General features: G+C 49.2%; 1 protein-coding gene and 1 pseudogene across 1 annotated transcript; one reads left to right on the forward strand and one right to left on the reverse strand.

Moving 5' to 3' along the window:
- Nucleotides 1-1,199: 1,199 nt before the first annotated feature.
- On the forward strand, nt 1,200-2,715 carry LOC121454078 (annotated as a pseudogene).
- Nucleotides 2,716-24,524: 21,809 nt separating this feature from the next.
- Nucleotides 24,525-37,748, reverse strand: Dusp5 (dual specificity phosphatase 5). The gene is made up of 4 exons (XM_041660709.1): nt 37,161-37,748; nt 32,953-33,101; nt 28,837-29,056; nt 24,525-26,015 (listed from the first exon to the last, which is right to left on the reverse strand). The coding sequence occupies exons 1-4, from the start codon at nt 37,537-37,539 to the stop codon at nt 25,609-25,611; spliced, it is 1,155 nt and encodes a 384-aa protein (XP_041516643.1). The 5' UTR covers nt 37,540-37,748; the 3' UTR covers nt 24,525-25,608.
- Nucleotides 37,749-71,485: the final 33,737 nt, after the last annotated feature.

Here is a 71,485-nt window from a genome sequence, read left to right on the forward strand (position 1 = left end):
ACCTTTGGGCAAGGCTGATGAGATCTAGGGAAAGCAGCCGACGGTAGAGGGATCCAGCTGGGGTCCTTCAGAAGATAAGCCCTGGTGAGTGAGATGGGAAACTGTAGCATGTCAGTCCTCCGGGGAGCTGTGTGTGCAGATTAGCCTGGCCAAGGAGGCATATTGAGGCTGGGTTTTGAATGGACTCAGCCCTCTCTTTTGAACACCTCAAATCTATGAAGGCTTGAATCTCTTATAGAAAGTGGAATAGCGTTTGCTTTAGAACTATGTTCATCCTCTTATGGACTTTAAATCATCTCTAGATGCCTATGACAACATAGATATTATATACTTCTTCGGTATTGTTTAGCAAATGTTCGGGACAGACACAGGTGGCTTTTTGTTTGTTTGTTTGTTTATGTTTTGGTTGTTGAGTCAGGGTCTTGCTGTGTAGCTTTGCTTGGTCTGGAACTTGCTATGACCAAGTTAGACTACACTGGCCTCTGACTAAAGGTGACCCTCTTGCTTTGCCCTCGTAAGTGCTGGACTTTCAGGAGTCTGTCACAACACCTATCTCAGACACAAGTTGTTGTTGTTTGGGACAGGGTCTCTATGTAGTCCTGCTATCCTGAACTTGCTGTGTAGACCAGGCTGGCCAGTTCCAGGACAGGCTCCAAAGCCACAGAGAAACCCTGTCTTGTAAAACCAAAAAAAAGAAAAAAAAAAAAGAAAGAAAAACAATACATTAAAAAGTCTGAAAAGACATATCATAAAATACCCTGATGATTGTCTCTAGCCCATGGGGTTGGAGGAAGCCTCAGTGTTTTTCATTTGGTTTACCAAATATTTTCCAGTTTAATAACTAACATGATAAAAGCAAATCGTCTGGGGCTGGAGAGATGGCTCAGCGGTTAAGAGCATTGCCTGTTCTTCCAAAGGTCCTGAGTTCAATTCCCAGCAACCACATGGTGGCTCACAACCATCTGTAATGAGGTCTGGTGCCCTCTTCTGGCCTTCAGGCATACACACAGACAGAATATTGTATACAAAATAAATAAATAAAATAAATAAATCTTTAAAAAAAAAAAAAAGCAAATCGTCTGTAAAAATAATTAAAGGAAAGTGAACACTAGTGACACCGCTTTGTGACTAGGTCTTTCCATCTGTCCTCTTTCCAGAGCTCTGTAGGGAGGTTCCCAGCCACACTTCACTATGTGGAAATGGACACCGACACCAGGTAGCTCACCTATGACCTCACGGTTCCCAAAGGCCGGAGCCAAGCATCCCCAGCTAAGTCCAGCCACTCCGTCCTTCTACAGAATTCCCCAGTGTCCTGGGATTTGATCTAGGCAACTTCGGAGGAGGGATGTGGAAATGGGAGGGTGGAGGCCATTTGAGGCAGTCTCGCTTTAGAGCCCTGGATGTCCTTGAATTGAATACAGCATCCAGGCTGGCCTAGAACTCACAGCAAGCCTCCTGCCTCGGCCTCCCCAGTGTAGGAGTACAGGTGTGAATCGGCCACCTTCTGTGTGTTCAGTATCCGTGACTTGCCTTCCTACCAGAGAAGAGACAAAGCTATAACAGTCATCGTGGGGCCCCTGAACTTGAGGACTGATCTTGGAAATCATCACATCTATTTCCTGTTCACTGCTCCCATTCTTGTTGATAAGCCAGAGTAAACTGATCTCGTGATACATGACTAGGACTGGGGGCACTGAGGGAAGCTGGTACCCTAGCATGGCTCCAGGCCCGGGGGCAAAACTCGCAGGCTCTGGCTGGCTGTCCTGACTGCTTTCCTGTGAGCCTCCTTCACCCTGCCTCCTAGAAGGTAGGTCACTGGAAATAAAGCTTTCCCTTCTGTGAATACCAGTACTTGGGTGACACCCCCCCCCTTTTCCAGCATAGGCCAACCTAGGACCCTGGGATAAACATTGGTTTCCATTGTGAAGTAATCAATGAGAGACATGCCAGTCTAGAGTTGGTACCCATACCACTTTGTACAGTGTTTGGCCTAGAACCATCCAACGTGGAATGAATTCATCCCTGACCACAGAAACACCCAGGTAACAAGCCTTTGCCCCTAAACGTGAGGAACCCGGGAGAGACTGTTTCTACTGTTACTCACCTTTGCCTACTTATGCAAATTTGTCAGAATCCATGGGCATCTTTGTATTATATAGGTACACATGCATATACAATACATACACATGAATGTATTTTGTGGATAGTTAGGAATAATATATAAATACACAGTGTATAAATAGATATTACATATATATGTGTATGTGTGTACCTGTATCCTCTGCACTTTAGGCTGGATTCTTGGCTCCAGCAACAAGGAGAGCAAATGTGCGCCCAGAGGTAAGGTGTCGAGTTCCAAGTATAACCCTGTGCCCCTGGCCACTTTCCCCTGTACCCTCGACCCAGCTGGGTCTCCAGAGACCCCAAAGGTATAGGCTGAGCACTTGAGCATAAGGGACCGGCTTAAGCAGGAGCATCTGCTTCAGCACAAGGGCCCCAAACACCGAGCACACAAACTACCTTGATTCGTTGGACCTATGCAAGATCAGCAAATATTTATCCTAATTTTAGACTCACTCCCCAAACTCACTTTCAGGAGCTGAAGCAGCATTTGGGCCCCTCATCTTCTGGTATGTTTTCAAAACAGACAGGGACAGAAAGGCAAGACTTATCCAGAAAGGAAAACTGGGCTGAACATTTAACGTCTCCTATTAAGTTTGGCAACAATGACTCTATTCTTGCATAAATAAAATTTCTATTGATCACTGAAAAGAAAGGGGCTTAACCAGCACCCACCTCAGTTCCCTAATCCACAAAGCAGAAAGAGCGACAGTGCCTAGCTTGCCGTGTTGTTGTGAGGATCAGATTAAAGTACGGCGGGGTTCTACGGGTGATGCACTCCTTTAATTCCAGTGCTCAGGAAGAAGAGGCAGGTGGATCTCTGTGAGTTAGAGTTTGAGCTTAATCTACACAGTTCCAAGACAGTCAGGGCTACATAATGAGAAAGAAAGGATAGCAGGGAGAGAGAAAGAAAACAAAAGAGAGAGAGGAAGGGAGGGAGGGAGGGAGGGAGGGAGGAAGTTGTACGTGTAGTTGTGTGTGTGATGCATGTGTGTTTGTGTGGGTGCACTTGTAGTTGTGTGTGTGTGATGCATGTGTGTTTGTGTGGGTGCACTTGTAGTTGTGTGTGTGTGTGTGTGTGATGCATGTGGGGGTATGTGTGTAGTCGTGTGGGGTGCATGTGTGGTAGGGGGGAGGGCATGTCTAGGGGGTGCATGTGTGTTAGGATTTGGATTGTTCCGTTTTGTCTGTGAGGGTGGCTCTAGGACAGAAATACCTTAACCTTTAAGAGCTCTCAGCTGGGTGCAGTGCCGCAGACCTGCAATCCCAGCACTTGGGAGGTGCAGGCAGGAGGATCAGAAGGAATTTAGTGTCACCCACAGCTACAGAGTGAGCTGAAGGCCAGCCTGGGCTACAGAAAACCCTGTCTCAAAGCAACAAAAGACTTGGAGGTTTCCGTGCAGCTCAATGGTCTTAGATTCTCCCTGACCCATCTACTTAGGCAGGTGAAGTCTCCTTCTCAGCTGACCCTCAGCTACTCATGGCTCCCTTGCCTCTCGGGCTCCATCATCAGGGTGGTTCTCAGCCTCTAGGAAGCCCTTTCTGAGCAACTGGAAGGGAATCGGGGTTTCCCCCAAATCCTTTGGGAAGCCACGCATGTTCTGACACAGATGCTAGAAGCAAAAGGACTCAGTGAGCAGGCACCCGTGGGGAACCCACAGTCAATGATGACCTCCCTTACTTCATGGCTGAGGTCATCTCCACCACCAGCCTCCTGGGACAGCCAGAGTCTCATCGGGGCCCCCTGTTGACATGATTGAGTAGTGGCACTCAGCGTATGTAGGAGATTGTAGAAGGACTGACCAGACCTCCAGAGCCATCCGGAGGCCATAATCACTGTGGTACTTATTACTAAGTGGCAAAATAAGAGCGTTTGAGAACAGGGGACCCCAAATGGGACAGGAAGTGGCCACCACCATGATTCACCACAAGCTTTTCTTGCAGTGTCACTATCAAGAGTGACACAGTCTTTGGAGAAAGTCACTGTGCAGGAACTGGAGAGTGGGTGGATGGGGGAAACTCAGCAGTGGAACCGGGAAGCAGTACAGCCTCCTGCTGTGTGGGCAGCTCCAGGACCTTGGGGCCAGCCTCAGCCTCAGTCACGCTGAAAATACCTCTCTAAAGAGAAGGATGATCCCTAAAAGGTAGCTTCTCATTGCTTTCCTGAACTGCAGATCTTATTGACAGAGTTACTGTTTAGCAGGTCACTTTACTTCTCTCTTTCTCTCTCTCTCTCTCTCTCTCTCTCTCTCTCTCTCTATATATATATATATATATACATATACATATATACATATACACATACATATATATGTATATATAGTGTGTGCCTTATACACATCTAATATGATAAATATATGTTATATATATATATATTATGTGTATATATTTTAGGGACACCAAATCTGTAGCTACTAATAGGTTGTTGTGAAAATCGGATAACACACAGGCATGTGCATGCACATACACCCACCCCGAAATAAGGATTTATGGTGGGTGGAAGTAGTATACAGTGGCAGTCATTATAATCAGAGACTCTCAGATGTGGACACCTTGGTCGAAATCACTTGTTTTCAGGGGGAAAACAATCTGAAATATGAAAGGTTTGTGATGTTCCAGGGAGTGAAACAGAAGCACAGCTGGACCTAAGAACAGCTCTTGCCCTTTCTGTCTGTCTTTCCCTACTCTGCCCTTGTCTGTCTTACTATAGAGTGGTCATCACCTATGTATGTGGTGTCAGCTAATTCCCAGACAAGATTTGCAAAGTGGCTCCGTCTCTAGACTCCCATGCCATTCAAAATGCTTCCATCGCTCATTGTCCTGTTGAGAGCTGTTTCCAGCAGGGCACAGCAGCTCATGCCTGTGGTCCAGCTGTTCAGGGGGCTGAGGTCAGTCAGGACAACAAGGGAAGACCTCATCCTAATGGCAACAAGACTCCGCAGTTCCTCATCTCCAGCCCACCTCCGGGGCAGTCCTCTGAGATGTAGTCAGTCTCCTCCCAAGACACCGATCCACCACACAAACACCAGCCCTTTGCACACAGTCTTCTCTAGCAAGTTCAACAACCAGCAACCAATAAACACTTGCGGAAAAAGACAGAAAGACAGTATCCTTCTAGCCCATAGGAGGATCCTTCAAATCATAACCATGTCAAAAATTATAAAGTAATTTAATTCTAAGCAGCCATGGCTTCCTTGATTTATGTCAGGCTTGCCTCTAAGAGTTGTCCATGAAACATCTTTGTCTTTTTCCTGGGAGGCATGGAGAATTCCTCCTCAGCTGCCATGCTCCCTGGACTTCCCCTGACTTCAAATAGCTCAGGCAAGGTATGTGCAGCTTGGGACAGGATCCCAGGCACAGGATGAACTTCTCAAATACAGTCATTGTGGGGCTGCCTGGCCAGCCAGTATAGCAGAAACAGTGCGTTTCAGGAACAGTAAGAGACTCACTCTATCTCAAAAAAATAATGTGGAGGGTCCTGGAGAGATGGCTCACAGATTAAGAGCACTGGTTGTTCTTCCAGAGGTCCCTGGTTGTTTTTCCAGAGGTCCCGAGTTCAATTTCCAGCAACCACAAGGTGACTTACAACCATGCATAATGCAATCTGATACCCTCTTCTGGCAAGTAGGCATACATGCAAGAAGAATATTATATATATATATATATATTTATATATATATATATATGTATGTATCTTTAAAAAATAGTAATAATATGGAAACCCATTGAAAAAGACACCCAATTATGTTGCTCTGGCCTCCACATGAACACACATAAACACACACTCACATGTGCCTACATACAAGTGCATACACACATGAATACACACACAAAACTGTATTTTGAAGTTAGGCATTGTAATGCCTGCCCGCAACTCTAGTACTTGGGAAGTGGAGGATGATTTAGGCCAGCTGGTCACGTGAGACCCTATCTTAGTTTGCTTACTATTGCTATGATAAACACGAAAAGCAACTCGGAGAGGAAAGGGTTTCTTTCATCTTACAGTCCAGTATGGGGCAGGAGCTCGGGCAGGGCACCCGGAGGCGGGAACTGTGAAGAGACCATGGAGGGGCGTGCCGCCTACTCACTTGCTCTCCCAGGCTCACTCAGCCTGCTGTTGTCTATCCAGGTGTGGCAGCAGCCACAGTGAGCCGGTTCCTTCCACATCAATCACTGATCAAGAAAACACAACAGACTTGCCTATGGTCCAATCTGAGGGGCATAGCTTCTCTGTCTTCTCTGATGTCTCTAGTTTGTGTCAAGTTGACAAAAAAACTCATCAGCATGCTGGGTGGTGGAGGTGCACACCTTGAACCCCAGCACTTGGGAGGCAGAGACAGGTGGATCTCTGTGAATTTGAGGCCAACCTGATCTATAGAATGAGTTCCAGGACATGATTCAAAGCTACGGAGAAACCCTGTCTCAAAAAAGCAAACAAAACTTGTCAGCAAAGCCCCCCATTGTTTGAGCCATCTCTTCAGCAAAAACAAAAACAGGGCTCAAGAGATGGCTCAAACTTTCAGAGAACGGTTCCTCTTCCAGGACCAGGGTTTGAGTCCCAACACTCACGGCGTGGCTCACAATCATCTGTAACTCTAGTTCCAGGGATTCTGATGCTGTGTTCCGGTCTCCACAGGATGTGCACAGACATACAGACAGACAAAGCTCCTGTATAAACAAAAAGAAATAACTGAGTTTTACCTATCTTGATTACTGGGGGTGGGGGTACCCTACAAGGAGATTGTGTGCCCTAAGCAAGTGCTCCACTTGCTCCACCTTGGCCCTTGGTTTACTTCTTTGCATCACCAGAGTCCAACGCTGCGTGCTAGGTCTGTTTTCCCAGTTGGATGAATAGATGGAAGTGGAAAAGACTCCAGCCGGGGAATGTGGGGCTCTCTAGTATTCGGTTGGAACCTCCAGCTCGTCCCTGCGTGATCCAGAAAGCCCCATTCCTGTCTCTCCAAACCCCACCCACTCAGAGAATCTCAGAACAAAAAGAAGGCACCAAAAAGCCCAGTTCTGCATTCTTGTTAGCTACAGCAGCTCCTCCCCTTGCCAGCAGCCCAAGAACCTACCTAAAGCACTCAGCTTTTGACCATGCTTGGGCACAAACCCCACTTGTGATGAGCCCACCATCACCCCTTGCCTGCAAGCTATATAATCTCCCTGCTTTAGTTCAGGTGTGTGGCTTCTTCGGCCTGGATCTCTGGGCCTGGAGAACCTACCTGGGAGTTGCTTTGCTCAAATAAACCTGTTCTACTTTTTCAGTTAGGTTTGGTCTGGTTTACTGCATGTCCAGGTACAGAAAACCTATTATCTAGTCTAGGTTCTACCATTATTTATGCTGTCAGCCTCAGTTTTCTTGTATGCAAAATGCTTTGGATTATTCTTGCAGCATACACTGTAACAGCCATAGATACAGTAGTGGATCAAACACGGAGAGATGGACACCAGTTGGCTCCTCGCCCTGGCAGCCGCTCACTGTTGTATAAGTCTCCTCTGAGATTAAAACTTTCCATCCTGCAGGGGAGCTCCTTAAACAGGGAGGTAAACGATTAAAAAAATAGCTTCAAGAACTCCCTGAAACTGACCAGATTCACCAGGCCACTGCCTACCAGAGTGAACAAAGCCTGGAGTCTGCCTCAGAGGAAGAAGAGCTGAGGCAACAAAGCAGACTCAGGAGAAAACCTGCAGAGAAGACTGGCACTAGATCAGCTGTCGGGGAGATTTAGACACCAGCTGTGTGCCTCGAAGAGATTTAGACAAACTACAGCATTGGGCAAGGGCACTCTGCAACTTGTTGAGCTGCCGATAGGCTGTGCAGTGCGCTCCAGGTTTGCTGAGCCTTGGTGATGCAATTGTCTTTGAGTCATTTCTGCTCCCATAAGTAACCCCAGTAAGTCTCATTGATGCTATCTGTACTCTGGTCTCTCATGGGTTCTCTACGTGGAGCCAGTAGACACAGCACACTTGCTTCATCTCCCCAGGAAAATGTTGGCACACAATGCTCACCTTTGAGGGAACTTAGGCATTTCTCCCCGACACATTGGGGGTTTGGGCACTGTTGTGACATTTGACGAGAAAAGGTAAGTGTTCTGCACTGTCTACCCTAAGACCCCTCCCACATTCAAAGATGGAATTGTTTTCCTATTTCTTTTAAACCAGCCACTAAACATATGAATACTAACTACAGCGGGGTGCTGGGCTGTGGGTGCAGCTCCCTGCTAGGATTCCCGGCCTCTGGGGCACTTCCTAGCTAGCTGTACGTCCTCTGAAGGTTACTAAACCTTTAAACCTTCCGCTGCCCAGGACCGACGCCAATAGCTCCCTGTCATTGCAAGATGGCAGATTTCTATGTAATCTTAATCAGCCTTCATGGATGGAGAACTACCACAGGATTCCTGCCAGCCCTGGCTGGGTTACATGTTCACACCTTCCCTTCCGGAAACCCCACTTCTAACTGATGTGGAAAGTGGCCCCTGCCAGGAGAAGCTTCCTTCTAATTGGCAGCAAAGCCTTGAAGTTTAGCTGGGGATGGTAGTTTAGCCTGGGGATGGTAGGGTACACCATGCCTGTAATTCCAGCACTAAAAAGACTGAAGCAGGAGGAGTGTGAGTTCAGGGCTAGGTTCCAGGCACTGGGGATAATAGACCTTAGGGATGGAGGGCTTTCTACTTCATTGAAAACAACGACTCTTTCAAAACCTCAGCCAGGGGCTGGAGAGATGGCCCAGCAGCTGAACACTTTGTTGCTCTTCCAGAGGACCTGGGTTCTATTCCAGGCACCCACATGGTGGCTCACAGTCATCCATAACTCCAGCTCCAGAGGATCTGAAGGCCTCTTCTGCCTTCTGTGGCCACCAGGAACACAGGTGGTGCACAAACATACATACTGGCAAAGCATTCAAACACATTTTATTTTTTAAAAAAAGATATTAAAAAAGCAACTTCAAGTCACTCATTTGGTCATTTCTCATAGAATCCTAAGTAGAACAATCCACTTTTAGGGAGCTTGGTGTCCTCCTCTATAAAAAGAGGATGATGGGGAGTGTGGCCCCTGAGCCCTCCACATGTCTCTAGCTCAGATGTAACTTTGGAAGGTGTGTGTGGGAACGAATGAGACCCCAACCCTGTCCCCATCTCCCATGAGAGCTCTACCATGGTCACCCCCGACGCCTACCCTGGGGGCTATAGGGACAGGTTCCAGTGAATTAGGAGGGAACTCCTTCAGAGCACACTCTTGGAGACTGGCGGCTCCAGGAGGTGGATGCTCCACTCTGTTGGGCATCCGAGCCCTGGGGGCAAGGCTAAGGACACCTGCCTGCCTGCAGTCGGGAACCTCAGCACGTGGCACAATCACTGGGCGGGGAATGCAGCCCCGGCAGTTCCCACGGGCTCCCTGCTCAGGGTGGGAGCCCTTGCTTGGCGGGGGCCATTGGAATGACACCTGGCAAAATATTAATTACTGTTGCTTCCAAGGTCCCACCAGTCACAGCGGTGGCGGGCCCTGCCCAGGAAGTTCAAATAATCGGCACGGCTGGTATTTTAGTCACCCCCCCCTCCCCCGTGGGGAGCCGGGTCACCTGACTCCACAGATGTTCCGAGGCAGACTCAGGCAGAGCCACTTCCTGGAACCCAGCCTGCAACCCACCCTGCAACCGCGAAAACAGGGGGCCTAGGCAGGTCGGGGTGGGTGGGGGTTGAGGGGCGTGTTGGGGAGGAGGAGACGAGAGTGGAAGACAGTATAGAAATACTTAGCATTGGGGTGTGGCGTGCTTCTCTTTAATCCCAGCAGACGTACACGACTCTTTATTTTACCAAAACAGGTTGAGAAATCTAAGAAAATTGCCCGAAGTCCTAACCTGGCAAGAGACAAGGCTGGGACACTTTCCACTGATGGCAGGTAATTTCACAGGCCGGAAAAACCACTCTGGCCTAATCAGTGGCTGAGCATATTGAGAACGTGAGAAAGCAGTGGGCAGACTAATCAAGATGACACTGGGCCCCGTGGACACGCCTTCTGTTGGTGGCGTCACAAGGACCCCTGGAAGAGGAAGAGAGAGATGGGGAGGGGGAGCCCACTTGCATTCCCCTCCTACCTACTCTGAATTCTGGGAACTAAAGGAAACAACTTCCCCCAAAGCCCCTAGGGATAAAATTCATTAGTCAGGGTCAAATGTCAATTAAGTATCAGTATTTCAAACAATAATTCCTGCATCTGAAATGGGTTTTTTTGTTAAAGGATACTCGTAATTTACACACATCCCACTCCTTGCCCCCCACCCCCAAATCCAGCTGTTAAGGAATGGTGACCCCGAGTGTTAATATAGGGAAGTTCAAACACTACCAGGTAGGGTGCCCAGCTTGTACACAGACCATCCCACCTGCTCAAACGCTTGGGAATGGAGTGCCCCATCCTCTCCTGCCAAGGAGAAGGGAGTAGAGATGGAGGGAAGGAGGTGCCCGAGGAAGACTAAATCTAATGCCCCAAAACCAGACTTTAGACATCCAGTGTTGACGGGTTTACTGCGGGCACAAGTGATGTGTGTTCTTTTTGTTATCTAGAGTGAAAATGATCTGTATTTTACTTTACTTACGTTTCCCTTTAAATCTCTGTGCACCGCTGAGATGCTCACATCTCTGAGGGGGAACAAGATTCAAAGCCCTCTGTCTAGCAGGCTGGCCTTCCCCTTGTGCCCCATCTCCTCCTGTCCAAGGCCAAGGGTGGCAGGCCTGGTGCAGACCGCAGTCAGTCAGGTCAGCCTTTGCAGCCCAAGGCCTGGCTCCTGGCCCCCAAGGGCCTTTGGCTGCCACCAGCTTCACTGTGCTCTCCACTGTGGTGACCTCTTCCTGAGCACACTCACTTTTATGGCTTTCTGCTCTGGGCCTACGGATGTTTTAACTTAAGGCTTATTTCCAGGATGGCCAGTTCTAGGCAGCAGACCCTCTTGCTGTTTACGGTTGCCAGGCCATTCTGGTGGAAGGAGAGAACCTCCTGAGAGATGACTCTGACCACCACACGCATTCCATGACACAACACCCCTCCCATGATAAATAAGTATAACGTGAAAATTTAAGATAGATACAGGAAAACATCAGCCTCCCTTCCCTCTGTTTATCAATCCTCGATGTTTTATTAATGCACCTAATCTACTTAAGACAAATGTAATATGATTTCTGGATTTTGTGATATTTGTGACAACTGTTAGTTTGTTTTAAGATCTGTGATATGCTGTTGACATTCTAAAAGATTTATATTTAAAAAAAGATTGCCAGGCTGTGTTTCTATGCCTTGCCAACCTCCTGATCCCTATCCGCCACTTTCCAGTATCCAAGCAGACATACTTATCACACCCTATGCACATAAGCCCCCTGTGCCTGCCACTCCTGTCCTAAGTGTGATGGAAATTTCCTGAATTTCTAGAAAATAAAGCGGAATCGTTTTCTTGAAAACATTTCCAGAAGCTGAAAGCCTACCTTGCACTCTCCTGCTGTGGGAACGGGGAAAACCCTGTTGTGAAGGGCCGGAGGCTGGGGTAAACCCAGAATGGGGTGGGTTGGGGGAGGGAGCTGATGCAGAGGATGGAGAGGGTGCAGGGCTGGGTCAGCCTCCCTGGCATCTCCTGCCTGGCACCAGAGGCCTGACTCAGTATAGGCCTCCTCCCTGCCTTTCTTGACCTTTGGAGTCTGAGAGAGGAAGCCCCGGTGGATTGGGCCCCCACGGCCCCTTGCATGTCCCTCTCCTATGCTGGATAGAGGCAGCTTGTGTCCATGTCCACCCCCATGTGACTGTTAATGTCCACAGGACAAAGACTGGGCCTTTTCCACCCTGAATCCCTGTCACAAACGTTGTCAGAGTGAATGGGAGGTGAGTGACCGAAGGGCTCTCCCCATCTCCAGCCGAGCAGCGTGCCACCGTTAAACTAGGGTTTCTCAACAAGTCGCCCTGGCCTTTAGCACTGATAGACTTTGCTTGGAGCCCCGGCCTCTAACCCACAAGCCGACTCTCCTGTGCCAAGTTTCCTCACCTGGAGAGTGGGACAGAAAAGCTGCTGAAGGGCCTGTGTCGCGGGCCCTCAGGCCAGCCTGGTCTACTTCCTCCTCCCACGCTTCCTTCTGACTCAGTTACTCCTTCCTGTTCCTCACCTGAGTAAAAGTCCAGAAATGAGGAAAAGGTTAGCCGCCCGAGAGCCACCAGCAAGACAAGAACATATTAGTAGTTGATAAAAAGTTTGATCAGTATGTTTTTCCAATGGCATAGAAAATACGTATTTCCATGAGATGGAAAAGGAGCTAAATTTACACATGTTATATGTAATTGACAACTTCTGGAGGAGTCTACAAGAAACTCTAAGAGATTTCCTTCTGTGGAAATTGGCGGGGAGAACTTGACTTTTCACTTTCTAGCCTCAGATTATATAAGACACCACCATGCCTGGTGAGAGCTGAGGATCCCAGCCAGGCTCCTCATGACTGAGCAGCAAAAGCTTTGCTAGTGGAGTCTGCTTTCCAGCTCCACTGTGAGTGTATGTTAATATCTCCATGAACACCAAGAAACAGACAGCTCGGTATGGTAGTGTACACTGTAACCCAGCACTCCAGCGGCAAAGGCAGGTGGATCTGTGAGTCTGAGGCCAGCCTGGTCTACACAGTAAGTTCCTTCCAGGATAGCCAGAGTTACATAGAGACCTGCCTCAAACAAAACAAAAAGACAAAAATAGCAACAACAACAAATAGACAAAAATAAGGTAACGATATCTCAGTAGTGGTTCTGCTGGCAATAGTGGAATTATTGAAATACTGTTTATATTGTTCCTGCCTCTCAAGTGCTGGGATTACAGGTGTGCACCACCACATCTGGCCTAATATTTTCCAGTATTTTCTAAGCTTTACACAACCAGAGTGTATTTCCTCTATAATGTGCCATTAAGGACAAAAATCATTTCAAGTAACTTCTCCCCTCCAGGGTAGGGGCAGACAAGCGATTGTGTGCACAGAGTGGACACAAAGGTGGGGCAGGGCAGAGGCTGTCATAGTTCTGGGGCCAGGAGGTTTCTGCTGAGTCACCTGACACCGCTGAGCCTCAGCTGCCCAGTGGAGGCGAGAAATGCTTCCACTGTTGCCTAGGTCATTCTTAGTCATCCTCCGGACATCAGAGCAGGGGGCAGGGGCAGGAAGCTAGTTGGAAGGAGCCTGGAGCCTTCTGGGTCGAAGGAGTCTAAGACCTAGGCCTCCTACCTAAGTGGCACTGTCCCCTTGGGGCGGCCAGCCCACTGGTGCTGAGTAGAAGGCTTGGGAAAGGATGTGAGAAAATGCCCCTGGCCTTCGGCTGTTCCCATCCTCCCATGGAAGCTGTTGTGAAAATTAATTACCATTTGTCAGGAACTTTGCGATTCCCCAGATGAAAGACCCAGCAGAAGGAGACTCATGATGAATACATGTTTACGGTACTGACTTTCATCCTAAACATCCGACATAACAATCACGTGTCCCTCCCGTAGCCTCCCACTGCCTGGACATCCTGCCTCAAAGTGTCAAAGTTCAAGCTTCAGAATTGAATCAGCACGGGAGGGAGGAGGAGTGAGGGGGAGAGATAATGGAGGAGGAAGGGAAGGATTTGCGACAGGTGTCAGGCATCCTGTGTTATCCAGGTGTTCGGTTCTCCCAGGTTAAAGGGTAGGGACTTCAGCAAGGCCAGGGAACCGAGGCTTGCAGAGAGGGGTTATGGGAAATTCCGAGGTAGTCCTCGTTCATGCCAGCCTAGAACCCTGAACTTTAACTCTCTTTAGAGTTGAGGAATGGGAGGAATTCTAGAATGTTCTCGCCAGTGCTAGGCAGCTCGCACCCACATGCTGACATCAGATGGAGTCCGCGGCAATGTCTTCCTCCCGCAAACTGCACTGACTCTTTGCGGACAGCTTCTGAATACTGAGAAGACAGGGTCCTGTTACTCCTCCCTGCTGGAGAACTCTGATTTTCTCGCTAAGTCTTTTTTTGCCTTTCCATCTTCATTTCATGCAAGATGACAAACGAGCTGTAAAGCCTTGTGAAGTTCTTCTAGCCAGGTAGACGGAGTGGATCCAATGTCGGGGGGAGGTCTTTGGTTTATTTATTAGTTTAGACAGGGTCTCTTTGTGTAGCTCTTGCTTTTGGACCAGGCTGGCTTGGAACTCGCAGAGATCTGCTGCCTCCTCCCCAGGACTGGGATTAAAGGCGTTCAACACCATGCCTGGCTGAATTTAAATTTTGTTTTGATTTTGGTTTTTTAGAACAAGGGCTCATGAAGCCCCCAGACTATCCTTGAATTTGATAGGTAGCTGGCCAACTGGCCTCGAGTTCCTGACCTTGCCTCCATGCTCCGGGATTACAGGTGTGCACCACTGTACCAGGTTTTTATATACGTTTTTTAAAAACGTATTTTAATTAAAATTTCTTTCCTTCTTTTTCAGAGAGGGTCTTGCATTAAAGACCAGGCTGACCTAAACTTTCCGTCCTCTTGCCTCTGTTCGCTGAGTGCTGGAATTATAGGTATAATGCCACCCCTAATAAGAGAGGACCTTGAAGGCTCCAGCCCCTCCCCCAAGAAGACTGACTTAACCACCTAAGGGAACAGTTAGGACAGGCCTGTGCTCTGAACTGGAGAAGTCCGGAAGCTGTCCCAGGCTCCAGGTGTGGAGGCCCAAAGGCATGCAGCTGAAGTGAACCTTAGGAAGACAGCCCATCCGGGTCAGAATGGAAGGTTCCCGAGAGGATGGGGGGGGGGGGGGGACTTGCGAACAGGTAGGCAGGGTGCGCGGGACTATAGAGGTCGTGAAGTGCCAAGTTAAAGACCTAGAATTTGCCCAGAAGACTCCAGAGACACCCCCACCCCCGTAAAGTCTCTGAGCCATAGGAGGATATGATGCTACGATGCAAGCCAGGGGGGGGAGAAGATGTGCCAGGAGGCGAATCACGTTGCCTTCCCTCTCCAACCCTCCCGACTTCTATTTTAACTAGTGATACATCAGCACCAACGTCACCTCCCCCGGTGCCCTCTGACACACTAGCCAGTTTTATTTTCATGGCCCTTAACACCCTCAGCAAGGATCATTTATACGCACGCTGACTTCCTTTGCTCCTGTGTCCCACGGAACATAAACAAAATAGGGTAGGTGGGGGATCATTATCTTGTTTTGTTCACTGTTGCCTCTCCGGCACCTGTGACAAGCTAATGGCAGATGCTGTGAGTGTATTTGTGGAATGAATACATAGATTGATAACTGGAATGATGGCATCACTATTTCTGTCCCAGGGCCCCAGGCCCCATGGTGATGCTTGACTCATGCCCCTGTGTGGGATCTGGCAATCTCTTCGCTTGGATGTGTGGTTTCTCTTTCCCTCCCAGCCCCTGCACACGCAGCCTCTACCCTCCCCGACAACTGTAAGCACTTTGGGCATGGTCTTCTGGGGTCTCGGAGCCTTGGCCATGACAATTCCCTCTGATTCGGTCTCTATGAGAAATGGATGAATGCTGGTGAACAAGATTGACTACGGGGGTGGGGGTGGGGATAGGAGGTCGGCAGGGCAGCCGAGGATGATGTTGGTTTTCATGACCGCAAAAGACAGAAAAACAGGGGGCCAAGTGAATGCAGATGAGGGAAAGAGGGTGTCTGGAAAGCCAAGGCTAACTCCCCAGGGATTAGACTGCTTTGTCCATGTGCTATGTGTTCCCTCTGCCGTTGTCTTGCTATTTAAGATTTAAGAAAAAGCACACAGGCAACCTGGGATCAGGGATGAAGCTGAAGGGGCACCAAGATTCTGGATCCAGTGAAACAGTACTTATTGGTCTATGTGAGTTTCCCATTTCTAAGAAAACAACCAGTCTCCCTGAACAAAAATTAGTATACAAAGGACAAAAAATGCATAAACAAATAAACCAAAATTGGGTATGACGGTATACTTTAATCCTAGCTGCTCAGTAGGCTGAGGTAAATGGGTCATTTCAGCTCCCAAGTTCAAACCCAACCTTGGTGGACTGGAGAGATGGCCCAGCAGTTGGGAGAACACTCTAATTCTGCAGAAGACCTGAGTTCCGTTCCCAGAATCCACCCAGGCTTACCACCACCTGTAATGCTGATCTGAAGCCTCTGAGGACACCAGCACCCATGTGAACATACCATACACATATACATATGTAATAATAAAATAAAACACAAATTTTAAGTCCAACCTCGGCATGATAATGAAACTATTTCAAACACTGACAAAAGAGCTGTGTCTGGTGCTACAGACCTATAATCCCAGCTCCTTGGCAAAGGCAGAGAGGCAGGGGCAGAAGCAGAGGAGCAGAGATGGGAGCAGAGGAGCAGAGATGGGGGCAAAAGTAGGGGCAGAAGGGGGAAGGGGCGGAGGGGCAGAGAGGCAGAGGGTGGGACCACAAGTTCAAGGCCTTCTTTGGCTAGGCTACTTAGTGAATTCAAGGCCAGCCTGAGCAACTTAGTGAGACGCTGTTTCACAAAACAAACAAAAACAGACTAAGGGAACGCATCTCAGTGACAGAGTGCTTCCCCAATCTACATGAGGCCTGAGGATGGATCCCCAGTACCTGGGGAAGGGGTGGGGTGTGGAGGGTAATAAACAGGCATTTCACCATCCAGATAAAGGAACTGGGATCTAGCTCAGTTGGTAGAGTATTGGCCCAGCGTGTGCAAAGTCCTACATCAGGGCCCCAGCGTGGCCTAGAGCAAGTGAGATTATGTTTACCTGTAATTCAAGGACTCAGGAGGTGGAGGCAGGAGGACCAAGAGTTCAGGGTTGTTCTTGGTTACATGGTATGTGTGAGGCCACCCATCTGGGCTACATGAGGGCAGTGAGGGTGGCTGGAAAACTGGGGCCTCTCCAGGGATGAGACTGCTCTGTCCATGTGCTATGTGTCCTTTAAAAGACTGTCTCAAAGAGAAAGGAAAAGCTATTTTAATATTCAAGTGTAGAACCTTTCAGATTATATAATTATAATCACACATACTTATATTTATAAACTGTAGGCACATGAAAATAATGTATTCTATACACACACATACACACACATATATATATAATCTAAACTAAAAATACACAAACTGGGTAGTGGTAGTGCACGCCTTTAATCCCAGCAGAGGCAGACAGAGGTCAATGAGTTCAAGGCCAGCCTGGTCTACAGCGTGAGTTCCAGGATGTCTAGGGATACACAGAGAAACCCTGTCTCAAAAAACTAAAAATAAATAAATAAGTAAAGTAAATTTATACAAATATACATATATACTGTTGTTAGTTTGTGGTGGTCTGAATAAAAATGCCTCCCACAGGCTCATAGGGAGTGGCACTATCAGGAGGTGTGGCTTTGTCGGAGAAGTGTATCTCTAAGGAGCGGACTTTGCAATCCAGTTCTCTACCGTTGCCTGCAGATTCAGATGCAGGGCTCTCAACTACCGCTCAGCACCGTGTCCACCTGCACGCCGCCATGTTTCCCACTATGATGAGGATGGACTGAACCTCTGGACTATGAGCCAGCTCCAGTTAAACGTTTCCTTTAGATGAGTTGCCATGGCCATGGTCTCCTCTCGGCCACAGATGCCTTAACTGAGACCTAGTTTTATAGCCGGCTCTTTGTTCACTTAATCGCATGTGAGGAATGCAGAGGTGCTTTTATAAGCCCAAAGGGCGGTTTGAAAAGATAACCCGTGGGATAAACAGGAAGGCAGGAGTGATGTATGAGTGTGAAGTGAGCTCTGTGGTTTTGATAAATATTATTAAAGTAAATAAATCTTAGCCGTGCTGCTAGGCTCAGGTACTCATTAGGTTTGTGAGCAAGGCCACAGATGAAGACTCCCGGAACGGTGAGTGGGTCTTGACGGAGCCACTGAGGTCATCTCGTTCAATCCCCTTACCTCCCTACTGAGAAGCCACAAGCCCGAGACCATTAAATAGTATACCTAGACGGATGCCACAGGAGTGGTGGCACAGGCCTGCAGCTTGCTGTCCCAGCCACTCAGGGGGCTGTGGGAGGAGAGTCACAGCTTCAGGGCCTGTCTAGGCTATGGAGTGAGTTTGAGGCCAGTTGGGGCATTTAGTGAAACCCTGACTCAGAAAGAAAAGGTGGGGCTGGGGTTATAGTATAATGAAAGAGTGTTTGCCAAGCAAGCATGAGGCTTGGATTCAACCCTCGGTGTTAAAAACAGAAGGAGGAGGGGGAAGAGGAAGAGGAGGAAGAAGAGGAGGAAAAGGAGGAAGGAGGAGATGGAGAAAAAGAAGACAGAAAAGACAAGATAAAAAAGAGAAGAAGAAATGGGTGCTGGAGAGATGGCACAGAGCACACAATGCTCTTCTAGAGGACCCGAGATCAGTTCCCATCACCCACGTCAAGAGACTCACAACGGCATGTGACTCCAACTCTTGGGTGATCTGTTGTCTCTGGCCTCCACAGGCACCTCACTCGTGTACATACACATAATTAGAAATAAATCAAACAGAAAAACAGAATAGAGAATAGGGAGAGTCCCCAGAGAAGCTGGGCTGAGAACCGAAGCCCCGACTCCCAGTCTAGGGCTCTGACAGTATGTACGCTTTTGTCACACCAGACTTGCATACAGAACAGAGAGAAACGATGGCACACGCCATTAGTCCCAGCACTCTGGAGGGAGGCAAGGACTAGTGAGTTCTAGGCCACCCTGGTCTATAACAGCAAGTTCCAGTACAGCCAGGCCTATAAAGAGAGACCCTGTCTCAAAAACAAACAACCCTCCCCCAAAAAACCACAAAAGAAAAGCAAAGGGGCTGGGGAGATGGCTAAGCAATGAACGAGCACAGCTGTTCTTCGGAGGGCAGGGGTTCAAATCCTGGCACCCATATTGCCTTAGGGTTTTTATTGCTGTGAAGAGAATCATGATTGTGATAACTCTTATAAGAGACACATTTAATTGAGGGGGCTGGCTTACACTTTCAGAGGTTCAGTCCATTATTGTCATGGTGGGGAACATGGCAGTGTGCAGGCAGACACGGTGCTGGAAGAAGAGCTGAGAGTCCCACCTCTTGCAGGCAACAGGAAGTTGACTGACTCCTGAGCATAGGAAACCGCAAAGCCCACCCTGACAGTGACACATTCCCTATAACAAGGTCACACCTCCTAATAGTGACACTTTCTATTATGGGGGCCGATTACATTCAAACTACCGCATACACAGAGGCTAACAACTATCTGTAACTCCAGTTCCAGGGTATCTGATGTCCTCATTTGGCCTCTGCAGGCACTGAATGCATGTGGTATACATACATACATACATACATACATACACACATACATACATACAAAACACCTACACACATAAAATGAAAATATCATTAAAGAGAAAATAAAAAAAAGATAAAATCGAAGTTAATACCATGCCAGGTATGGTAGGACATGTCTGTAATCTAACTACTCAGGTTGAGACAGGAGGATTACAAGTTATCCAGCTTGAACAACATAGCAAGATTCTGTCCCCCAACACGTCTGTATTTATACATACATATATTATATATATATGTATATAATATTTGTGTATGTGTGTACACCATGAAACACTAATATAAAGAAGCAAGGGGAACAATATTGAGCATGATACACAACATATTAAGAAAGAAACATTGCAGGAACATGTCCTAATAATAAAGGGATGAATTTATCCAGTGAACATACTGATTCTAAGCAGAACTTCAGTATTGATGAAGCAAACACCGATAGAACCAAAAGAGAGGTAAAGTTCCAATTTAGTTGAGCACACTCATGTCTCAATGACTGATAGAACAGCGGACAGAAAGCCAGTGTGGATGAAGAGTTAAGCAGCATTATCAATCAACTGGACCTAACTGATAGTTGTCACTTCAGTCTCGAGCAGCAGATTGCACATTTCCCATGTGCATGCAGTGGCCACCGAGACCACATCTGGGGCCACACACACACAACAGTAAAAACAAGTTACGTTTATTTCAGTGTATGTGGCAAGCTCAATCGTAGGTCAGAGAACAATTTTGCAGGAGTCCATTCTCTCCTTCCACCAAGTGGGGCCTGGGGATCGAACCTAGGTGTCAGGCTTGGGCAGTACCTCTACCTGACAAGTCATCTCACCAACCCTCCCTAGAAAAGACTAGAGATGAATATCCTTCATAACCACAAAATCTTTAACAAAATATTAGCAAATTAAAGGCAGCCATAGGTTTACAAAAATATAACACAATGGAGGTTTTACCCAGAAATAAGATTTGATCAGTATTTAAAAAGCAGTCTAGCCAGGCGGTGGTGGTGCACGCCTTTAATCCCAGCACTTGGGAGGCAGAGGCAGGCGGATCTCTGTGAGTTCAAGACCAGCCTGGTCTACAAGAGCTAGTTCCAGGACAGACTCCAAAGCCACAGAGAAACCCTATATTGAAGAAAAAAAAAAAAGCAGTCCACAGCCAGACTTGATGACACACACCTTTAATCTCAGCATTACCAAGACAGATAGACAGATCTCTGTGAGGTCTACATAGTGTCTACACAGTGACCAGTCAGAGATGCACAGCGAGACTGTCTCAAAACAACAACAATAATAAATAATAAAACCAACCCATTGTCTGAACATAGTGGCACACACCTTTAATCCTAGCACTTGGGAGGCAGAGGCAGAGTCAGGTGAATCTCTGAGTTCGAGGCCAGCCTGGTCTACAGGGTGAGTTCCAGGACAGCCAGGGCTACACAGAAAAACCCTGTCTCAAAACAAAAATACCGAAACCAAAGCAAAATCCCCTTTGGACTTAGAGAAATGAAACAATTAGTCCATATCCACACTGCTGGGAAGTAACAGAGACAAAACTCAGAACCCATGACACCACAGCACTCATTGGTGTCTTATCAGCCTATGGGTGGGCTGCCTTTGAGTCAGGTGTCCACCTTGGGATCAATCAGTTTCCTTCAGTTCCAAGACCTATCTACTCAGATCCAATGAGCAGGGCTCACAATAAGCGGGTTCCCGCTAGAAGCCGTGAGCAACTTGTCTTCTAGGATGTCCATTTAAATGAGCCATGTTTCCATGTCTCGTAAGAAAACCCAGAAAATGTCCACATAAAATCCACCCTAAACCAGCCCGTGTTGGCGAGTTTTGTGTCAGCTCGACAGAAGCTAGAGTTATCCGATGAGGGGCGGACATCAATTGGCAAAATGCCTCCATTAAGATCCGGCTGTAAGGCATTTTCTTAATTAGTGATTGATGGGGGAGGGTCCAGCCCATTGTGGGCCACCCATGTGATGGTGGTCCATAAGAAAGCAGGCTGAGCAAGCCAGTGAGCAGCACCCCTCCATGGCCTCTGCATTCCCTCCTGACTCCAGGTTCCTGCCCTGTTGAGTTTCTGTCCTGACTTCCTTCAGTGATGGGTTACAAAGTGGAAGTGGAAGCTGAAACAAGCCCTTTCTTCTCCAATTTGCTTTGAGTCATGGCGTTTCATCCCAGCAACAGAAACCCTAAGGCAGCCACGATTGGACTACTCCACCCTATCAAGTGAACCCAGCTAATAAGTAGCTTTTGAATAATATAGTTACATCATTTTGATCCCACTCTAGAGAACTTAGCCAAGTCACCAAGGAAGCCAGTCCCATCAATGAGTCCTTCCAAATGAGATGGCGGACAGGGCATCTGTTATTTCTGTATTCTGAACCACAATCCCTGACAGACCTTACAGGAGGGAAAATTCACCTTGCTTCACGGCTTAGGTCCATCGCAGTAGGGAAGCCATAACAGAGGAAGGCGTGGTGCATCAACTCAGGTCTTGGGAGGAAGTAGGGGGAACCAGGAAGTAGAGGACAGGACCCAGAGGCCCATGCAGCCAAAAGCCCACCCTAAGATCTATTTCAGACAATTAGACCCAATCTCCTAAAGGTTCCACAGCCTCCTAAAGCACGTCCACTGTCTTGGGAATATGCATTTGAAACAGGAGCCTGTCGGGGGGCAGGGAACATTTCACGTTCAAATGCGAAACAGCAACTCACAGGCCACTCTAGGTACATAGTCCCCACCTCATCCCATAGATGGTACATTTAGTCTCTCAAATGGGGTTTAAAGGCTTTGTGGTTACTTTAAGTCTCTGAGAAAATGGAAGCAAAAGAAAAAGAAAATTGCATTATTATTTTTTTATGGACCTGAAGTTGAGTTGATAACAAGGAATATATTCTCCACACTGGGCATGGTAGTGTGCTCCCCGATCTCAGCACTGGGCATGGTGGTGTGCTCCCCGATCTCAGCACTGGGCGGGGTGGTGTGCTCCCTGACCTCCACACTCAGAAAATCCAGGCAGATGGACTGAGTCTGAGGCCAGTCTGCGTTACATAGCAGGTCCTGTCACCAAACAAAAGGCACGGCGTGCTATGGGCTCCTGTAGGTCAAAAGTTTAATTCTGAACTCACACAGCCTGAGCAAAGAGAGAGAGACAGGCAGTCATGAGTTTCAGGTTGTTCAGAAGATGAATCAGCAGGCGTTCTGAGAGGTACCCCTGTTCAGGCTGTTGAAGTTAGGGAGACATTTCCTTAGGGTCCTTGCCACGGGTGCACAGGGCTCCTGACACACTCTGGGTAGTCATGTGACCCCACCCTCCCATCAATTAATCCCAACTCAGAAATTAGGGTGAACCTGAGACAGTTTGTGCATCTATGTAGTTGGGAAATGAGCTCCTATTCTCTCAGGCTCAGATGCATCTTCACGAGAGACCAACAGAGTGTGCTCTCCCAAACCCTGAAGTTCAACTGACAATAACACGAGCTTGACTTCTCCACCTGGTGCTGGACACCCGCGTGGTTGATCTCAGCAGAAATGGAGGTGAGATTAACAGACCAGCAAATGGAGCAGTAGTCCCGGAGCCTTCCCCAGCTGTGGGGCTTCACTTCTGCCCCCCTCTGCCCCATGACTCACGGGGCTTATGAGCAATCCTCATATGCCTGATTTAGAGGACTTACTCACCCTTTAGAGACAGACTTTAATGCAATAAAGCGAACGACAGCAAGTGGGATGCAGCTTAGCACAGCAGTCCAGCCTGCAGCTGGCTGCCTATTCCCCAGTTCTCCCTCCAAGGTCCTCTAGCACCTGCACAGTAAGTTACCAGGTGATACTCCAGACTGAGCAGAGGCTTAAGGGATATAGGACTTGGAAGCGGTCATGAATCAGGCAAGCCAAGCCCCAGGCTGGCTGCAGATTGGCTTCAAAACAGGAGTTAGGGGAAGGTGAGGAATTCTTCATCCCTGTCCATTGCTCTACACAGAGTAAGACTTGGATGCGTTAAGGGACTGACTCAAAGTGATTAGGTCTTCTTGGTCTGGGTGGCCTTCCCACCTGCAGCCTTTCCCAGGGGCCCCTGGAGCTCGATTTGGGGAAAGGAAAGGAAGATAGCAAGGTCCCATGCAGTCTTAGGGCTAGTCAGCGGCTGCCTTGCTGTTTGCCAGCAAAGTGCACATTGGGGTTAGCTGGAGACCTTTGGGCCCTTCTGAAGGGAGAGGTTTGGCTGGAAGCATCAGCTGAGCGGGATGGCACAAAAGCCAACATTTTCCTGTTGGTCTGGTTAGGGACCAAGCCCCGAGTCTGAAACTTAGTCTGTACCAGCCACACAGTTGATTCCACTTCTTCCTTCCTCCACTGACGCAGAGGAAATTATTCAGAAGGCAAGTTAAGCTTCGGTTGGATTTGAAATCCACTCACTAAGGGATTGACCTGGGAGCTCCGGAGGGAGTTATCTGAAAGAATTACTTACAAGAGTAAAAAGAGGGGGGCAGGCCATTAAGGGGAACCTTTATCCCTTAGCTATCCGAGCCAGCCTTTCCTGAGTCCACCATATGCCAGGCAGGGCAGAGGGGCTGCCACAAGCCTGGCATCTGGGTTTTCCAGAAAGAAGGGCGTTGTCTTTCCAGGAACTTTGCAGAGCATCAAGCTCCCTTTCAAGTCCACTTCAGGGAAGAAGCGAAAGTTCAAGAAGGCTGTTTAAGGAGAGCCTAGGCGGGAGGTCTGCCCACCTCGAGGACTTTTCTAGCAACATTCTGTGTCCTTGTTAAAACCAGTCAAGAGCAAACACAGAGCGCTTCACATCCACCACCCCACCCTGCCATCTATCTGGAAATAAACGGAGGTGGAGAGAGGCTCAACAGTTGAGAGCACACTGGCTGCTCTTTCAGGACCTGGGTTTGATTTCCAGCACCCACGCAGCAGCTTACCACTGTCTCTAACTCCAGTGTCTCTTCCGGCCTCTGCAGGTACTGAGTGTGCATATGATGTACAGGCCAAACACCCACTCATATAAAACAAAAAATTAAAAATAAACACACAAAACAGTAAGGCAGGCTTAAATCTCCGCCTGAAAAGCATTCCCTCCTACTCAAGTCACCACTAACAGGAACAGCACTTTTAAGTTATTTTTATTTTGCACTACGTAAAAAACAACAACCAGCAACACACTGCTTTTCTTCACATTCACATGGATTTTTGGGGACTTATTGCCTTTCCCCCGGAGAAATAACCTATCAAAGAACATAAGTAGTACCACATTGCAAAAAATACAAACCCCAGAATCAGTAGCTTGAAGACAACCCCCCAGGAGCAGGGAGGGAAACAAAGTCACGAGGGACAACGACTCAGTACACAAAGGACGCTAAACTGAACAAGTCCTGTCACCGTCCCAGAACACAGCGCGTGCCCCCTTTCTCTAGGCACTTACTGCCACCTCCTCAAAGGGGTGATTTTTGGTCTAGGGTCTGCAAACTTTCTGGATGACAGCAGAGTGGCTTTAAAGAGAGATTCAACGGAACAGGTTCAAGTATGCACATAAACTATGCCGGAGCCCATGGTCACAGAACCATTGGTGAGAAAGAAACCCTGACTTTCCAGCATCTTCTTCAGTCAACAGCTTTCATGGAACCCAAGACAGAATCTCAACAACACTTCTGGGTTCAGACCGGCAGGTACTTCTGTCTTGACAAATCTAGCAGGGTTAACTTTTGTGACTGGGTGGTGACCTGCTTTATTCCCTGAAGTGACAGACACAGACAAAAAGTTTGCCAACGTTCAAAAAACAGAGTGAAAATTGTGCTTCCTTCAAAATGAATGGGCCTCGTCACTGCCTTCTCTCCTGGTCCAGCGGTGTCTCGCTCCCACTGGGCTGTGGGGATTTATTGCCTTGCGCTTGAAATGAAAAGGCGAACTTCTGAGATGCACGGACTGGGAGGTCCTGAGTGGGCAGGGGCTCTGGGAGCACAGCGGTCAGCAAGTGCACCGCTGGAGGCATGGCTTGGCCTTCCTACAGTCCCGAGAAGCTATGCTCGGGGTCAGTCCGAAGTGCACCTGCAAGCCTGGTGACCACCACTGTCTCCGTGGGGCAGCGGACAGAGAGAGGGCTGCAGTATCGCACAGGTATGAAATGTCCATAAGTTTAAAAAAAACAAAAATCACAGTTGCTCTTGGGGATTCACTGGCAGCCAATCCCAGTCTCAGCAGGACGTGGCCGTGGCCACAGGGCTCCTGTGGAGCTCCGCGACTGTGGAGTGGGTGGGCACCGGTGCCAGCACTGAGGTAGGAAATGTGCAGTAGGCACCCTGCATGTCAGGGCTCAGTGTCTGTAAATGGTCTATAAACGAGGAGCTGGCTGCCTCCCCTTGGCAGGAGGGAGGCCGGGGGGTGGGGGTGGAAGGTAGGGTCTCTGACTCATACTGAAGAAGCTGTCCCATGAAGCCAAAGTTGGGAGAGATCACGCTCCTCCTCTGCTTGACGTAGTCAAAGGCCTCCTTCAGGCGAAACTGCTTGGTCTTCATGAGGTACGCCATGCAGATGGTGGGTGACCGAGAGACCCCAGCCTCACAGTGGACGAGGACCTTTCCTCCTTCTTCCCTGACACAGTCTGGAAGGGAGCGAAGAGAAGGGCGGTTGGTCAGAACTAGGATCTAAAGGGAACACCAACTACAGGACACACGAGGGACAACCTGTGCGACCTGACAGTCCTCCACAGTGCAAGTTCAAGGGCCATGGTCCTCAAGCTGAGCACGGCATGTATCTACAATCCCAGCATCTGAGGGATGGATGGGAGGACCACAAGTTTAAGGCAAGCTTGGGCTACAAAATGAGACTATAATAGAGCTTGAAATGCCAACAATACATGTCCCCAGGTAGGACTTTTATCCTCATGTGAAACTGTTTCCCAGGGCCCTTGCACAGATCCTTTCACTGGCAGGGCTAGACCCGGAAACGTCCTCTCTAGACACAGCCTCTCAATCTGTGTTCTAGGTTCGGCTCAAAGGGGCATGGGAAAATCCTTAAAATCACATGCAGGTTTCTTTGTTGGGCGTATGTCATTCCCTGAGTGTCTAAGGCTCAGGGACTTAGCCTCTCCAGTTCTGATTCTAATGGTGACGACACAGGCCCATACTGGAAGAGGTCTTCTGGATTCCCTGAGCACCCTGTCTTGCTGTGACAGGGCGGGATGCTTGGTGAGGTTCCAGGGTTCTCACCACCAAACATACAACAAACAGTGCCCGGCCACTAATTATAGTCCTGGCTAAGTGACGCTTACTGGATGGATATAAATGGCTTCTGCAAACCCTACCTTGCTCAACAAAGGGGAGGCACTGCTAGAGTCACCATCAGTTAACAGTCTCTTGCTTATTATGACCAAGTGTGCATGTGTGTGCGCGTGCATGAAGGGTCCTTTGTTCTGCTCTCTCCCCCTGCAAAAAATACCCTGCTAAAAATAGGGAAGGTGAATATATGTCAAATCAAAATCACACAAGTCTCCCCAATTCCCTCTCTTGATAGTGAGGAAGTAAACACCTCACGGGAAGTTAGATGTAGCTGTAACTGGTACTCTGGAAGACCACAGTATTCAAAAAATGAAGGGGAAAATGTTACTTCCTTTACCACCTTCTATCCATATGCTTAAAGTTCAAGAAGTCTGAAAATGACTCTGTATCTAAAAGATCAAATTTCTAATGGGTCAGGGAGGAACCTTTGAGATTTCCAATCCGAACAACAAACCTCAGAGCATGCCCAGAGGAACTCACTGGAGGTACAGCAACACATTCAATACAAAGGGAATAATAAAGAGCTGGTCCCCAACAAGAGTCCCTGAAAGTTGGTTCAAAGCCCAGACTCCCAGTCCTTGGGATTATGGGGTCAAGGGCAATTACAGAGTTGTGCCTCACTTCCCCTCCACTGTCTGTGAGCGTTTAGTGGACTACTGCCACATTCAAGGACCCAAAGGATATGGAGTGCATCGTTTCCGGAACTCTTTCCAAACCTCAGGCTCCTGCTACCCACAGCATCATCCTCCCCTGGATGTCAGTGCTTATTTGGGTACAAGGCTTTTGAAACCCTGTGGGACTGTGTCCACAAATATAGACACAACATACACACAGGATGTGGAGGGAGGTTTCTCAGAACTGGACGGGGGCAGGTTGCATGACCTCATTCGGTAGCTATCCAGGTAATTAAGTAACAGGCTGAGAAGGAACCCTCCCAAGGGCATGAAGAAAAGTCAAGAGTTCCCATCTAGAACCACCATTCTTGGCTGCTTCTCAGGCTGCAAGAGGATTCTCAGCCTAGAGACTTGGGCGAAAAGGAAAGCCTCAGTCTGTGCCTTTGACGAGCTTGTCAAGATTTCTTATGACACCGTGTGTGGTAAGCAGGCCCTTCCACGTGGCTGAAGGAAGCCTTTAATTGCTGCCTGCACTAAGTAATTACCCTTGTGCCTAACACCTGCCTTTAACAAGACATAGGAAAATGATGTCTCAATCCCAGCAACTATGCATGTTAAAGAGAAAGAAGGAAGAGAAAAGGGGGGCAGGATCCTGGGTGTGTTTGTATATCGGAGACAGAGAAGTCAGGCTAAACACAATGGGGGAAGCGATCTGGAATGTGAGGGCAATCAAGGCAACATGAGAGCCCAAGCTGTCTGGGCAGAGGGACTAGAGGCCAAGGTTCCAACCTCCAGGCTTGTATGATGGGAAGACAATAACTGGTTCGCAAAATACAGGGATGCAAAAGATGCCAAGTTTTCTGTGCACAAGGCACGGGGTTTTGAGTCAAGTGCTATCTTTAATCCAGAGTTAGCTGAAAATGCAAAATCAATTGCCTCCAAAGCTGTTTGCCAGAGCTATGCAAAGCTGCTGGGGCCTTCAAGGATTGGTGCGTAAGGAGTGCTCCCTCCATCCTTCTGTTTGCTTTAAAAATAGCCTAACCTACGTAGAAGGAGGCTCCCCCCCTGCAGAACATTACACATGGCTGCACTCTGCTCCTGACTGCTGAAACAATAACAAGAGCAGGAAAGTACTGTCATAAAATGATATTAATTCATTTATCTTGTAAACTAAAACTCCTAACAAGAGTAACTCGGCTCCTCCCCTCGCCTTTGTGATGGCTAAAACGCCTGCTCTTTGCCCCAACTCTTCGGGCTGCATAGACAAGACTCTTCTTAAACTGGGCATGGTGGTGGGTTCCCGATCCCACCACTTGAGAGCTGGGAGAAGATCAGGGATTCAAAGCCAGTCTTGGTTGCATAGCACATTTGAGGCCACCTAGGGCTACAGAAGTTGCTGTTTCCAAAAAACAGACTCCTTTCTTTCCAAGAAGGTAACCATACCAAGATATCAAAAGAAAAGAATACATATTCCACTCCAAGGAGACTCCCAAAACAATGGGGGGGGGGGGCGGGGGGGGGCTGAACCTACCAATAAAATCTATTGCTTCTTGGAAGTGGGAGCTGATGTCAGCTGTGTGGCTGTCCTCCACAGGGATCCATTTGTAGTGCAGGTGGGTGGTGCAGGCCTCGGAGGTCCGGCGGGAAACATTCAGCAGGGCGGTGATGTGCAGGTTGGCGAGGAACTCGCACTTGGATGCATGGTAGGCACTTCCAAGGTAGAGGAAGGGAAGGATTTCAACTGGGCCACCCTGGAAGCAGGGACAGAGGACAACCAGGAGACATTAGATTAGCTCATTCATTTGGGAGAAGGCAAACAAAAGCCCTGACCTATTTGTTTAAGTGGGAGGTTCCCTTTCTGGTTCCCAGGTAGAGAGTTCAGAGCCAGGGCAAGTCAGCCAAGAGTGGGTGGCACCTCCATCTTGGCAAGCCCTCTACCCTTGTGACTCAGTGACAGCAAAATTCTCAGAGACCAGGAGCTTAGAAGTCACACAGCAGCCTTCCGATGCTAACTTCTGGGGTGGGAAGTGGTCGGAACTGAAAAGGCTCTTGTTTAAGTTCAAACTCCCCTGAAGCAACCAGGGAAAGCCAGTGGGCCCTGCAGGGCAGCTTCCTAACCATAGCGAACATGGAAAATGGTTTGGCAAAGTATCCTCCCTTTACAGCATTTTATATCACGTACTGCATAAACCCTGACACAGGGCCATCTTCATTTTAGGAATGGCAAAGGAGCCGTTTCCCCTCTCCCCGAAAAAAGTATGTTTCTTAGAATTAAAAATAACCCCTATCTACCCAGAATCTAGACTCAGGAAAGCTGTTAGACCACAGCAGAGGGGCTTCCCCACCCCCGACCTTCACATGGAGTGTAGGAGTTAGACAGGGTGAGGTCATCGCCCACACCCCAGCAGGCTTCTAGTTCAGAAGCTCCTACAGAGGCAGAGCCAAAGACCATCTACCCCCAGGTGAAACAGAGCTCTAGGCTAGACAGGCTCAGTAATCTGCGTGAATATACAGGGTTCTAAGCTGCCAAGCAAAGGCCACTGACTGTTGCAGACACCCCCCACCCCCCATTTCCTGCCCCAGAAACGGTAGAATGGAAATTCTTAGCCAGACCCATAGTAAGGAGAAAGGTAAGGGACCAAAAGATGGGGATCAGCAGCAGGCAACCCACCCAGCACTTGAGGTATTTAAGCAAAAGCCAATTCAACTACACAGAGGAAAGTAACAGAATTTATCAAGGGGGTAAAGCGCACATACACACACTTTTTGAGTTGGGGTCTCATGTAATTCAGGCTTGTCTCAAACTCTACACATAGCTGGGCTGGGCACAGGGTGTAGCTTGATATTCCTGCCTCTGTCTCCCAAATACTGGCATTATAGGCATGTGCCTCCGCACCCAGTTTCTGTGGTATTAAACTGAACGCCGGGTCCAGTGTGTAAAAGCAAGCACTCTACCAACCGAGTTACACACATATCTACATCAGCATTTTTATTCGCACCCGCATTTCAGGGGGCTTCAGATACCTATGGGTACTAATCTTAAAACAGATCTGTAAGATAGGTAATAATGCCTTTTACAGACACTTTCGCTTTTTTTTGGTTTGTTTGTCTTGTTTTTCGAGACAGAGTTTGTGTGTGTGTGTGTGTGTGTGTGTGTGTGTGTGTGTGTAAGTCCTAGCTGTTTTGGAAATAGCTCTCGTAAACCAGGCTGGCCTTGAACTCACAGAGACCCACCTACCTCTGCCTCCCTAGAATTGGGATTAAAGGCGTGCGCCACTACCGCCCTGCCCACAGACCATTTCCTGAGGCTCAGATGGGATTAAATAATGCCAGAGACAGTCAGAGGTAGAGTGGGACCTATTTCAGGTAAAAATGAGAAGTAAATATTTTCCTTCTTTCTCGCATTTCTCTAGAGAGTCTCTAGGAATAAGTCCACTTGCACCCCTACACACACACACACACACACACACACACACACACACACACACAGCAGCCTTCTAGAGGCAGTGTGGTGCAGAGGTTAGGGACATGGACTCGACATCTATGAGAGAAGAGCTCGGGCGGAGGGCTAGCTCCTCGCTGATCAGAGCTCCAGCAGCTTCTCTAACCCCTGAATGAAGACTGGGGACAATTTCTATCCTCTGAGGATAACTGGTAAGACAGAAAAGGAATAATGGCTGCATTATTAACTTCTACATTATGCAACTACGATCTTTAGAATCCTGGGGAAGACACAGGGCAGATCCTGAAGCCCAGCAATCCCAACAGCTCTGGTCTTGGCCTGAGAGCAGACTGTCCCCTGCACCCAGCCCAGCGCAAACACCCCACTGGTTAGAAACTAGAAAAACGGTAGAGATGGTAGACTCTGCTTGGGAAAGAGGCCCGAGACTCAAGTCTAATTCCATTCTACCTTTGATCAGATATAGACCCACCCCATCCCCACCCCCTCAAAGAAGCAGGCTGGACACTACCAAAAACTCCCTTGAGTGCCTAGAAAATGCTGATACACCAACCTGGGATACCATCCAACGTTCCCTGCAGCTGGCCCATCACACCCCTGAAATTCTATTTCTCTCCTTTTCCGAATCTTCTGTTCAACTCAAGAGGAAGACACCAAAGCTGTCAGAAAACCCGGACTATGACAGCTTGCCTGGCCTCTCTCAGTGTACGGGGGTTTCCCAGATGAGGGCTGAGGACACATCAGAGCACCCCACCCTCAGTGGGCCAAAGGTCTACAGCGCTTTCACAACCTGTTGTCAATTCCTACTTCTCTTTCACTTTCTGAGAAAGGCAGAACACAACACCACACACACAGACAGCACACACACACACACACACACACACACACACACACACACACGCCGCATCCAGCTTAGATACGTGCTGGGGCTTCCGGCTCACCCACATGCTGATTTTTCTTGAAAGAAGACAAACATAACCTATGACTGGCATTCGGCCAGGCTAAGGCTTCCAGTGACCAAGAGTCCCATTAGAAGCAAGGTCACCCATTCATATTTAGAATTCCAGGGCCTGAGTTTTGCCCATGGCAGGGAGCTGGCATTTTTTCAGCCATATCTTTATTAGGCTTTGCTATGTTCTTTGTTTTGAGCAAAGGCTGAAAAACTTCCATGTCAGATGTGTAGGCCAAAGGGCAGATGGGATGGATACAGAGAAGGAACAAGAACAGGGGATTGAAGAGGGGCCACCTAAGTCTGGGGCTGCTGTGGACCAGCGGCTGGAGTCTTTGCAAATGTCAGACATTCCATTGGCCAATGATAAGAACCTTGCCTTCTGTGAGATGGCAAGGTGGCGCCTGAACTCTAGTTTCTGTCAGGCCTGGACTTTTGCCTGCTTTTTCCCCACCCTCCCCCATCATTTTATAGGTTCCTAGCCTCTTGTCAGTGAGGTGTATAAAGTATACCTTTTTAAAGCAAAAAAACAAACAAACAAAAAAAAAAAAACCAACCAACAAAATCCCATATGCTTACAGAAACATCTAGCCTTCTAGAATCTCCATTTCCTCTAGCACCAGAATGTATGAAAATAAGTACCAGAAACCTTCAGGAGTCGGACAAGGATGGGACACAAGCCTACAAACTCAGCCTTTGCAGGGCTCAAGGAGTTAAGTCAAGGCTGCCCTGGGCTACACATACACAGCAAGCCTGTCCTCCCAAAACAAAAGAGAATGGGGCTAGGGAGTTGGCTCGGCAGCTAAGAGCACTTGTTCTTGCAAAGGACCTGGGTTTGATTCCCAGAACCACACAGTGACTCACAAGCCTCTGTAACTCTAGTTTCTGACCTCTGCTGTATGCACGTGGTACAAATGCACACATGCAAGCAAAACACTCATACACATAAAATAAATCTAAAAAGCAAAACGAAACAAAACAACACAGGAAGCCTCAGAGTCAGCTCTAAATGTCTTCAGGGAAACCTAAACCAGTATTTTCAAGCTTCCCCAAACTGCCCAAGCCAGCTAATAACAATGTTCTCTCTCTCTCACTTCCTCTCTTCTTCAGAAGCTGCCCAGGGACCCTAGTGAGCTGTGTGTGCTGGGAGACTGCCCACTCGCTCTGCGATGGGAACCCGTGTGCACACGCCACAGCAGCTCCGTCAGCACAGTGTCAGTTCCCCGGAAGTCACATACCTGGTCGTAAGCTGGCCTGAGGGTGACACTGAGGATGGGCTTTCCACACTGGCTGAGGAGGCCCCTCTCGCTCTCAGTCTTGTCTTGGGAAACGGGCTTCACATCCACACAGCACTCGGGATACTGTGAGTAGAAGGTCTCGTACCCCCCTTCAAAAGCAAACAAACAAACGAAAGTGAGACAGGCAAAGGCACTGGGTTCTCGGACTCTCAGAAAACATACATCACGACTACGTGGGAGCTACAAGCCCGCTAAGGCAAAGCAACTTCTGAGCACCTAAAACCAGCACCGTGGATAGAGCCACCTGCCCCCAAACCTGAAGACTGATACCACCCAAGAGCCACAGAACAGAGGGAGAGAATCAATTCCTGCAAGTTGTTCTCCGGCCCCCACATGTGTGCCATGACACAAGCATGCTCAATAAAAACATAATTAAATAAATGTATTTTAAGAAAACTGAACAAAACCACCACTCCTAGAATAAAAAGTGGGCTTCCCTCACTTGTATACATACACACCCCTTACATACACACACTCCTAAAAGCCTGTCATCTGGGGCTAGAGGGATGGATAGCAGTTAAGAGCACTTATTGCTCTTGCAGAGAACCTGGGGTTCAGCTTGGAGCACCCACATGCCATCTCACAACACCTGTAATGAAGTTCCAGGAGGAGTCTAACACTTTATTCTCCCTCCTCGGGATCCTGTACACACATGGTGTACACATACCCACACATACACACATAAATAAATACGTCAAGTTTTTAAAGGTCTCTCAAAGAGAGGCAATGATTAACTTTCTGTGTCTATCAGAAGCAGCTTATCTGGCATTTGGCAAATATTAACCATATCCTCTCAGAAAACAAAAGCAATTTTCTTCTCTTGTTTACCTAAAACAAAGGCATGATTATGTGAAGTTTCATTGATTTCTAAGAAGACTCCTAAACTGGCTTTTTCCCTAGCCCATTTGCTCTAGGCAAAAATCATAGCTGTACCCGCCTCCATTCAAAGAAGAGTGCCCTTTCTCACTCCTAAGGTCACTGACAACCCCTTCTATAGGTCCAATTTAGTCACACATCAAGTTAATACACTCCAAACCAAATGGAAAAACGCAGACTTCTGGGCATGGGAGGATGCTGGTATTACATTTCAATTCCTCCAGAAGGCTCCCGTGAGGTCAAAGGGCATCCTGTAGAGCCGAGCATGGCAGCACATGCCTTCAATCTGAGCAGGTGGTTAGGAGGGTCATGAGTCGAAGGTCAGCCTGAGCTATATGCAAGACTCTGCCCCCACCCCAAGGTATAAAAATGACCAGTAACAGAAGCGTATCCACATCAATAGTCTCAAGACCAGTGGGGAAGAACGAGTAAATCTGGCCTGGAGGCCCACAGAAAGCCAATGCATTGTAGGTTGACAGAACATCTTGCTTAGGAACCCTTCCGTTTCACCAACAGCAAACCGAGGTACTTCTGAGAGCCTCCAGAAAAACCACCTATCTTTCACTAGCCTCAAGGGTTCAAGCCACCAGTAACACAAGCACACTGCGACAAGGCCCTTCCCAAGGAGCTCCCTTCGTGCTCTGTCTCTGGGTGCTAGATGGGTAGCCCAGTAAGAGGGCTCCCTCCTGCAGTCAGCAGACTGTTAATGGATTAGATGGCAGTCTCCTACACCCTCCTGGGAGCTGCAGCCCATTCCTAGAATGAGTCATCTTGTCATTCTGGCTTCCTCTCAGCTTCTGCCCCTGCCCCCATTTAGTACCCCCAAACCTCCCCTGTGATCACTCGAAGAGCTCACGAGCGCCCTGGAGAAACTGCTGGTCCACCACAAATGGTCATGTTCTCTGCCATGGAAACAGGGGCTTGGCTAGCAGGGGAAGGGAGTAGAGGTGGAGGCTTTGCTGGCTTAGCTTCCCCTGGCAGCCCCTTCCTTCTAGGAGGCAGAGTGAATGTTATACCAACCCACACAGCCTTGGGGGCGGTGGAGGAGGGGGTTGCATTTCATAGTCAATAAATCACGGGGGGTGGGCCTGGCTTCTACAGTTTGGGTTCCAGGAAACAAAATGACAGGTTTGTGGGCATCTGGACAAAGAATAGCCCGGGCACTCCCAAAGCTGAGGACAAGGCTTGGGGAAGAGAAGCCTTCTGGCCACCTCATCTCTAGGCCTTGAACAGACCATTTAAGAGCTGGTAGGCAGGAAAGTAGAGAGAAGTGCTGGTTAGGGCGGGAGACTGCTTGCCAGTTAACAAAAGAAAACCGGCAAAGTGTCTCCGTGTAGCTGAAGGACAGATAAACAACAGGGCTTGTCTCTTCAGACTGGGGTCAGGAGATTAGGTCTCTGCCCTCCACCCACTCCCACCGGAGGTGTGGAGACAACATTCCTCTGTGCTGTCTCACTCGCGCCTCACTCCAATTGCAAGAGTGCTAGCAATTCCTCCAGCTGCTTCGACCTCCTTCAGATGTCCCTGCACTGCAGGGAACAGCACACACAGACCCAACTGGTCCTCACCGCCTCATCGGCGTGAGAGGCGACTGGAGGAAGTGTGGCAGGCCTGGCGCCAACATCTGGATGCCATCAGGTCAAACCCTGAATGCCCATTTGGACACGTGCTATGTAAGAGAAAGGCATTCTCCCCTGCAACAGTTTGAATTCAGCAGTTATAAGGGTAGCAATTTCCACTGAAATCCCAAATGCACACCACTTTTGATCTTAGCGTTTTTATGGTCTGAATGAAAGACAAGACTGCACAAGCCAGAGCACCTTACGACGACATCTCCCCTCTCCCTCACACGCAACCCAGCTGCCCGGATCATCCCCAGGCACTGTCTATCACCAAGCAGCATGGATGTGTCCGGAACTAGCTGGGTAAAAGAGGCAGACTGGGGAAATGGATGGTTCCAGTTGGTTTAAAAGCTATCCACGAGGGAACTTGTTTTAGGGTGTGAGGAGGCCATGCATCTCTTTATACACACTTTGTGCTGCTCATGTTCACCTGAGTACACATTACTTCATTTTTAAAAAGTGAGAGACCTCTGCAGAGCCTAGAGAAGGCCACCGTTCCATACCCTGCAGCTGTTATCTCCCAATGGGATCAACAAAGGACAGTTAGCAAGAGGTGTTAATAGATAAGGAGCTTTGGAATCCTCCTGGCCTGCAGTGTGTGAAATTTCAGGTTGCATGGCTTTGAAACAGGGTCTTAGCTCACTGCACCCGAATTCTGAAGCACATCAGGCTTCCCGCGCCAGGTACTCAGTCAACAGAGCTGTGGGGCCCTATCCGATCTGCTATCACTTCTGCACTACGGTCAGGGTTCCCACACGTTTGAGGTTAGAAGGCAAGAGCAGTCACAGGAAATGACCCAGAAATCAATGATGTGGGGTTTGAGAATAAATCACCCACCCACAACCGGAAGCCAAAGTTATCTCGCCAGCAGGTGAAATGGTCGGGCCTGGAGGCAGCCCTTGAAGGCCTAAAATCAAAGGCCACAGAATCTCCACCACATCTCACAGCCCCTGCGGCACCTCTCCTAACCAGGCTGGCCGGTTGGCAGTCTCTGAGACGGTCCCAGGGCTAATCCCTGCCGGGGAAGAGAGGATAAAAGGGATGGGAAAGCTGTCAGCTCCAAATTAAGCTCGAGAAAGGCCTAGGGTGGGAGAAGGAGGCTGGAGGAAAACAATAAAAAGCAATAGAGGGAGAGGAAGGGGAGGGACTTGCCAGGGTCAAAAAGGCAAGAGGCCCACCAAGACACAGCCGAACGTACAGTAATTGTCTAGGCGGGAAAGAAAGGGGACACCGCGGCGCCACTCTCCCGGAGGAGGGTCTCGACTTGCTTGATCGCGCCAGGTCTGTTAGAAACATTCCGACCCCCGTGTCTGCAAACGGCGCCAGAGGCCAGCACGGGGCCCTCGGCCCCCGGAACTAAGGAGCACGGCCCGCCGCACCTTCCCAGACCACCCAGCCCAGGGGACAGACTGGTTGCCAGACGCTTTCGAGGAAAACGGGGGTGGGGAGAAGGAAGCCCCGGACGCTGACGTTCGCAAGGACCTCCCAAGCGCACGCGAAACCCCGGGGCGCACATTCCCTCGAGTTGTGACTTTCCCCGGGCCAGAGTTCCCACGCAGCGAGGGAACCTGGGGCCCCGGTGTCCCGGCCCAGGGTTCAGGGGAAGGAGGGCAGACGGCAAGGGTCCAGCGGCTCCCCGCACGAGCTCACCTTTAAGGAAGTAGACCCGCGGGCCGGCGGGCAGGCAGGCCAGCAGCGAGGTGAGCACGACGCGCGCGGCGCTCTCCTTCCGCAGCTTCTGCCAGTGGCGGCTGCCCTGGTCCAGCACGACCACCGCCGCCACGCCGCCGCCGCCCTCCTGCAGCAGCCGAGCGCGCGCCGCCTCGTCGGGCAACACGTAGCGCGCCGACACCGCGCCGCCCCGGGCCCGCCGCAGCACCACCGAGTTGAGGTTGACGTTGAGCGAGCCGCGCACGCTCGACGCGGCGAAGTCCAGGTAGGGCCGGCAGTCGAGCACCACGCAGCGCGCCTCGGCCTCCTGCCGGAGCATCTTGCGCAGCTGGCGCCCGTCGAGCGACGTGACCTTCATGCCGCTGCCACCCAGCGGCCCAAGGCCGGCGTGGACGAGCGGAGCACTCCCGGCGGGGCTTGTGGCCTTGCAAAGACCGAGCCCGGCCGGTGCGAGGGGCCGTGCGACGTTGTTCTTCACGCCCCGCGAGCTCCGCACCAGGCCCCGCCACTCGCTGCCCAGAAAGCCGGGGATTCCGCCGGCAGCGCAGCGCTTTATGTGAATGAGTGCGCGTCCTGTGACGTGACTGCCCATATAAGGCCAAATATGGGTGTTTCTCCGCCCCTCGGCGTTGGCCACGCCTTCTGGGCGGGCTTGCGGGCACCCGCCTCCACCCCGAAAGCGGGATGGAGGGTGTCTTAGTCAGAGCAAGAAAGAGGAAGTGGCGGGCGCCTGCTCCCTCTCGGGGTGGGGGGGTGGGGGGCCAGCGCGGAGAGACTCACTCACACATCACCCGGCATTGCCAGTGGGCTGTCAGGAACGCCAGCCGGCCGAGGTGACCCACGCTGTGCGGGAAGAGGAGGAAGAAAATTCGGTCGGAACCCGAAGGCCGCGCTCTGGAACCTCTGGGGCCTCCGGGTGGATCCCGAGCGGACTCCAGTCTAAGGAGGTGGCATCTGAGATGAGCCGCGGTGGGGCATGGCTTGATCCTCTTAGTCGAGGCTTCTAACACGTTTTCCCCACTTCTGTTACGTTTTCATTTTCCTTAATAAAAAAGTTCCGGAAAGTAAACAAACAAACCAACCCAAAGGGGGAAGTTGTCAGAACCAAACGGATTCTGTCTCATAAGGATTGACCGCCCTCTTCTGTTGTCTCTCTCCATAGCTAAGAACAATCTACTGTCAGAGCTAACAAACAAGAACAACGCACCAATTTAGGAGCTGTTCTGGGAAACCTGTCTTGAACCCAGTAGCAACACTGTCCACAGGGATCCAACAGAGGGGATCAGTCCCTAAACTTGTCCAGGTGGCTTCTGGATTTGGGGGATTATGGTGGATCAGTGTAATCCCAGGCTGTCTACCCCTGCCCTTCTCTCTGGAGCTTCCTGCGCCCGCCTCCATGGGGCGGGGGGGGGGGGGGGGGGGGGGCTAGGTGTGATTCGCCCCTCCCCTCTGCAAGTGTCTATTGAGGACTCTGCTACATCCCAGGACACGTGGGCTGCAAATGCATCTCCAAGCCCTTTGCCAACCATTTTACTGTTATCTTTTGATGAGAAAACGTCTGTCCATTAGAGAGGGGTTTATTTACAACGGACATAAGGGAACGAGATTTTTTAAGAGAAAGCAGAAATCAATTTCTGAGATCAAATCAATCCCTCCCAACAACAGGAATAGCTGACATTGTTTCTGGGTCATAGCTTTATTCAACCAAAAGCCCTGTCCTGAAAATGATAAATGAGACCCTGCCTGAGATCCCCGCATTTGGGGGTGGGTCAAGAATAAAAGTATCACAGAACTAAGGCCAGTCTAAATGACATAGACCCTGGCTAATAAAACCAAAGCAAGCAAACAAAAGATGGCTGGCCTAACCCTGGTAGTGGAGTCACACTGATGCCATAGGATGGCTTTTGTCTGGGGTTATCTACAACAGCTTCCCCCATAACCTGCTCTTCTTCCAGAGGGTTCTGTCTGTGTAACCAGCATCTCCACCCCCAGGCATTTCATTCTAGGGCCTCACAGATAATGTGGAGCAGCCACAGGGCCCAGACTCTGTGAGGAGCTTGATAACACCACTGTAGGCAGGACTCACTCCAAGAGCCCCAGAAAGGCCTGGCCTAGTCTCAGGTCTCTAGGTGTCTGTGTCTGTTCACCCACGGTGGGTGGGCTAGGGTGGAGGCTAAAGAAAGTTTCTCAGAGATGACAGCTAAGACAAACTTCCAAGAATGAATAGAAACCACTTGACGTTAAGGAAACAACAAAACAACCAAGCAGACAAAAAAAAAGAAAAGAAAAAAGCTGGAATTGCTTGGTTGATGGCAGGAATCCTGTTTTTTTCCTTCTCTTTGTTTCATTTCCTTTCCCTGATTTTTGTTTACATCGTTTATGATTTGCTAATTGTGTTTATTATTATTATAATTTGTGTTGTTGAGGCAGGGTCTCATTTATCATTTGATTGGCAGTTCAGTTCCTGTCCTCCCCCCACTCCCACTTCCCGACAGGGAGGAAAGATCAAGCTGTCTCTTTCCAGCTTCCCTGGATTTCAGGATCCTCTGGGCCCCACCCAACACTGACTCTGTAAATACGTGCTTTCGTTTGTATTTTATTCTATTTCTTTACTTAGTTGCTTTGTATGTGTGTCACGGTGCCTGTGTGGAGGTCAGACGACAACTTACAAGATAACCTTTCTTCCCTTCCACCTAGAAATCAAACTCTGTCTCTAAGCCTTCACCCCCCCCATCTCCTCAGCCCATGAAAACATATTTTAGGTGGCGCTTCTCCTTACAAAGTTCAGGGTACCCTGGAGATCATGATGAAGGCCAGGCCAGGTTGGACTGGCCCCACAGCTGCAGCCTGGAGCCCTGAGCCCCTCACTCATTGCCACTCAGATTTGTACAGCAGAGATGGCTCAGCTGAAAGTTAAATTCCTGGTGGCTCCCACTAAGATCTAGAATTCACACCAGCCAATCTGGACTGCCCTCCTTCAAGAGGCATGAATGACATACCTGAAACCATACCTCCTAATGTAAGAAGGCATCCACAGGCCTCTTGACATAAGCTTCGGGTATTGACTTCATTGGCTGTAGTGAGCTGAGTGGGTTAGCATTTGGGGTTAGCAGTGAAGCAGCGCTGGAGGGTGGAGAGTTGATCTGAGAAAGGGAAGTGGGATCCAGACTGAGGTCAGGGAGAGGGACGGGGGTTTCTATAGGTAGTTGATTGAATTGGTAAGGACTTTCTTGAACTTGGCCATGATCATAGCTGTGAAGAAGCCACACAGAAGCAGGGCGGTGGTGGCACACGCCTTTAATCCCAGCACTCAGGAGGCAGAGGCAGGTGGATCTCTGTGAGTTCAAGACCTGCCTGGTCTACAAGAGCTAGTTCAAGGACAGGCTCCAAAGCTACAAAGAAACCCTGTCTCGAAAAAAAAAAGAAAAAAAGAAAAGAAAAGAAAAAGAAAAAAGAAGTCACACAGATGAGAGAGTAAAACGTAAATGGCCCCAGGGGGTGTGATCTTCATCATCTTTATCACAAGGGCTGGGTGACACACCTGGGACGGTGACATCAGAGTTTAATAAAATGACTGGATGGATGGTGGTGCCATTAGACAGAGACCTACAGCACAAACTGGGGGATTGGAGGGCAAGGGGGGCTGCCATATAGACATAGTTACAAGTTAGAGCTCGTCACAGCTACTGTAGGGGTGTCTGGTAAGCAGTAGGGTGGCCTGGGAAACAAGGTACAAAGGTCTGTCAGCTGCCTTGCTATATTGTTTCTTCTCCTCCTGGTCGGGTCCTGGAACTGCTGTGCAGGTCTGTCTTTAGACCTGTCCTCTTCTGTCATGTCATTGAGGCTGGCTTCTCCAACACAGCTTGTTTGCCATACAGTCTTGTATCTAAAAGCTTGCCCCAGAGTTTTAACCTAGGCTGTCATTCTGAGATGTTTAAGATTTGTACAAGGAACCTCATATTTTTCTTTTGTAGTTGAATCCCATAAGTTATGTGGCTGATGCTGCTCAGAGCTGGGCCACTGCCGTCCTCCCCCCACCCCACAGGACTAGCATTCTGTGCCTCGCTTTCCAAGCCTTTAGGATGCTTATTCTCTGGCAGGGTTTTAAGAATGAATTTGAACGGGGAGGGGGGGGGGGAGGGGGGAGGGGGGTGGAGCCCACCTAAGGTGCCTCATAACCTTCCGTGGCGCACAGATAAAGATCCAATTCCACTGGGCAGAGTGGGATGCAGACACAGACAAGTGTCTGTGAGTTTGCAGTGAGGCTGGTCTCAAATAAACAAGTCCAGATGCCACGTAACCTCCTTTCTCCTCCTGTCCCTGTGCAAGGATGCTTCCCCTCCACACAGCTGCAGCCACAGCTCAGCTCTCCCCTCTCCCGGCCTGATTGAGTGTTATTTCTCCTGCCACACTCAGGGCCTGTCTGACGTCTGAGTGTCCCTCACATGGTGCCGGCCAGCCAGTGCTGATGGAATGGAATTCACTGCTTGCTGAGAGACGTGGAGCAGCTGTCCCTGTGGGAGGCACCCGGAGAGCAAGTTGGCGGCAACAGGAATCAGAGCCTGAGACGCTGGGAAGGAAGCAAGGTGGAAGATCCATAGTCCACAGCCACAAGTCTCAGTGGACGAGGAAGAGGTGTCTCAGTCAGGCGATACTTAACGGCATAATAATCATGCCCCCCCCCATTTGGAATGGGACGAAGGTGGACTAAAGACAAAAGTGGAATTTACTATGACGAAGCCACAAGGCAGGATCTTGTCTCATTTGTTATTTTCTTCCCTCGGCCAGTTATCTCCAGAGCAAGCTCCTATTTTCTGAGGGTTTCCGACTTGTGTTTGAGCCTCATTCTTTGTTCATAGGTGTCTTGCACTTGGAAGGCCCCTGTCAACCCTGGGTCTCTCTCTGGAACACTGCACACACTGTATTTAGTTAACACTTCCAGAGAGCTCACGGACTGTGGTGAGTATGGGCTCGTGGCATCCTCCGCAGGAGCCCCTGGGGCTCTTGCCTGTCCCTCTGTGGGCCAGGTAGATGGAGGGGGTGGACTAACGAGTGTCCACAGTGCAGAGCTCAGAGCAAACCCATGATGAGCCCAGGCCCAGTCCTCCTGGAAGGATGCATCTTGCCCCACTCCTCCGCGATTCACTGGTTTGCTCTGCACTGTAAGAGAAATGTGTGTTTGCCGGCGACAGCATTTTCAGTGATGAGGTAGAAAATGCAAAGAAGTGAAAAATGGATGGGATTTTAAAAAACTCTTTATTACATTTATGTGTTTACCGGTGGGGATGGGCACAAGCATTCGCAGCATGCATGTGGAGTTCTTGGGGGCAGAGCTCAGGTTGTCAGGGTTGGTGGCAAGCACCTTGACCAGCTGTGCCATCTCTCCAGCCTTTGTTTTGTTTTTTTAGGGTGCAGCTTCTTTCAGGTGACAGATCCAGAGCTGACCTTGCTTTGACCTTAGAGGAAGGAAAGGGAACTGTTAGGAATCAAAGGTCTGGATTGCTGCTATGGAGTCTCTGCTGCCCCGCATCATATCAGTACTATTTATAGCGTATATGCCTTTCTCTCCCTGTGGCCACTCACACCTCTCCTTCCCAGGATCTTAGAACCCAACAAAGCTAATACTCAATCCAGGAAAGAGACAGCAGTGTCACCACTGTGAAACGGTTCATTTTCTTCGAGCCAGAGTGACCTGCTCACTGTCTCACAGAACGTTGGACAAGTGTAACCCTGAGAACTAACACCAGCCAGCTGAGTGCCTTTTCGCTCCTGTCAGGAAATTGTGCCAAAGGCCCTGTCCTTCACAGTCACCATTAGACTCCACTCTCCCACTCCCCAAGGAGTCAGCTGATAAGCTTCTTTGCCACAGCTCACAGAGTCTATTTTGGCCTTGAGAAGACAGTTTACCCAAGAAAAGCGCTGCCTGAGGACTGAGTCTTAGCACCCTGTGCTGAGTGGGACCGATAGACTTCCGTCCTGACCTGGGAAGGCTGGAAGAAGGGTTGGACGGGGAGGATTTGCTCATGCAGAAAGAGGGGAAAGGCTGTAACTGAAGGAGATACTGTCCCACAGGGAGTGGGAGGAAGGAAGCAGTCCTGTGTCATTTCCTGGGAGGTTGAAACCTCCTTGGTGGGGGGCAGGGAGGTTCCAGAATGCTGAGAAGGTGGGGGAGGTGAGACAGAAGACATAGCACCTGCTGTGTGACACCAAGCATCACGCATACCAGGGCTAAAAATGTTTATTCTCTTTTCACCTAGTAATTCCACTTCTGGGAACTAATCTTAAAATCTAAATCCGGGGGAGGGGGAAGTAAGTATATCCACAAGAGTGTTTATCAGAGAGCTATTTATAAGAATAAAATTGGAAGCAGCCAACACATCTCAAAGAAAGGCAAATAGTATATTCAGAAGCCACCTTCAGAAACGGCACCACACTCCCGATCAATCACGCTAACACGGTAAGGGAACTGATAGCCTGCAAAACAGTAGCGGCCCTTTGTTGGCTGCTGCTGTCTACTGCACTAACGGGGGCTTTCCATCGACTGTCCACTCACACCCCAGAGAGGGTGGGACCTTTCGTACGTCACGGATTTAGAGACGGAGGCTCACCCAGGTAGGGGGTGCACACAGTGGATTGAGCCTGAATTTCCAACAGTGTGTTCCCACTGTTACCTTCTGTGTTAGGCCCAGAGGCGGCAAGACCACCCCCGCCCTCACGGGGGAGGGGAAGGGATCAACTACAGCAATGGTTCTTTCTTAGATAAAGGAAGTACAGTTCCCCCCACACACCCGAATTTTCTTCATTTTCTAAATTAGTTTCTTTAAAGCTTTATTTCTTATTATTCAGAGAGGAAGGCAGATGGTGCAGTGTGTGTGTGGAGGTCAGAGGACAGCTCAGTGACTTGGTTCCCCCACCTTTATCTAGGTTCAGGGGAATCGAACTCATGTCCTCAGACTTGTACAGCAGCTGCTTTTAACCCCCTAAGCCATCTCACTGGCCCAATTTTTCTAAAATTTTCCTAATGGAACTGTGATATCTTCTGTGTCTTTTCCCGATTTTCAGTTGTCCACTGTGCTTGTCAGTCTGCAGTTAGCTTTACTTTTCCTTTCCTGCAGGTCTTGGTGAAGTTATCATCTTCCAATGCTTTTGACCTTTTTTGTGGGAGGAGTTTAGGGGAAACACGGGCTGTTTCAAGTGTGGATTTGGCAGAATTTATTTACCTTGAAGGACATTGAGGTTTCTAACTTTTTAATTGGTTTATTCTGGGTTTTTGAAACAAGGTCTCAAGTAGTCCAGGCTAGCCTCCTTTAGAAACAAATATTCGCTTTTCAGAGAAAAGACGGGCTTTCACAGATTGAGGGTGCAGAAAGTTCACTTCTGGACCCACATGGGAAAAGATGATTGCCATTGTTAAAATGGTGGTCTGGGGTGCATCAGTGCTACACGAAGGCCCTGGAGTTACTGCCAGGATCCAACAAAAGTGAGGATGTGGTTAAGGCAGCAGCTTCTCAGCATATCCCCCTCCCACCTATTCCTCACCTTTCCCCTCAGAACACCCCTACAGGTGAACTCACCAGGGCATGTCTAGGGCTTTTCTCCTTGAGGGAAGTTAGAGATTGGATACCCCCATCCCATCTCTGACAGCCATCCCTTGACTGATATTAGCATGTGGTTCTGGTGTGTGTGTGCATGTGTGTGTGGTATGTGTACACTCCTGGGCGTGCATACATGTGTGTATACACTTATGGCTATGCATATGTGTGTACACTCGTGGGCATGCATACATGTGTGTATATATACTTGTGGGTATACATACGTGTGTGTGTACACTGTGGCTATGCATACATGTGTGTGTACACTCGTGAATATCCATACATGTGTGCATACATTTGTGGGTATGCATATTCTGTGTGTACACTAATGGGCATGCATACATGTATGTGTATACATTTGTGGGTATACATATGTCTGTGTGTACACTAATGGGCATGCATATATGTATGTGTATACATTTGTGGGTATGCATATTCTGTGTGTACACTAATGGGCATGCATACATGTATGTGTATACACTTGTGGGTATGCATATGTCTGTGTGTACACTAATGGGCATGCATACGTGTATGTATACATTTATGGGTATGCAATGTGTGTGTATACTTGTGAGCATGCATAATGTATGTATACACTTGTGGCTATGCATACATGTGTGTGTACACTCGTGAATATCCATACATGTGTGTATACATTTGTGGGTATGCATATGTGTGTGTACACTCGTGGACATACATACATGTGTGTGTACACTAATGGGCATGCATACATGTGTGTGTATACAGTTGTGGGTATGCAATGTGTGTGTATACTTGTGAGCATGCATAATGTATGTATACACTTGTGGGTATGCATATGTGTACACTCGTGGGCGTGCATACATGTGTGTTTATACACTTGTGGCTATGCATATATGTGTGTACATTTGTGGGCATGCATGCATGTGTGGATACACTTGTGAGTATGCACGCGTGCGTGTGTGTACACCATGGACATGCATACATGTGCGTGCATACACTTGTGGGTATGCATGCGTGCGTGTGCGTAATGGTAACACCAAGCCTCACACAAACTAGAGTACGCTAGGTAAACTACCATTGATCTACACCCCTAGCCCTTTTTTCTTGACCTTCAAGGTTTGATGCTCCAAACACAACCCAGGCTGGCTGGAACTCCTGGCAGTCCTCCTCGGCTTCCCTAGCACTGGGATTAGCGTGGTACCTCCACGCCTGGCTAAGCAGCTTGATTCTGTTTAGCTTTGGGCAAATCCTCTTCCGAAAGACAGTTACTCTGCTGCCCACAGGGCACCAGGATGCAAATGTGATTCCACTTCATTCACTTCCTCTCTTTCCCTGGAGATGTTTCAAAAGCAAATGTCATTTGAAAACCCAGGAACCTCAGCCAATTCCTTACACCTGCCCTGTGGCCTGCAGCCAGCTTTGTTGGGGGCCATGCGCTGCTGTTTCAATTATGTGAAGGAAAGGACGGGAGTTAGGGGTCCAACTGGCTGCCGGATCTTGGGCAAGCCAGTTTCTCTTCTATGGGCAGGGCTCGTGAAAGCTACCTGATAAGATTGTATGGAGTAAATGCACTGCCATTGGGTGTCTAGTCAACCCTGTCTACATGGGAGACTAATGATGAGTCATGGGTTCAATCCATGTGTCCTAGGAAGGAAGCCTTGTTGCCTTCCTTTATCCCCGTGGAGAGCTCTGTCTGAGAACCTCTGGTCCAGGCTGGAAAGCCTTCTCATTTCTCAGTCTATGAGATGGCAGCTTGAAGCCACGTAAGCAAAAAGACAAAACCGACCATAAGCAAACACTTTTTTGAAGGCAGTTCCTAAACAAACGAAAGTCCAAACCTGTCCTGCTTCTGTGCTGGCCAGGACATTGTGTCCCATCTCCTTTTCATTTTTATCTTACTCTGATCTCTTCCGCTTAGCATCAGCAGCCAGAACACCAATCTGTCCCCAAGAGGAAAGGCATCAACTCAGTGAACCTTAAAGACTATGTTCAAGATGTGTTATTGGAATCAAAAACTGGGTGTCGCACAACTGTATTCCCTTGGGAGGGTGAGGCAGGAGGATTGCCTGGAGTGTGAGGCCAGCTGGGTTTCATATTGAAAATTTTATCTTAAAGACAAAAAAGGGGAGGCTGGAGTGACGGTTCATTGGATGAGAGCACTGGCTGCTCTTCCAGAGGACCCAGGTTCAATTCCCAGCACCTACCTGACAGTTCACAATTTTACCTTTAAACTTCAGTTCTAGGGAATTTGATGCCTCTGGCCTCTGAGGGTCACACACCACCACCCACACACATACACATGATTAAAAAAAGGTAAAAATTTTAACAGCAACAAAGAAGAAATTAAAAAGAAAACCCACACTGCATTCATGAAAACAGCCAGAAGGTAAATCCCTTGCAGCAGATGTGACTGTTGTTTATCCCATGTTGTACATGTGCCTGTAGCAAGAAAGCAAAGCCAGAAGTTCAGGCACAGGAGCAGAGCCGTGGAGCGCAAACCCAGTGGGAAGCCCAGTAGACTGCCTCAGCTTCCCCAGTCAGTCTGCTGGGTATTGTGAGTACCTGATTTGATGATAACATCTCTATCTGTCCCTTTTTGTTCTTGCTCGTGGAGACCGCACCAGACGGGACAATTCTTTCTGCCCTGGATCTCTGGGGGGGGAGGGCTCCAGTTTTCCCACTCGATATCTGCAGATGTTTTGCTATCTATCTATCCACCCATCCATCTATCCCTTTTTATTTGTTCTTTTATTCTGGCTGGCTGTATACTTAATAAACTCACTCATTCACAACCTAAAGTGTAGCTGTCCTATCATTGCCTGGACTGTATGGAACTAAGGAAGATGACAGCAATGATAAAACTGACCCCGTGAGGTTGTTTGTCAGGCCGACGAGGAGAATCGAGCTGGACACCCAGCAGTGTTTGCCACTCAGTAAACACTCATAAGTGGACTGAATATTACTTGTATAGCCGGGCTGTATAGCATGGCAGCATACGCCTGTAATCCTAGCGTGTGGGAGGTGGAGGCAGGAGGATGAATAGTGAGGGGTCAACTTGGACTACACAGTGAGACCAGATATCAAAAGCTATAGGAAGAGGGAGATGGTTTAATGGACAATGTGCTTGCCATACAAGCTCAAGGACTGCAGTAAGGATCCCCAGCACCCAGGTATTGCTGGGTGGGTCGAGTGCCTGCCTGCAATCCTAGGTGTTGGGGAGCAGACAGGATATCCTCAGGGCAAGCTGCTAGCTAATCAGCTAGCTATGGGTCCAGGGAAAAGCTCTACCTCAATATGTAAAGTGGAGAGCAATTGCAGAAGACCTCAGGCATCAACATCTGGCACCTGCAAATGTGTGTCTGACACGTGGGTAGGAGTTTGAATGAGAACAGCCCCCAAAGGCTGATAGGCTTGAATGCTTGGTCCTAGGATAGTGGAACTGTTGGGGAAGGATTAGGAGGTGTGGTCTTGCTGGTGTAGTTATGGCCTTGTTAGAGGAGGTGTGTCACTGGAGGTGGGCTTGGAGGTTTCAAAAGCCCATACAAGGCCCAGTGTCTCTCTCTCTGCCTGCTGCCCAAGAATCAGGATGTAAAACACTCAGCAACTCCATGCTCCAGCACCATGCCTTTGGGCTTTCTGCGGTGATGATCATGGGCTAGTCCTTGAAAACTGTAAGCAAGCCCCCAATTCAATGTGTGCTTGCTTGCTTTCCTTTTTTTCAGTGTATTTTGTTTTTCTTACTTACTTATTATTTTAGATTTTTTTATGCATTTTATGCACATGGGTACTTTGTCTGCATGTACATCTGCACACCAGAAGACGGCATCAGACAGTTGTGAGCTGCCACGTGGGTGAAGAGCAATTGAGGAAGATAGCCGTCACTGACTTCTGACCTCTACATCCTCACGTGTGTGTGTGTGTGTGTGTGTGTGTGTGTGTGTGTGTGTGTGCTCTCACCTCCATACATGCACACACAGAAACATAGACAAGGGGTGTGATGTAGACCAGTGGAGCGCTTGTCTCGTGTGCACAAGGCAATAGCTTTGCTCCTTATACTACACTAAAAAGAGGGAAAGAGAAAGAGCTGGGAAGAAGGACCGCACGGGAGCTGTGAAAACCACTCTCCTCTCCAGAAAGACAATTAAGAGAAACACTGCTGTTGCAGGCGATAAAGAGCCAGCAGGCGGTCTTGACTCCCACTGTGGTAGTCTTTGGGAAGACCGAAGAATGGACAGGAGTTTGTTTTCTCTCTTGCCCAGGAGCATCAGAAGTGGGGGGGGGGCTGTCAGTCACATGGGGGGGGGAGCTGTCAGTCACTTCCGTCCACCTATGGCAGGGACTGCATATTGGGTGCCTGTTCAGCATCAGCACTGAAATAGCTGGGTGTGCACAACTGTAATCCCAAATCTTGGGAGGTCTCTGGAGGCGGAAGGATCAGAAACGCAAAGTCATCCTTGGCTGCATAATAAGTTCCGAGTCATTTTGGACTACACGAGACCTTGCCTCAAACAAATAAATGAACAAAACTGTTTTGTTAGGGCTGGAGAGATGGCTCAGAGGTTAAGAGCATTGCCTGCTCTTCCAAAGGTCCTGAGTTCAATTCCCAGCAACCACATGGTGGCTCACAACCATCTGTAATGAGGTCTTGTGCCCTCTTCTGGCCTTTGGGCATACAGACAGAATATTGTATACATAATAAATAAATAAATAAATAAATAAATAAATATTAAAAAAAAACTGTTTTGTTAGCAAATTGTCACGTTTATGCGGAAGGCCTAGATCTAGTGCTAACAGGGCATGCTTCACAGCCTCGAGACTTGCAAAGCCCGGTGCTCTGGTCACACATTACAAAGCCCAGGTCTAGGACATTGCAGGTGGCTTCATGCACCCAGCCTTGCATGGCTCTTCCAAGAGAAAGAAATCCCAGAGCCGAAAGGCAAACCCCAGAAGAAGCTGCCTTGCTAAGCACGACCACATCACACACGTGTGACTCAGGTATGACTGGAGGAGCCTCTTACAGTACTTACGTGTGAACCCCAACACTCCCCTTTGATTCACAGCTTCCTGGATGGGGGCTGGGCTGTGGACTGCACTGGGCCTTCTGATAGTCCTAGTCCGTGATGGAGTCACCCACCTTTGGCCGCACTGCCCCAGCCTCAAGCCCCTAGATTTACAGAAATATTAGGTGTTCAGTCTACTGTCGCATCTGTGCATTTTAGTCATATGCTGGAATGTTCCAGGTTGATAATTTTACCTTTATTGCTTTTCCTTAAGTTTTAAAACAAGCTGATGAAGAAATTAAAGTTCCTGTAAGGAAATCGGGCCTGTGGAGTGCGGAGAGACAGGTTCATCTGACCCCAATCCCAAGCTCTCTGGCCCTTCCCTGAGTTACTTTGATCTTGTTGAACTGTTCACTTTCTGTTGTTTATCCTAGCCTTTATATTCAAACTACTTTGGCAAAAGTAGAGCTCGTGGTTGTATTCTTCAGATCAAAGCTTCTTGAATGGGCTGGGATTGTGGCCCAGAAAGACAACTGGGCTGAGAGCCCCTAAGTCCTCTGCCCTGTGGAGCTTCTAGAAACTTCCTGGGCTCTGGCATGTGAACGCCCAGGTCTCCCTTCCAAGCTGGCCCAGAGCTGTCTTCCCCGGAGCACACTGTAGGCTGCGGCGCGCCGACTCCTAAGTATGAAGACTTGGGAGCTGCAGAGAGGGCTCGGTAAGTAAAGCCCTTTCTTTGCAAACATGGGCACCTGAGTTCAGATCCCACAGAGAAAGTCAGGTGTGGTGACGCATGACTGCGATCCCAGCCCTGACTGAGGAGGTGGGAGCAGGCAGACTCTCAGGGCACACTGACCAGGCTAGTCAAGTTGGTGAGCCCAGATTCAGAAGAAGACAAAAACTAAGGAATTGACCTCTGACCTCCACACATGCATACATAGGGCCAAACTTTTGTAAACACACATAAACCCACCACCCTTCAAAAAGGACTCCAGACTTTTGTGAACATAAATCAATGAATACACAAACACACACACATTCTTTCTCTGACTTAAATTTATTTGTATTTAATTTGTTAAGAGCTAAGTGTCTTGGTGCTTCTGTGTGGTGGGAAAGACAGAGGAACATACTCAGCAAAACTGGCTTCTGGGTCTGGGTCCAGAAGGTGCATTAAAACTGGAGGCCACAGAGACCTTTCTAAGGAGTCAGCTTCTGAAATGGCCATGTGTAGAAGGAGATTGCTTGTTCGTTTTCCGGCTACCCAGACCCGAATAATAGCACAGAAACTATATTAATTACAACACTGCTTGGCCAATAGTTTAGGCTTATTCTTGGCTAACTCATAACTGTGTGTCGGCATGAGCTGTGGCTTACTGGTAAGGATCCGGTGTCTGTCTCCTCCACTCCACTTACTTTCTCTCTATATCTCTTTTCAGATTTCCCACCTGGCTTTGCTTTGCTAAGCCATTGGCTGAAACAGCTTTATTCATTAACCAATAGTAATAAAACATATTCACAGCATACAGAGAAGAATCCCACATCAGCCATGGGTTGACCAAGATGAGCTAGCAGGTCCTTAGGTCTAGGCCATGCTTAGGATTTATGTATGTTGATATGGCTACAGCTCAGGAATTAAGGGATGGGGAGGAGGAACCAGGAGATGTTTGCCAGGTAGGATTGTATGGGGTCTTCCTTGAAGGACATAGCAAAGAGACCAGACTTCCTGACCAAGCCGGGAAGTCATTAGAGAAGTTTGAAAGGCAGAGCCATGAGCTAGGGGTGCAGTCCTGTCCGTAAAACACCTGCCTAGCACGCCTGAAGATGGGGATCAGTCTCAGCAAGGCATAAGACTGGTACGGTGGCCCAGGTCTGTAATCCCAGCACTTCGGAAGTAGTCGGGGAGGGAGGAACAATGAGCCCAAGGTAATTTTTGTGTTAATATAGAGAGTTTGAGGTCAGCTTGGGCTACATGAAAACAAACAAACAAAGCAAAGCAAAGGAAAACAGAAAGAACGATGGTGGGACCTCACAAGCTGCTCAGGATAGCGGCAGGAGAGAGGAAGTTGTGGAAGCAGAGAACAGGCAGGAGGCCACTGTCACCGTCTGGATGAGGCCTGATGGTGGTTTGGAGAGAAGTAGTGGAAGAATTTGGGAGCGGCAGCCTGCAAGCCTTTCAGGCCGCAATGACAGGCAGGGGCACCCAGGAGGGGAGAATCAAGCAAATCTCCAAGATCAAGGGCTTCGTGGGAGTAAAATTTCCTGAGACAGTGAAAATAAGGCAAGAGCAGAATGAGGGGGAGAAAGGTCAAGAGTTCCAGTGTGCTCATGTTGACAGTGACAGGCTGCACAAGGGCCCAACGGTGCCTCTCTCTAGCACGTGGCCTTACCTAGAGAAAGGGACTTTGCAGATGCGATTAAGCCAAGAATTTTGAGAGCAGGAAATTATCTTGGATTATCTCAGTGAGTCACTGTAAACACAAGGGACTTTAAAAACCAGAGAGGGAGGGACAGAGTCAGAGGGGTTTGATGAGAGAAGGATTGCACTTGGCTTGGTTTTGCGTTTACTTAAGATAGAAGGAGGAAAGCCAGGTGTGGCGGAGCACAGCTGTAATCTCAGCACTTTGGAGACTTAGGTGGGAGGATCCATAGTCTGAGGCCTGCCAGTCAGCCTGCTTGATGAGCCCATGTCTAAAAACAAGGTAAAGGAAAGGAGCCATAGGCAGGGAAGCAGACATCCAAGAGCTGGCAAGAACCTGCAGAAGGATACTCCTTCTGGCCCCTTCCCTTTTAATCCAGTACAATCTATTCTGGACTTCCAGGACTGTAAGATACTGTGTTGATGTTGTGTTAAGACAGTAAGTTCCTGGCCTTATTACAGTAGATAGGAAACAGGTACCCACGTGGAGAGTTGTTGGCCTAAGCCCCAGGGACACTGTGAGGCTGGAACTCTAGACTCATGTGCATACAATGGGAACTGGCTTGAAATGGGTTGCCAATCACTCTCGGGATTCTGTGTTCTCCAGGTGGACTAGAGTTGGGCCTGAGCTGAATAGCCTTCTACAGGATCAGGCCCTGGGGCAGAGGTGAAAGTGAAATATCAGGTGGGCTCCAGTCTTTGAGCATAGGAGACCTCACCACGTCATCTTAGCTGCCCCACTGGGGAAGGTGAAACCAGAGAGACAGAAATGTTTACTTACTATCTGCTAAGTGCCAAGGTTCTGGTCTGGCAAGTCAGGGCTGGTTAAGAATTGGCATTTTTACAAGAATCTTAAGAGTTACTTGCTTAAGGTCTGTAGGTCTGTAGAGCACATGTTGAAAACCAATGGCCACCAGGCAGAGATGGTCAAACTGGGCTATCACACTACCTGTGAAATCAGAAGGTGTTCCTGGAGGTGTCTTAGTTCCTTTCTAGCACTGTGACAAACACCATGACCTAGGAACTCACACAAGAAAGCATTTCTTTTGGGGCTCATGGTGCCAGAGGGTAGGAGAGTCCATGACCATCACGACAGGGAGCATGGCCGCAGAGAGGCAAGCAGGCATGTTGACATGGCAACCCTGATGCAGAGAGAGACAGAGAGCTATCTGTGAATGACACTGTGGGCTTCTGAAACCTCCAAGTCTGTCCCCAGTGATACAACTCCTCCAACAAGGCCGCACCCCCTAGTTCTTCCCCCAAAGTTCTACCAACTAAGGAACCAAGCCTTCAAATATATGAACCAGTAGGGGCCATTCTTATTCTAACGACCATAGGAGGTTAGACACTGAGACATCAAGCCACTCTGTAAGTGCCATGAAGAAGACAGCACAACCGAAGGGGGCGTCCATCCTACAGGCCATGTCTCTGCCAGGCCATACCAGATATTCTCCAACCACCAATGCCAAGCACCCTCTCTTCATCTTTAGGCCTGGGGTGAACCTGGAAGAGGCTCCCTATAACAAATGTCCTGATGTACAGGAGGATTTTTCCAGCCAACCCCTGCAGCTGGCTAGACTGAACCCCACAGAAAGGGTATAAATTGTCCACACGAACCAGAGGACTGCGTAGAACGGGGGTCTAGGAGATGGGTTCCCAGCTCTGTTTCTCCGTGGCTTGACTGGAATAGGGAATTCATAACCCGGAGCCTAGAGAATTCAGATGCAAAGGAGGCCACGGGAAATGTGCGTGCGTGTGTGTGTGTGTGTGTGTGTCTGCGTGCACATGTGTGTGTGTGTGTTGGGGATGAGGGGTGGTTCTACAGCCTGAATAGACTTCCCCTCTGTCCCTGGCTTGAAATGCAGGGCCTGCACGTTACAGGCCAATGCTGTTTACTCAGTAAGTACTTATATATGCCCTGACAGCAAGGAGTTCCAGCTTTGTGGTCACAGCTTTGTAGAGACAAACAAAACAAGTAATTAAGCAACTACCATGGGCCCAGCCAGGCAAGGGCTGCAATGGGAAGTCTGTACCGGGGAGGTCAGACAATAGGCAAAATACAGAATTAGTTTCAGAGATGATGAAAGAGACAGAACTGAGTAATAGGGTGGGGGCAGGGAGCACTGGGGACCACACCTTTTCTTTTTCCTTTTTCACTTTAAAATTTTTATTATTATCATTCTTTTTTTTTTTTTTTTTTTTTTTGAGACAAGATCTCTCCAAATAGTTCTGGCTGTCCTCAAACTCACTTTGTAGATCAGGCTGGCCTTGAACTCACAGAGATCCATCTGCTTCTGCCCTTGCCCCTGGGATTAAAGGCATGCTGGGATTAAAGGTATGCACCATCACTCCTGGTTTAAGATTTTTTATTCTTACACAACGCTTATTTGAATTTCTTTTACTAATGGCGTGTATTCTCCTTTTCTTTTGAGACAGCGTCTCACAGATCTCAGGTAGCTAAAGGTAATCTCCATCTCTCTGGTCTCCCCGTTTTGCCCCTGGATATTTTTAGCATAATTATTAATATGGGATTATGGATTTTGTATATTATCGCACATGTATAAATTGTACTCTGATCATACCACCTCTCCCCCTCTCAGCTCCATCCCAATCCCACTAGGTCCCTTCTCGTCGCCCCCAGTAGGGCCTTTTCTACTTTCTTGTTTCTCTTTTTTAATCTCTTTAAGCTAAGCCTGAGTTTGAGGATCCAGCCCCAGAGGTGCTGAAGTAGGAAGATACTCCTAAGCAAGAGGTAACTGTGTCCCTTTATATCTGTGTGCATCGCCTAAGGGCCTGCAGCTCTAACTCAGAGGCTCTGTAATCATGAAATAGTGCTTGTGAGTGTGGCAAGCTTCAGTGGAACAACACACCAACACCCAACTCTGTCTCGCTTGAGTATCACAGTGTTCTGTCCTTTCTTTTGTCTTTAGATGTAGCCTAGGCTAGCCCTAGACTTGCTACAGCTAGCTATGTAGCCAAGAAATAACCTGAACATCAGAGCCTCCTGCCTGTGCCTACCTCTGCAGAGCGGGTATTGCTGAAGTGTGCGGTTCTGTGTGGTGCTGGGGATCCAATCCAAGGACCTGTGCATGCTGGTGACCCCAGCGGAGCCACACTCCAGCCCCCCACTTCCTTTATTCAGAATGGAACCCCAGCCACAGGGTTCATAGCTGTTCACACCGAGACCAGTTCTTCCCACCGCAGTTAAATCTCTCTGGAAACGCTCACAACAGACGCCTCAGAGATTCTAAACCTTGTCAGATTGACAGTAAAGATTAACCCTCACAGAATTTTACTGACAGGGACTGTGCTGACTCTGAGTAATGCAAATTTGAGTTCAGGGCAAACCACCTCCTCCCAATAGTCAGTTGATACACGATAGGCTTGGTTTGATATAATTTGCCATCCTTACCCATTCTCCCACGCCACTGCACGAACTATTGGGTCTGGAGGTCACAGCGTACCCTTAGGCCATGAGACGCCTGCTAGGCCTTCTGGCTGCTGGTTTCCACCGTGAGCGGCCCCCACTAGCCTGTCTGACTGCTGAGTGTGGACTGCCGAGGGTGGTGAGCCACAGCAGCTCAGCTGGGCAATTTGTGCCAGAAGGAAGAGTTCCTGGCCCAGAGCTGTGTTCTGTTCCCATGCTGCCTCCAGTCTGCCCCCTCCACAGCCCAGACTTCCGCCTGAGTCAGCCCAAGGCCTGCGTGGGGGCGTCCGCTGGTCTTCGGCAACATCCTGTGTTCTGCCTTCTGCATACCTATTTTCCATTCCCAGGAATTCCTCCCATCAAGGTTCGTTTTTCTTCTTTTCTTTTCTTTTTTTCACCCGGGAGCCAAACAGCGCACAGAACAATTAAAATGGCTCCCCTGAGGTACCCAGAGCCCTCTCTGCATCACACATTCTCCTGCCTCCAGTATCTGACAAGGACCTCCTTCTTTATTCCCAAAGGCTTCATGCCCTCCTTCGGCTTCACTCTTAAGATCTTTTCTTCCACAGAAGACACCATCCAGACTCCACCCAGCTGTCTGAACTACTAGGGAACACACGCGTCAGCTGGCCCAGCATCCCTACCACCTTCTCTGAAGGCTGCGCTTAGTGGCCCTGAGACCCTGCTCAGCCTTAACTTCCTGAGATTAGGTGGGGCCACCAATCACACAACGCATTTTCTTTCAGCCATCGTGATTGGCCCAGAAAGAGACACGTGACTCATACTGGCCAATCAGAACTGGCCTGGGGTTTGTAAAGGACCCTAGGGACAAAAATAGGTCTATGTCATTCCTTTGAATTTGATAAATTACAGGATACAGGCTGCTCGTCCTTTCTCCTTGCCGGGGAGGGACTGTTATCATCCTGGGAAAAACTGAAGCAGACACAAAAAGAGAGAAAGAGTGAAAATGTAAGCAACTCATTTTAGAGTTTTTTTTTTTTTCATCCGTGATGCCATTCCTCTTAGTCACTCACCGACTTGTTACTGTCGCTTGGACTAGTCTTTGGTGCCTGTCACTTGCAGTCACTAGTCCCAACATGCCCCGTCATGGGCAGGGATCTTGTGTGAAGACACACCGAATGTGTTTGAGGTAGCAGTCTTCTCCTCCCCTTCAGAGCAGGAGTCGTGAAGCAAGTCTTTAAGATCGTCCTTTTATTGTTTTCATAGGTCTGTGCTAAATTTCTTTTGTTTTTTCAGTCTGTTTTGAGACAGGGTCTCACTTTGAAGCCCCTCCTGCCTCTACCTCCTAAGCATGGGCATAACAGGTCTGTGCCGCTATGCCCAGAAATTGTGGTTTTGGGTATGAAATAGGTAATTGTCTTGGCGTTTTATTGCTGTGAAGAGACACCATGACCGTGGTAACTCTTATAAAGGAAAACGTTTAAGTGAGGCTGGCTTACTGTGGTGGTTTGAAAGAAAATGGCCCCAAAGGGAATGGCACTATTAGGAGGTGTGGTCTTGTTAGAAGAAGTGTGTCCCTGTGGGGGTGGCCTTTGAGGTCTCTTTTGTTTGAACTTCCCTCACTGTGACAACCAAGCAACTTCCTGTTGCCTTCTGGTCAAGATGTAGCCAGCACCATGCCTGCCTGTACACCGCCATGCTCCCATTTATGGTGCTGATGAGCTGAACCTCTGAAACTGGGAGCCACCACCTCAAATGAATGTTTTCTTTATAAGGGTTGCTGTGGTCATGGTGTCTCTTCACAGCAATAAAAAGCCCTAACTAAGACACTTACTGTTCAGAAGTCCCTTGTTGTCATGGTAGGCAACACAGTACATGCAAGCAGACATGGTGCATGCAGGCAGACGTGGTGCATGCAGGCAGACATGGTGCATACAGGCAGCACGGTGCATGCAGGCAGACATGGTGCATGAAGGCAGACATGGTGCATGCAGGCAGACATGGTGCATACAGGCAGCACGGTGCATGCAGGCAGACATGGTGCATGCAGGCAGACGTGGTGCATGCAGGCAGACGTGGTGCATACAGGCAGCACGGTGCATGCAGGCAGACGTGGTGCATGCAGGCAGACATGGTGCTGGAGAAGGAACTGAAAGTTCTGCATCTGGATCAGCAAGCAGCAGAAACTGAGCCACACTATTGGCTTGAGCTCTGAAACTTCAAAGCCCACCCCCAGTGACACACTTCCTCCAACAAGGCCACACCTCCTAATAAAGCCACTTCCCATGAGCCTATGGGGACCACTTTATTCAAACCACCACAGTGACCAATAAGAAAAATTCGGCATTGATGCTCAAACTTTTCATCTCAGCAGTTGGACAGTTAAGGCAGGAGGACTGCCAAGATTTTGGGCTACACAGTAAGACCTTGTCTGAGGGGTTGGAGGTGGGACGTTTAACACACTATGCAGCCCAAGATCTCGATGTACCAGACCATTGTCTAAGTGTTTTTCGTACATTATTTTTTGGTGTAAAAAGTTTTAAAACCATTTGTATGATTTCCTTAGAAAATGTCCGTATTAGCTGGGCAGTCATGCACGCCTTTAATCCCAGCACTCAGGAGGCAAGATGCAGGCGGAACTCTTTGAGCTCAAGACTAACCTGGTCTACAAGAGCTAGTTTCGGTACAGGCGCCAAAAGCTACAGAAAAACCCTGCCTCGAAAAACCAAAAAGAAAAAAAAGAAACTGTTTTTATTTCCTTGTTCCCTAACCCCAGACAGTCTCCCTGTTTAGTCTAGGTTGGTCTCAAACTCTTGATCCTCCAGCCTCAGCCTCCTGGGTGCTATGAGTATTCACATGTGGTACCAAATCCTTTTAGTAGCTGTGTTTTAAAGGAGCAGCTCTTAGTTGTGTGGTATGAGTTTCTCACTGTTAACACTCATGCCTTAGACACACACACACATGCACACGCACATGCACACACACACGTGTGTGTGTACACACGCACACACAAAGAGAGAAGAACAAGCATGTTACCCCCACCCCTCTCAAGACACATTCTTCCCATCCTTTCTCTCCGGCCTGTAAGAATTTTCTGTGTAAGGTCAGCAGCTTTGATTGAGTGTCTTTATTTAGAACATTCTTTTGGCTGATACCGTTCCATTACCTTCGAGTGTGCGGAAGTGAAGCCCCATTAGAAGAATGGGCAGTCAGGAGATTTCCAACCGACTCAGAGTGCTGCTGAACCTGGTCTCATTAGCCACCGCAGTTTATCTTATCCTCCTTCCCTCCGTCCCTCCCTCTCTCTCTGTCTCTCTCTCTCCTGCATTCTCCTGCTTATGGGGAATGGAAACTTGGCTTTGGATGCTAACATCAGCATCCATTCTTATCTCTGCTCCTGCTCCTCCAGTGCGTGGCCGACTTCCGTGACCCTAATCTGACTCTTGGACACTCACATCCAGACCTCTGGCTGGCCCAGGCAGAAGAATGAACAGACAGGCAGCACCTTGTCAGTGGTCCTGGTGTGGTGGTTTCACAGACCTGCCCTGACTCTTGGTTTGTGGCTTGTGTACCCTTGGCTCATCTGGGCAGCCAGAGTCTGAGAGTCAGAGACAGCCACTCCTTCCTGCATTGCCTGTTTGTTCTGTTCCTGTGATCTTCCAGCTTGTGGCTTCTGTCTTCTCTCTGTCGCTTCAAGTCCTGCTGTTTCTGAGTGGCAGGGGTGAGGTGGCGATGCTCACAGCGCTGATGTGCGCGTGCTTACATTAAGAAGTGCCAGTGTAAGCCGGGCGGTGGTGGCGCACGCCTTTAATCCCAGCACTCGGGAGGCAGAGGCAGAGGTGAGTTCGAGGCCAGCCTGGTCTACAAGAGCTAGTTCCAGGACAGGAACCAAAAGCTACGGAGAAACCCTGTCTCGAAAAATCAAAAAAAAAAAAAAAAAAAAAAAAAAAGAAGTGCCAGTGTAAGGTTATGGGAGTGGCACAGGTAAAATAGAAATTCAGGGTTCCTACTGACACAGCAAAGGCTTCTGTCAGCGAGCTGGGGCAGGGAAGGGAGAAAACAGACTCTAGGCCTCACGAAAGAGCAATGGATCCACACTTATCAAAGCAGAAAGTACAGTATAATTATCCCGGAGCAGGGAATTCTACTTCTAGGAATTTAGCCAGGAGGGAGAACAAAGGCCCACATATCTTTGTTGCTACAGTGTTAATGGCATAGCAGAAACTGTTCTGCCCCTTCTGATAGGATGAGCAAATCGCTGTCCCAGTGGTGAGCACAGGTTGTGATGCCTGCACAGCTACCGACTCACACACACCCTGAGATTATTTCTGGAAACAACTGAAAAATAAACAGAAATCAGAGAATGTTTCCTAGGGAGAGGACACAGGGTAGAAGAGTGTTAAACTGTGTGCCCTTGTACCTTGAAACTTTTATCATGCAGATATACGCAGTGTAAGCAAAATTTTGAAATGAAGAAAGAGGGTCAACAGGCCTGGTGTGCTGGTGTATGCCTGTAATCATACCCACACCCATGAGGTGGAGGAGGCAAGAGGAGGAGAGTTCAAGGCCCGCCTGGGCTACATTTTGGAGAACCCATCTCACAAACAAACCAATATTTTAAAAAGGGAAGGAAAAGCACGTATGTTATTTCTGTTCTGACTCCCCCCCCCCCCCCCCGTTTATTTCTAGAACACTCGTGTGACAGAGATAGCAGTTCTGACAGTGACCTATGGAGAATGGAAATTTACCACACACTTCTGGGAACCAAGCAAGGATGTGTACTCACAGATGGTGCCGGTGAGTGTGCCTCCAAAAGAAGTTTCCCGTGACTTTAAGGCAGGAAAGCCAGTCACTGAAACTCACTGTGGCCACATACAGCCCCCAGCGCCCTCCTCAGGCTCCAGCTCTGCTAACTCTCCTCAGGCAGTGCCATGTGCTGCAGCATTTTCATACACCGGCCTCTGGCTTTGCCTTCTTACTCCCTCACAGCCACCAGAGCGGCCTAACAAATGTTTGTCGCTTCTGTCCGTTCTTCACACAGATGCCAGAGCGAGCTATCTCGGTTGTAAGTAGTTAAGGGTCAGTGCTTAATTCCCGATCAAACTGGGCGTAGTAGCACATACCTATAATCCTAGGACTGGGAAGATGGAGGCAGGGGTGATCTTCAGGTCGAAGGCCATTCTGGGCTACAAAGGAAACCCTGTCTCAAAACAAATAAATAAGCAATCAGACAAAAAAAAAAGTGGCAATTCAGGTGGGGAATACCTGCAATGCCAGGACTTGCTTAGGAGATGGAGACGGGAAAACCAAGAGTCCAAAGTCATCTTTGAGTTAGGGAATAGCCTGGACTACATGAGCAATTATATAGAAGAAAGGGAAGGAGGGAAGAGGGAGGAAGGGAAGGAAAGGAAAGAAAGTACCACCCATAGGTTGCTGCTCTTAAACTAAAATCCAAACTTAGCACCCTGACAAAGACGCCTGGTCTGACCCTGATCCACTTCTTCAGCCCCTGCTCCCTGTCATCTGTCTACTCTAACCATCTTTGCCTTGTCCCTGCCCCAGAGGAGCCAAGCCCACTCCCTCCCCTGGAGTCTTTGCATCCCCTGCTCCCAGGAGTTGAATGCCTCTCCGCTCTTCTCCTTATAAGTGTACCTCACCATCTTGCTCCCAGATGAAAGTCACCTTTCAGAGAAACCTCCCTGGTGATGCTGGTGTAGAGAATGCTCCTTCCCTAAATCCAGCTGCCACTCAGAGCCCCTTGGTTGTCTTATTGGAATTCTCATCTCTTCCTTTAGAATGTCAATGCTGGAGGCACTGTGGCACTGTTAGCTTTAATCTCCTGTGTTCCAGGCCCTGACCCGTGCCTGGACAGAATGTCACTGGCATGGGTGGTGAGCCTGTAGAGCACTCAGCACGTGCCCCATGTCAGCAGAATCTCAGCCACTTACTTGTGTGCCTCTGGGGGAGAAATCACATGCTCTGAAGCAGGGAAACAGGGCAAGCTGTGGGTAGCAGTAGCGATTTTGCTACCAACTCTGTTATTCTAAAGCGGTGCAGAAGCACGTACTCTGGCTTTCCAGCGGGGGCTGTCTCCTGCCCACCTTCCTGTTCTGGGAAGCAACACTTGTTCTTGGGAACGGCTCTCCCTGGAGAGAGGGTTGGCCAGGAAAATAGCCCAGTGCCTGGAAAGGGGGAAGTGGGAGATGGAGAGGAAGGAGAGGGATGCTTTTGGGAGAGATGACCTAGAAGAAGGTGAAAGACTGGGCCAGGGAAGACAAACAGGGAAGTTGGTACAGGTGGAAGCCTCAGCCCCATGCTCAAACTCACTGTGTGCACACAGAGGGCGTAGGTGAATGGTCGCCAAGATCATACCATAGAGGGTATACATAGGATTTGTTCCAATGGAACAAGCCAGACTACCTTAGGCTGAATTCTCTGCCTCATTTACCTTCTATAACAAACCTTTGGGCTGATTCACTTACCCCTGCCTCCCTGCCTGTGACAAGGTCTAGCTGTGCTACCAAGATGGTCTTGAACCCTTGGGCTCAGACAATGCTTTCACCTCAGCTTCCCAAGTAGCTGAGACTACAGGTATGTGCCAGCTCTGCCCGCTGGGCAAATATTCCTGCCATGCCCTTCCTCTGGTTGAGGGAACCTGGGTACAGGAAGGGATCTTGCCGAGGTCTCACTCAGCTGCAGGGCTCAGATGCAAGTGTAGCTAGGTTTGCTGGCTACAGTTTTGAGGCTTCTAGGACCCTCCTAGGATTCTTATTTTTGGTTAGCCCTGCCCTGTTTCTTTGTGGTTGCCAAAAATAAAACAACCACAAAGAAAAGAGATGGTGTTGAGGGTTGGTTTGGGGACAGTGGGGTTAGGAAGAAGCAGGGCCACTAATGTCATGAAGGAATCTAAAATGGACTCCATAAGGGTCACCCAGGAAGGGAGACAAGCAGGACAAATCTTGAACTATTCTGAAGCCAGACAGTGGAGGGACTGGGTCTCTGTCCGGCTTGAGAGGCCTCAGCAGGAGCAAAATGGAGCCATCATCTCAGGGAGGTTCCTGCAGGGCAGGGACTGTCCTCACGCTGGGCTTGGGGCCTGACCTCAATTCCTGATCTTCCAACTGTAGGACAAACCCAGCCTGTGGGGTTTCCTGGAAAGGCAAACACCCTGACTAGGAGCAATGGACAGACGCAAGGCACTTCTGACTCAGGACAAACCTGGAGCCACTTCCCCAGGATGCCAGGTTGGGGGACTAGACCCTTGCGCTTCTTCTGGGGTGGTGGTGGCACGCTCTCCTTTTCCCAGAAGGCTGCCTGAAACCTCATCACTCCCCCCAAATCCACTGAAGTGAGCCCTGGGGGTGAAGTGTCTCATTAGAGGTAACGCGGAATCTCTATGTCCCCTCGAAACACGTGTGGGTGATTTGGATATTGTGGTGGGCAGCTTTCACCCTAGCAGATATCTGTAAGTTTGAGGCCAGTCGGAGCTACTCAGTGAGACTCAGTCAGGGCGGGGGCGGGGATGGGGCGGCTATGCTCTGGACCTGAGGACACAGGAAGAAACCCCCGAATTGAATCCCTGGAGAGAAGCACGGTCTAGCCTGGGGTCAGGTGGTAGAATCCGGCAGAGGTGGGCTTGGGTAGAGAGGTGGGGAGGCGAGAATTGAGTGCACCTCCTTAGGTTCTAGCATTTGAGGCGAGGCTACGTGGTATGCCTTAAAAACTGGATGAAGCCAGTACTGTCAGGGCCTGGTGCTCTGGAAAAGGCCACCTGGGGTCTGCACGTGCCTTCTCCCTTTGCCCGCGCTCCCAGCTCACCCCCCTTCCTAACCCGCCACCCCCACCCCCGTTCAAAGTTCCAGCGTGGCCACCCACAGAGCAGCTCAGGCTGGGTGCTGAGTCATAAGGCCATGGTGCCTGCCAGGGGGTGAGAGTGACAGATGGCTCTCTGAGGGCATGAGTGGAGTGGGGGGGGGGAGAGGCAGATGGAGGGGGCAGTGGCCTTGGACCCAGCAGGGATTCAGAAGTGACAGGAAGTGGGCCAAGTCCCACTAAGACCAGCTCTTTCTTTCTCTTGTCTGACCCCCATTCCCAAGGAAGCTTGGCGCTGCTGCAGCAACCAGCCGTGGCTGGATTGGAGTGGAAAGTGATGGAGAGGGCGTGGAGCCCGCAGCCCGAGGCCCAGGGCTTCCGCCCCGCCGAGCTGGGGTGGCTGTGGGAGGCAGAACACGCTCTGTTTATCCAGGGCACGCTCTTCCGGAGCAGATGGGCGCCTGTCAGTGCTGCCAGCCAGGAACTGGGCTGAGGTCCTCTCACTGCCAAGTGGCAGGTGACTTGAGGCCTAGGAGGGGAGCATGTTTGGTTTGGCTCTTCATGAGGGGAAGTCTCTCCAGCTGGGAGCTGTCTGCACACCTGAGTGAGCACAGCCTCCAAGGAGCGCGGGACATAGGACACAGTACTGGACTCTGACCCAAAGAGGCCCAGCCTTTGCAGTGGCTGGTATCTGGTGACACAGGGGACTTCAGACTCTCAGAAGCGCTGTTGACTTCTGCTCTTTGCCACCACAAGTGGCAAACTACCATAACAAGCTGCCGCAAGCTAGGTGGCTTACAATAGAGATACTCTTCCAATTCTGGAGGCCAGCCTTTAAAAGGGTGCATGCGTCCCTGGTTCCTCAGCAAGGCCCAGGAAAAGTACTGTGATACTACGCCGGCTATGGTGCCTGCCAGCGATCTATGTGTTATCTTGGGTGGAAATGCAGTCACACCAACCCCATCTTCCCATAGCCGCCTTCCCTCAGCAACGCCTTTTCTTTTCACCACATTCTTTTGTTTGCTTATTTAGTGTGTAGGGAGGATGTGTATGCCGCAGCAGCGTGTGTGTGGAGGTCAGAGGACAGCTTGCTGGAGTCAGTTCTCGCCTTCCACAGTGTTGGTCATGGGGACTGAACTCAGGTCATCAGGCTGGGCAGCAAGCGACTTTGCCACTGAGCCAGCTCAGCAGTCCAGCATCTCCTTTTTTTAAGATAAGGATGCCAGTCTTATGGAGCTAAGGGCCCATCGTGCTCCTGTGTAGCTTCATCTTAATCACACTGGCAACAACCCTACTTCACAAATGAAGCCAAGTTCTAAGGTCTTGGAAGGACATGAGTTTGGGGTGCTACTGAGCCAGGAACACAGCATTGCTACCTGCCCTTCTCAACCCTCTCTGCCTAGGCCTTCCTCTAGTCTGCTGTCTAGACAGGTGGCATTCTGTGTTCAGCATCACTTCCAGGGGAGGGCATGAGGCACCCATATTTCCCAGAGCCAGCTGACTCCCAAATCGTCTCATGCAGATAAGAAAACCATCAGGAGACCGTGAGGGTTTGGTGCATGCTTGTAATGCCAGCTACTTGGGGCTCGAGGCAGGAGGGTTGGAAGTTCAACTTAGTCAACTTACTGAGACATCATAACCATGGCAACTCTTACAAAGGAAACATTTCACCGAGGGTGTCTCTCTTATAGTTTCATCCATTCTTATCATGATGGGGCGCATGGCGGTGTGCAGGCAGACATGGTGCTGGAGGAACTGAGAGTCGTGCATCTTGCCCCCAACAGGAAGTCGCCTGACTCATTGGGAAGTTTCCTGAGCATAGGAAGCCTCAAAGCCCACTCCCACAGTGACACACTCCTCCAACAAGGCCGTACCCACTCCAACAAACCCACATCTCCGAATAGTGCCACTCCCTGAGATGATGGGGGCCAATTCAATCTACTACAGAGTGAGACCTGAGAATTGTAACTCAAGTAAACCTTTTCCTCCCTGAGTTGCTTTCGGTCATGGTGTTTTATCACAGTCATAGAAACCCTGACTGGGTTAGGCCCCTGCTCATCTTTCTACCAGGCCCTCACTGTGTTGAGAATTCTTGCTGTAAGTAAAGATGCTTCACTGTCTTCTCTGGAGTCAGAGAAGGAACATAAACAGGAACAAAGGCAGACCCCTCTGCCCTGTGTACGGGTCTTAGAGGAGTAACTACTGTGGACCATCTGGGCAGGGAGAAGGGGTTTGTACCCCCCTATAGGGGCTGGCAGAAGAGATGGAGTACAGTGGGGGAATTGAGATCGGCTCAGCTAGAAGGGGCCTCCCCCCACCAACTCCAGGGCTTGGTGGGTCAAGGGAGCTAGTTCTTCAATCCCCATCTAGCTGTTGACTTGCCTGGGACTTGAATTCCACTCATCCTGGGCTGAGACCAACAATTCCCTTCTTCATCAGGGGTGAGCACATCGCTGTCCTGACAGCCTGGAGGTGGGAAACAGGGAAAGGGCTGAGGTCTCACCAGCCCCTCCATTCCCTATTCCTGCCTCTGGGCTCTGTGGTTCTTAGAGGGAGAGAGGGAGGGAGAGAGAGGAAAGGAGAGAGAGAGAGACTAAGAATAGGAGATTGGATGAACAAACCGGTGTCCCTGGCCTGGGACGGTTAGTGGCAGCGAACACTTACTGAAGAACGGTGAAGGCAGGGGAGGCCTGGGGGCACCTCTGCATTGCCCTTCCGCTCTACAGCATCCCCTCTACCAGGCAGATGCCAGTCCTCTTCAGTCCAACGGCACTCCACTGTGGGGTTTTTCTTCTGCTCATTAGAGAGCATGCCTCCTGCCCTGGGCATTTTCATAACTGAACTCTCAAACCTGCAGCTCAGTTAAAACCCAAGCACAGAATGGAGCCTCTGGGCAGGTGGAAGGTGCAAGGCGGGGAAGCACCTGCCACCAAGGGCCCCTGTGTGACTCTCCTCCAGATCACCCCCAGATTAGCCCTCTTACCTCTGAGGCCGCCACAGGTGTTGCACAGGTACAGGTTAGAGCGTGCTGGGGCCACCTTGGGAAAGCACCGTGGGTGACCCATGCGGCCCCCTCCCATGTTTTGCTGCTATGATAAGCTCGGCTGTGCTAGTCAGTCTTGTCAGTGATGGAAGAGGTTCAAAGACACCACACACTTCTAGTGGCTTCTGAGACAACAGCTCCCTCCAAATGCTGGGTCCAACTTTGGTGAACTTGGGCCTGAGAAACAGAGATTCTTTCCCTTGGGGGGACTCGCTGAGGGGTCTGGGAGGGTGACCAAGCCCTCTTCCTTCACTTCTTTTCACCTGCTGGTAAGAGATAGGAACACCCATGGATTCTGGGTGAACCCCAGAAACTCAACAGTCATCAGGATTCCCCTTTCCTTCCCACCCCTTCCTTTTTTTTGAGACAGAATTTCCCTACATAGCCCTGGCTGTTCTGGAACTCACAGAGATCTGCCTGCTGAGCGCTGGAGTTAAAGGCGTGCGCCACCACCATGCCCAGCACCCCCCCCCCCACAACACACTGTAGAAATTGGGTCTCAAGTAGCCCAGGCTAGCCCCAAGTTCACTATGCAATTAAGGATGACTTTGAAACTCTCGATTCTTCTGCCTTATACTAGGACTCTATATGTGTTCCACCACACCCAAGTTCTGTTAAATGACACAACACTCCCTCTCCTTAGGTTCTCCTCTTCTCCTTCCTCCTCCTCTTTCTCCTTTTCCTTCCTCCCCATCATGAGCAGCTTAAGGGAGCCTCTTCTTTCTAAATGATCCCCTTGAAACATGAATGAAGAGGGCAGATATCACTAAACGACACCGTGGAGCTGTAATTTTGACTGAGTCCTTTCATATCCCAAATTCAGCTCCATCGCCCACTAAAACAGCTTCTGGCTTACACTTTAGGGCTCTAGAGTACTAGAGCCGGGGGGGAATGGTTGTCAAGGGTCTTATGTCTGCATTGAACTCGTTTTGCCAGCTAAATAGGTAAGAAAGACTTAGAGTCTTAAAGATTGTGTTGATATTAAAGCTAGAGTTGTTTTTTTTTTTTTTTTTCATTTCAGCTCTACTCAGGAACTCCAAGGACCAACACCACACTCACTGCCCTTGACCCTGTTTCCTGACTCTCCAGCTCCGCCTGCATGGTTTCTTTGGCATCTTGACAAAGGCATTGGCTGAAAAGGGTCCTTGGTGTCAGCGGCCTGCGGTCACAGATGGTCCTTCCCAGCCTGGGGGATGGGAGCAGAACAGACCCATGGACAATTGCTCAATCAAACAAGAGTCATTCGCTGGGTCCTTTATCCGAGCTGTTTTTGCTGTGACTTTTGTTTGTTTTGGTTCTTCTGAGAAAGGTCTGTGACATTCAGCTAAGGCTGCCCTTGGACTTGCTATCCTGTCATTGTCTCTGACTGTAAGCAGCAAGCCCAGCCTTTTCTGTATCCTTTCATTCAACAAACTGATGAGTTTGGTAAATTTAACTGGATTCCTAAGACAGATAGGGAGACACATCTTATAAAACTTGTGTCTAGGCAGGGTGGTGAGGCAACAGCAAAACAAGGTAAAGATAGTTGTACTGAATAGTTTTATGTTAACTTGTCACCAGCTAGAGTCATCAGAGGAGGGAGCCTCAGTTGAGAAAAATGCCTTTGTGAAATCTGGCTGTAGGTAGGCTTGTAGGACATTTTCTGCTTAGTGATTGATGTGGGGAGGGCCCAGCCATTGTGGGTGGTGCCTTCCCTGGGCTGGTGGTCCTGGTTCTAAGAAGAAAGCAGGCTGAGCAAGCCATGGAGAGCAAGCCAGTAAGCAGCATCCTCCATGGCTTCTGCATTGGCTCCTGCCTCCAGAAAACTGCCCTGCTTGAGTTCCTGTCCTGACTTTATTCAGTGATGAACTGTAATGTGGAAGCAGAAGCCAAATAAACCCTTTCCTCCTGGAGTTTCATCATCTCAGTGATGATCCTGAACCGAACAATGGAAGGAACTGATAGGCACATAAAGCAGAAAAGCAAACGCCAGGAGAGGAAGGAATGCCCTGACTAGGGGAGAATCAGGAGAGGCTCAAAGAGAAAGTGGCTCCTTCCCTGGCCAAGGACTATCATCTGGTCCTGTACCTTGGAACAAAAGCATCCCAAGGCTCGAGTGCCCTAGGTCAGGATGAGTCAGCTAGAGTATCAGCAGCTTCCCAGGGAGCAGAGGTGGAAGACCAGGAGGTGGAGAGGGCCTCCCCTGTCCTGCCCCAGAAAACCCAAACCCTACCCTAGCTGACTCTTGTCCCCACTTGGGGTAACCTCTACTCAGGCCCTCTAACTCCCTCTGCCAGTGGCTATTTGGGGGGAAGATGAAGGAATTGCAACTGCTCTTTCTTTGGCCTCAGGGGAGGTAGTCCCTCAAGACCACAAGCACTGTTTCACAACACAGACTGTAGACCCAGCCTTAGGCCAGGGCATGGGAGTATGTGGAGGGCACAGGGCAGAGAAGAGGAATTTAGCCTTGACAGAGGCAGGGGATTAGCAGGAGTTGGGGGTGGCATTCTCTATGTAGAACCCAGGAACTCATGATCTGGAAGGGACCAGAGAACTTGCTCAGCCCACTCTATAAACTTTCACTAGAACCAGGGTGTAAACCACCAGGACTAGCCACCAGTTAAGGGGAGATGTCTGGACAGATAAAGGAGGTGCTAACAGCACCGTGTTTGTTTGTTTAGGTGGGGTCTCCTAGCTGAGGATGACGTTGAACTTCTGATCTTAACCCTCTGCTTCCTAAGTGTGGGGATTACTTGGTTGTGTTACCGTGACTGTCTTTGTGTGTGTGTGTATGTCTGTGTGTGACTGTCTTATGATTAGCATTAGGAGTGGTTAAATTAAGCAAACACTGGTGAAGATGTAAAACTCCATCTTAAAGGCGCAGGAAGCTACCAGATGTCCCAGACCACGTGGGAAGGAAAGGGCTAACGAAGTGAACAGATCGCAAACAGAAACAAGGATGACTCAAATGTTTGAGAAAGTGTTCAGCGCCTTTAGCCTTCATCCCAGTCAGAATGGATGTCACTAAGACATTAGACAACAGTAAATGCTGGTGAGGAAAGAGGAGCAGACCCCTGTCCCCCCCCCCGCCCCCCCTCAGGTATTTTTTTGTTTTTGTTTTTCAAGACAGGTTTTCTCTACGTAGCTGTCCTTGAGCTTGCCTTGTAGCCCAGGCTGGCCTGGAACTACTCACAGAGGTCCGCCTCCTGAGTCACGCACCGCTTTTATTTGTTTTCCCTTTTTGTTTGCTTGTTTGTTTATTTGAGACAAAGTCTAATTCTGTAGGCCAAACTGGCCTAAAACTCCTAGAAATCCTCCTACCTTACTCTCCCGAGTGCTAGGATTACTGGCATGAGCCACCACACTCTGAACGGGTGTAGTCATTGTGGGAATCAGTATGGATGGACGTCCTTTTAAGAAGATAAAAATGGAACTATTATTTGGCCCAGCTATGGCTCCTGGATAACCAGAAGGGTTCTAGGTCAGCATACCTGCCCAGCCATGCTCCCTGCCAACGGAGATACACAGCCTGCTTAGATGAGCATCAGCAGATGAATGGACAAAAAACATGGGACATGAATACAATGGATTTTTATTCGGTAAAGGAAGAAATGATGACATGAACAGGAAAATGGCTAAAACTGGAGATAATTTTGTTTAGCAAATAATCCACCCAGAAAGACAGATAACATGTGCTTTCCCTCATATGAAAAAGCTAGGGTGTGTGTGTGTGTGTGTGTGTGTGTGTGTGTAGAGCACGAAAGTAGAACTAAAAAGAGTGAAAGAGGCCTAAAAAGATGGACAAGAGAGGTTAAATAAATTTGCAAGTCAGGAAATGAGAAGGGGGCCTTTTAAGGAGGAAGGGGACAGACAAGAGGGAACTGGAAATGAGCAAGAACAGAGTATAATTATATATCTCATATATTCATGCATATTGTGAAACTTTATATAATATATAAAATAATAATATATCTCACATATGAGAAAATATCACAGTGAATCTCATTTCTTTGTATGATAATTAAACAGTTTTGAGAGAGAGAGAGCATAGGGTCAAGAAGCAGCTGGAAGTCACCTGGTTTATAGGAAAATGTCACTGCTCTGTGGAGACACATCACCTATGAGTCAAAGGGGTGAACACTTGTAGTGTTCTGGGCAGTGTCTCATATCCTAGGTCTGAGGAAAGAAATTCTCTGGGGGTGGATTCTGGCAGCTCCGTCCCTGGCTTGCCTTGCTTCTGCATCTAGAGGGCAGGATGTCCGGGGTGACCTCTGTCTCTGCTCACCACTTCCTGACCCTCAGCGGCAGCAGGCTGGTCCTCAGTCACCCTTGCCCTGGTGTGGGGGATGGGAGCCCTGGGTCTCACAAAGCAGTCTTGCTCCTGCCTGGACGAGCAACTGTGTCCGGGGACGGTGTCATTTGATTACCGATTTCGGTTATGTAGCGTTGACAGGCACCTGCTTCAGGATCCAGGAGAGCAAAACCGAATCATCCATTAGCTCAGGATCATTTGGAGCATTTACTGTGGCCAAAGCTCCATGTAAGACACAGAGTGCAAAGCCAGATTAGATACTCCCTTCCAGAAACCACGCTAATGGAGGCCTTCGGTTTTCTTTTTTAAATTACTGACAGCAGCGTCTCAATGTAGGCATCAGAACTGTCATTCAGCTCTTACTCGACCTTGGCGTCCCGTGAAGATTTCTTGTTTATATAAACAATGTATTTCTGGAAAGCTATTGAGATTAGTCCACAGTGGTGTGTGTGTGTGTGTGTGTGTACATGTGGTCAATGGACATGCAGGTGCATGTGTTTGTAGGTGCTTGTGTACGTGTGTGCGTGTGTGGGGTGGGGTGTGTGTGCGTGTGTGGGGTGGGGTGGGTGTACGTGTGTGCGCAAGTGTGTGTGCGTGTGTATGTGTGTGTGTGCGTGTGTGTAGTGAGAGTCAGCCCCAGACACCGTTCCTTAGGCCACCATCTGCCCTGTGTTTTGAGGCAGTGTCTCGCTAGGACCTGGAACTTGCAGGTTAGACCAGGCTTGGCTGGCCGGAGCATTCCAGGGCTTCTCCTGCCTTCCCCTGCCTTCCCCTACCCAGTGC

Source organism: Microtus oregoni, unplaced genomic scaffold (genome assembly GCF_018167655.1).
Source record: "Microtus oregoni isolate MIOR12 unplaced genomic scaffold, Mior012 000012F_ref0000307, whole genome shotgun sequence".
NCBI classification, from domain to species: domain Eukaryota; kingdom Metazoa; phylum Chordata; class Mammalia; order Rodentia; family Cricetidae; genus Microtus; species Microtus oregoni.

Bases quoted from the DNA above. Each gene is read 5' to 3' on its own strand.
- Dusp5 (XM_041660709.1), bottom strand. From the start codon at position 37,539: ATGAAGGTCACGTCGCTCGACGGGCGCCAGCTGCGCAAGATGCTCCGG. The intron at 33,102-37,160 runs GTGAGCTCGTGC...TTGCTTTTGAAG, and splicing joins GCGGGTCTACTTCCTTAAAG to GGGGGTACGAGACCTTCTAC. The intron at 26,016-28,836 runs GTAGGTTCAGCC...GCTCCCTTCCAG, and splicing joins AGAAGCAATAGATTTTATTG to ACTGTGTCAGGGAAGAAGGA.